Source organism: Lissotriton helveticus, chromosome 7, assembly GCF_964261635.1.
Source record: "Lissotriton helveticus chromosome 7, aLisHel1.1, whole genome shotgun sequence".
Taxonomy (NCBI): domain Eukaryota; kingdom Metazoa; phylum Chordata; class Amphibia; order Caudata; family Salamandridae; genus Lissotriton; species Lissotriton helveticus.
Genome location: NC_136068.1, coordinates 1,122,811,157 through 1,122,883,245, shown reverse-complemented (window position 1 = coordinate 1,122,883,245; position 72,089 = coordinate 1,122,811,157).

Below are 72,089 nucleotides of genomic sequence, written 5' to 3'. Positions count from 1 at the left end.
GTGTGCACCCTGAATATTAAAAAAAATCAATGGAAAGATATCAAAAGGGAATATCAACAGGTAAGTAAATATAGTTTTTCTATGCATAACTACACATACATGAATCTTGCAGAGATATATATAAAAAAACCTTCATGGTACGTAGATATTGAGATCGAAATATTAAATCTATACTCCCCTATATGCACTTACCTTTCAATATTCTGTCCACAATATTCTTGTGTAATATACCAAAGAGAAAGGCAGCAAACCCAAGGTCGCCGCACCTGTCCTGTTTTCCTAAATAGGTACCGGAGGAGTCGAATCATGTCTGTGTTCACACTCTATATGCACCTGCTACCAAGATGTAACACTTGAGACCAGGACAATCGATGTATGCAGAATAGAGGTGCACCACAATCAGTATCGTCCTGCTAATAAAGAGTTCTAATCCAAATTCCAAAATGTGTCCAATTCTTCAATGTATTTTCTTGTTCTAATTCTTTAGAAATATTGCACGCTTACTGGAAAAACAACCAACGTGTTTTGTCCATACAAATTGACTTCTTCGTGGCTGTAATACAATCAGTTCAGAAAATATATATATAAGTACATATTGGCACAGATACACAGTACTACAATCCATATTACAACATGAAATATATAAAAGCACATAGAGGACAGACACATTATCATAACCATGCATATTTTTGGAATACTTTATTCAGTCTCAGCCATTAGTAATTACTCTGGCCACATCCCAATCCATGTTTTTTTTGCCCACCATGCCACCTCGAATTAGACTGAGCTGTATTCAAATCAGCCTTAACCCTGCTCTAACAGGAACAGTTTAACCCAAACTGGCCCCATATATGGGCACTTCTCATCATGCTTGGGGCATCACAATGAAGATACAAAAAAGTGATGGGTGGAATGCTTGAACTAATCCCAGCCATTAGCATTCCATCCATCATATCTTTCAATGTTCATTGTGAGGTCTTAAGTACAATGGGACCCAAGCTACATCCAACTGAAGAGCCCCAGCTAGTCTGCGGGAATCAGTAGGTGCTGAAGCACACAGAGCAGAGTAGGTAAAAAAACTGTGTATCTTGCTCTGAGACTAGCAGCAAGGTAAGTAGTATGGATCCTGAGTGCTATCCGAAGTGCAGGAGTCACCATTGTGAGGACCCAGCAGCAGGAGTCAGCTGTTGACGAAGGAGCGGTGATGGTGGAAGAGGTGCACTGGCCATACTGACCAGGTGAACTCACTGTTGACTGAGGCAACTGATGATCAGTATGGCAGAGCAGGACAGGTGTGAGCTATGTACATACAGTTAAGGACCACATCTGCACCAGCCACTTAAAAGTACAAGGCTGGAAACAAAGAGGGGAAGCCTATATGGGTCATCGCTATGGGTTTGTTCCATCTGTCATGTTGCAGAATACTAGCACCATGCGCAGTAATGGCCGCATGCTTTCAGGATTACGTCAAAACAACACCAAGTAGGACGATGAAAAATGATTCATTTTTGCACTTCATATTAAGTGCTTATTATGCCCCGAAACAACCCATTTCATTAACCTTATAATAAGGAAGGAGTGGGTCTAAATATTCAAAGCTTCACACTTATGTCTTATTGATTAAATAGAGCTATTTTCAGCAGGTATGTAAATCACTGGATTGTAAATTATGGTCAGTAGTTACACAATGCATTTTTCATCAAAACCATTAACACAATCAATTGTCCTAAATAGAATGTGATTCTGTAACCTACATGTTAAATGCTATCAAACACACCATGGACATGTCTAACCTGAGCTATTGTATCATACTTCAAACCTGTGAACAGAGATTGCACAAAGATCTCTCCAGAAAGTGAATGAACACCCAGATTATGATGCTAGTATTCTAACATGAAACTTTCCAGATATACATAGATCTTTGCCCCTTGGTGCCCGAGCCCTATAAGTAGGAGTTGGTGGAACTTGGGGAGTAACATAAACATTCCACGGGATTCCACAGAGTTCTGCCAATGGGCAGAAATATGCAAGTAATGCTGCTCACACTAAAATTCAGCCCCAGTAATCGCCAAAGTTCTCCAATTCTGTGGGCAAAATGAAACATGCCTCCCACCTCTACCTATAAGACATCCTAAAATGTAGTCCATTCTTCTACAACAAAATCAACTGGAACAGCTTTAAACTCTACTTTCTCCTAGATAAAAGTAGGTTGGCACCTACTTTGTGTGGTGGGTATTTGTGTTTGGGCCTGACATCCTCAAGTGTTGACGAGCCATAAGACCTGCAAATTCACTGCAGCCTCTGACGATGACGCTGCCTCTGCTCACCTTGCATCAGTTCCAGAGATGAGGTTCACACACCAGCCTGTCAGTCCAAGGTGCGAGCACTGCATCTGTGAGCCTAAGTATCCACTAGAGGAGAAAGACATCACACCAGTGGATGGTAATGAAACGAATGATGGCATCAGAGTCTCCTATCCCCTCTGACTACTGAGTCCTTTGCCGAAAACAGTCCATTGCCCAATGCACATCTATGTCCCCGGGATCTGGAACAACATCCTGTATCCATTAGCATGACCCCAACGCAGCTCCAATTTAGGAAAGAGTTGAAGGTGCACCTCCTTAAAGAATATTACTCCACAATGCTTTACCAGTCCACAAAGCAGCTAACTCTCCTAGCATACCTTGACGCAGGCGCGCAACACCCATTGGGCTCACGGGGCTTCAGCCCCCCCCCCCGTCGTGTGTGTCAGCCCGGAGCTGACACAGCTTCGTGGCTGGCGACGTCTCATTGCAGCCGCACCCGAGTACTTAACAGGTCTGTTAAAGACCATTTAAATGTAAATGAGGCTTCCTAGAGAGTGAGAGACAGAGATCCCGAAAGAGTGACACAGGGAACCCTGTGAGAGAGAGACACCGGGAACTCGATTCAGTGAGAGACATGGAACTCGAGAGAAGGAGAGACAGAGGCACAGGGAGAATGAAGGAGCAGAGTACCCGAGAGTGTTAGCGACAGGGAGAATGCGGGCACAAACGACTCGAGAGATAGAGAGCATGCAAAAGGGAGAGACATAGACAATGGGAGATTGAAGGCACATAGTCCTGAGAGTTCAACTCTGTGGGGTAAAGGGCTTCGCCACTTTGAGAGAGGGAGGAGAGAGATACCGGTCGGTGAGGGGGTCTGGGGCACTTGGAGAGGAGGGGGTCGGGGGGGGCAGAGACACCGTTTGGTGGGGGGGCTGATGCACTTGGAGAGAGGGGGGGCTGAGGCAATTGAGACTAGAGGAGAGCGTACAGTGATTTGTCGGTAACCACACTGACAGACGGGTGGTGGCGGGGGTGGTCCATGCCGCGGACACTGACGGATGCAGCAGCAGCTACAGACAAACACAACAGCAACGAGCGCGGCCCTCACCTGATCCCTCGGGCATCCTCCGGGCACCTCCTCACAGCCGGCTCGCCATCTCACCCACGGCGCTCCAGTGGCCGAGGATGAAAGTCAGTAGCAGAAAAAGAAATGTGAGGCAGGGGTCCAGGTGGCTGACATTGAAGAGCGATGGGGAGGTGAGGGGTCTTACACTGCAGAAGCCTGAGCCCGGGGACCCATTAAATGTGGCCTGGTAGAGGCAGGGCAGAGGACCTGAGACTAGTGGGGCATGGGTTCGGGGGTCTGTGGCCTCGGAGACAAATGTCCAAGAGACTGGGGCCAGGGAGACTATTAAATAATGTGTCAGTGATTCTGTAAGTGCTTAATTGTCTGTATAACTAGAAATGTCTCAAGTTATTGTTTTAAACATATCTTATGCAGACCTCATTGGGACATTGCTGATGTTCATGCATGACAAGTTCTCCAGGATGGCTTCTGTGGTATTGCTAAGGCATCATGATAATAGGTCTGGGACAAGGGAGTCTGTCACACTAGTAAGATAGAGGTGCAAGGGGTCTGACGTCTGAAAAACAGATGTCCAAGAACCAGGGTAGACCTGGGCCAAGGGAGTCTGCCACTGGTGAGACATGCATTCAGGCAGATGTCCAAGATGTCTGCCTGAGATGGAGAGACATGAGTCTTGTGACACTATGGCATGGGCCCAGGCAGGCGGGCAACACCCATTGGCCTCAAAGGGCTTCAGCATACCCCCCCCACCCCTTCGTGTGTGGTCGCCCGGGATGAGACACTTCCCGGGGCCTGCTCACAGCCGCACCCGAGCGCTTCACAGGTCTTTAAAATACCTTGTGCATGTTAATGGGGCGTTGTTGATGTTTCACCCCTTCTAAGAGCCCCTGCAGCTCGACTCTGCCGAGCGCCTAAAGATTCGCCCCCGACATTTTTTCTTAGCCCCCCCCGAAATTTGACTCTAGTTGCGCCTCTGCCTTGACGTTATGCTTGCCTTTGAGCCGATGCAGTGCTCCGTTGCCTTCTAACTAGGTTTGTGTTATAGAAATAGCACATACATACTATAAATGCACATTATACTAAAGACTGTCCACTCGGATTACGCTTTGGTTACCAGGTCCCATAAGTAACACTGATGAATTCCCTAGCTTGATTATGTACCTCAACTACGTTGTGTGTAAAGTAGTAATAAAGTGCATTATTTTTATTGACGGAAGTACTGGCTGGATGATAATTCATTGTTATCTAGCATCAGTGCAGTGTTTAGTCTCAAACTGCTCATTACCTCTCTAAGTTATGGACTGCTCAACAGCACTACTCCGAGGCTGGAGTGTTTAAGGGGTGTACTAGGTAGCCACTTTGGATTCCATAGTAAGGGGAACCACAGGTCACCAGTGGTCACAATGTGCCTGCTTGCCTGTGTGAACCCCTTGAAAAAGTCCCCACTTCTTGTGTCTAAAATCAGCGGGTGTCCAGTCTGCCTTACCACTGCTTCTCTGCTGGATTTCGAGGTGGGAGACACTTGCTGGCACAAGAGCCATGCCATGTGGATTTGATTTTAAAAACAACAAATATTGCTGAGCAGACTGCCATGACATGGTGACTCAGCTGGCACTGATAGTTTCACAAAAAGTTCTAAGGGTAGATTTCTTTGCGACAATTCCTCGTCTCCAAAGCAGGCAACTCCAAAGATGGTGCACAGGAAGGAGTGGCCATTGCAGCAAGCTGGCGATTGCTCTGCCGTGTCCTAAATAGGCACCTAAGAAACTGAAACACACCGCGTGGGATATTGAGACAGGGGTGTAGAAGCGGGGACATTGACTGTAGGGCACAGAGAAAGGATCACGGCCCTGCACTCCCTAGGCTGCTAACGCTGGAGAGCAGAGGTGTATGGACACAAGCATGGCTATGCAGCCAAAGCCGGACAGTTCAGTCTTATGACAGCCCTCAATACCAAGAGACCATACCAACAGCAGACATTGTGCATTATGTATAACCCATAACCATAAAAAAGTAATGGCAAGAGCATTTTCAAAAGACCACATCTTGCGCCTGCCGCAGTGTAGTGTTGAGTCGGTAAGAGATGGAGCTAAAATCTTTCAGAGCAGCTGGATAATTTCTCCACAATCCGTATTATTCTTTTTACCATTTACATCGCAGGTCATAATTGACTTTTTAAAATAAGTAATAAAACAATTCAATACAACCAATGCAGCCATTTACCAAAAAAAGAAAGAAAGAAAATGAATATGTGGATTAAATATAAAACGAAGCAGCAGTTCCTCTCCCTGCCTAAAGGAAATATTTAAACAATTACATTGGGGGGGGGGGGGTATGCGGGGGGGGGGAGCTCTGCTTCCGTGTTGGGGTCACATGTGGCATCAATTTCAGGTGCCATTTTTCTCACTTCCACTGGTTTTCCCTGGAGAATTCCACTACTATGACCTATTCTATGCACAAGGTCTCTACCGTTTTAGTATTTACTGAGCGCCCACAGCAATGGCAATCCTCACCCCAAGATGCAGACGGCCAACCATGCTTTTCTCCGAGGGCAGAGGACTTTTGTATCCCATTCCACGACGCAACCCATCCTCATCCCTGACGATGACAGCAGATATGGAAGCCCTTGACTAGTAGTCCATACTGTTCCCAAGCCCCTAACCTGCTAACAACGGCTATTATCACTAGCAGTAACTTTAAGGCTTTGTGCGTTACATACACCTTGTAGCTCCCTCATGTCGCTTATGTCAATTAAAAACTCGAACGTATCATTTTGAAATTATATACATTTTAAGACTCATAACCTTAAAGTTGATGGTTCGTGCACCCATGTTTTGAACAATATTTAAACTGTGCCATGTAAATAACTTTTTGGGGTTTAATTGGAAGAGCACTAGGAGATCCAAACAGGAGCACACTTACTCCTGCTCTGATTTCCCATTTTTTTCACCCTATATTCAAAGGGCCCCATTCTTAAAGAAATGAATACATGTCTACCCTGATGTTTACGATCCCGCCTGCCTGTAGATGTATTTAAAAAGTTCACAACCTTTTCAAAGTTGCATCTGAAATCTGTGCGATTCGCAGCTGACTTGGCATACTCCTGGAAAATTTGTGTTAAATTATCTTCAGCATGCAAGAGCGCACATGCGTGTATATTCTCACATAGTGATAAAATGGCTTTCTTTTTAATGGATTTTGAAAGAGAATAATAGTTTCCGCATGGAGAAACCGTTTACTCTACCTCACCAATTTTGGCGTCAGTAGATCCATTTACAAACTCTGTGACTTATAGAAGTGGTTCTGCGTCTGTTGTTTTATTTTGAGGCATGCTGAAATTTGCACTGATATAGTGTTGCACGCAAAAACGAAATTTTCGAGGAGTATGCCATGACAACTGCAGCTGTTGTGTTACCTGTAGAGCTTTTGTAAATTCAAAAAGGCGGTAATCTGCAGCCACTCGAGTTCAGAGTCGTGTTGGTGCATATATTTGACTTTTTCAAAAATCCTGTTCAAAGGACTAGATTTCTTTTAAATTGTGGGTTTTTAATGGAAAACAAAAATACGCCCCCCATTTCAGTGTGTTGTAATCCTTTTTCCTTGCAACCTCGTTAGATGCGCAGACAGAGAGCATGAACCCATGATTTCTACCTGTCTTCCTGCATACCTGCCCACCTATTCTTGTCGCAACAGCCAACCTGTCCTTTGTTCCAAGTTGAGTAGGCGGTAGCCAACGTTGCCTCATTAGGAGCCCCAGCCAAACCCATCAAACAATGAACCTTTGTGTTTTTCTTTATTATTTCGACTGGAATTAATAGACTCAGGGGAATTTGTTCCCAACATCTCTACAATCGTTTTTTCGAGGTTTGGAAAGGATATCTTGCATTGGATTTTCATGATCGCTCAAGGCAAACCGTGTTTCATTTTCTGCCTCGCTGACATGCTCTGACAATTTTGGTAGTCAAATCTGTCTCATTCTATCTGTGTCTCCCTCCTGGGAATGTGTGTCCTGCCTTCACACAGCATGTTTGTTTTGGATGCTCAACCTGTCATTTTGGGTTTGGTGTCAAACGAAGTAGCCTATCTGGTTCTTACCAACCCAGCCACAGAAGGATGTCTAAACCAAGGGCAGGGCTTGTTCTGATCACATGGATGTATGCTGCCATTCGACAGAGGTACATCAGTCTTGGCACTACTCCAATAGGAACAGTCCAGTCTGAATTGCAAAGCCAGGTCCTCCTTGAAACAGAACACACGCAGCCCAAGACCGGTTTTCCCCTGACTGGAGTTCATCAGACGGGTTTAGCTCTGTACCTGTGGCATAGTAAGCACAGAACTAAAGTCTGGGCACACCCGTGCCAAATAGAGTGGCACATCAAAGGCACAAAATATGATGGGAGAAATGCTTGTAATATGTCTAAACACTGGCAGTTGTTCGTGGTGATATTCCAACCCACCATTCTTTTGTCCACCATGCAACTCCAGATTGAACCCAGCCGTTTGGAAATCAGTTTTGTCCCTGCTCCAATAGGAAAAAAGTACAGTTTGAACTGCCAAGCCAGGACCTATCTGAACTGGAACACAAGCAGAGAGAGGGCATGCTTAACAAATAGAAAATTAAACTGCCATGGTACTCATAGTTCCTGTCTTTGTGTCCATGCACAAACATTTCCTTTGGGTACTAAAAGTGCATTCATCTACGTCTGCTATCTAGAAGCTGCTGAATGTGTGGGCACAATATAAAAACAAGCATTGGCAAAGTAAATAGATATCACTTTTTTGACTACTAATGATGATCTAAAGCCTTTGCCAAGCTTGCCATTTTCCACTAAACAAACTACTTTACACAAATCCCCAAATCACTCGTTTAACTGATCTAAAAATCAAATCATTTTTGCTTAATATTACTTCCGGAATGTGCTTTAAAATGGGACATGTTCTCTAGATGTCCAAAAAATCATTAGAAATAACCCCGAATTACACCGTTAAAAAAAATAATTAGAAAACCTGATTTATCATCATTAGTTGTATATTTTTAATGTCACAATGCATGCAATTAAAACAACTCATACAAAGACTTGCACACCACAGTTAAATTACACTAATGTCTGTTCTACCAGATAGGCCTTTGTAATGCCATTATTTCAAAATTTTACCATATTCGCATATTTAACATAAATTCATACTGTTATATTAATGTGATTTAAAAAGGCGTATGGAATTGTTTCAAAGTACATTATATGTGATTATAATTTGCTTTACCAAAGGGGATGATGGACGGAGCGCTTGAGCAAATCAAACACTCACCCCGAGTCAACTGATCTGGGTTTAATGCATCACCATTCTTTAGCTCACTCCACCACCCCAGTTCAGACATGGCCATATGCAAATCAGTCTGACCCTGTGCCTCACGGGAACAGTCCAGCCCGAACTGCCAAGCCAAGTCTTCCCTGGACCGGAAACAAGCATCCTGGGACCGGTTTCTGGCTAATCAGCCATCATCAGTCAGGCTAGCTTGAATCCAGTGGTTTTTCTGGCTGGCATTGTCTGCAATTATCTGACCCTTTATTGGCTACGCAACTTCAGTACCATATCTTTGTCTGCTTCCATTGCTTGTGTCTCCCTGGATATTGGGAACTCCGCTCCTGCTGAGATTATTTGTGTTTAGGGCTGCACATGCTGTGTTGAGCCATGATCAAATAGGACACTTTACTGCACAGGAGTTTACAAAGCGTGCCATTACCCCACATTTTTTACTCTACAAAAACTTACAACGCAGGGCTTTACAACGCAATCCATTGCAATGCATTCCCCATTACAAGGCAATTTACTGTTCTAACTCCACCGGGGCATTGCTTTGGGGAATGCGGTGTAAAGCCCTGCATTGTAAAAGATTTTGCAGAGTAAAAAATGTGGGATAATGGCATGCGTTGTAATGCATTTGTCATAAAGGATATTTACCGCTATGATCTATTGGTGGGCAACTACAAGTGGGCCCGTGTGCTGTTGAATATTGCTCTTTTACTACCTGCTATTTGTACCCTGGAGCTGGATACTCACCTTCCTGTGAAAGGCAAAAAAGGAATTTCTGGGATGGGCCTCGCACACAATACCACCTCCAGGACATCTTTATTTATTTTCCTCGTCGATTAAAGGAGATGATCAATTGGACTCCATGAGCCAACCTTTGCCCCCCGGGGACAGGTTTAATGTGGTACTAGCAGCTGTAGAACATTCTCATGTCTCCTTGGATTCCAAAACTGATAACATGGTTGCAGATCTCACATTACCTCATGCAGATCAAAGGAAATTAGCTGATCAAGTAGCAGTCACGGAACAGACCCTTTCAGAGGTCCAACCCCATAACAATTTGTTGGAGTGACAGCTATGAGACTATGACACCAGGATCAAGCTCCTGGAATCCAGAGTAGAGAATGCAGAGGGCAGATCGAGGTGCAACAATGTCAATCTTATTGGACTTCCTAAAGGGGCGGAGGGCCAGGATGTGGTCGCATTTATCGAACGATGGCTCATGGAGGTGTTGCCGGTTCCTCCTTGTCGTCTTATTTTACCATTGAGAGGGTGCATCACATCCCCTCACAGAGACCTGCCTCAGTCGCTGGCCCTCATCTGTTCATTTTTAAAATACTAAATTTTCATGACAGAGACTCTATTCTGCGTGAAACCAAGAAACTGCAGGACGTCAGGTTGGAAAACACATGTGTGATGTTCTTTCTGGTCTATACTACAGGAGTACAACGCCAGTGCAGTGCTTTTATAGCAGTAAAGCAGCAGCTTTGAATGGATATAAAATATTCCTTACTTTTTCCAGCGAGATTATGTGTAGTGGCGGCTGACAAAACAGGATTTTTTGATATGCCACAAGATGCCTGGGCTTGGCTCGAAGCCTCTGGACTGTTCTCTAGCCCCGATCGGGTGGTGTTAGAGTAGAACGGAGAGTTCTGAGGGGGCCACTTGGATCATGCTGACAGCATGGGAAATTACCTCCTTCTAGCTGTTCTGAATTTGGAACATATTGTCATTCAACGTCAGTGGGCTCTCCGGGAGGCAGCACAGATCACTGATCCCTCTACTGGTTCTGATCGAGATGCAGCATCTGCTCGATCTTCTGGGGAAGAAGAGTCCTCTGTAGCATGCCCAACGGACACCAATTTGACAATCCTACCAGATATCACACCACAAATGCCAGATAACATTATTTGACTTATCTGTTTTGGTCTGTGTCATGTTTTTGGCTGGTTTTGCAGTCCGCTCCTCTGACTTTTCATGATCTATAGCTTACATATGTTGATTTTCTAGCTTGAAGAGGATTGGTTTTGGGGGTGGTGGGTGAATTGCTCACTGTCTCCTTTAGGAGGACATGCCTGGATGGTATCTGCATTTGGTTCATTGCTAGAATAAATCCTGGGGTTTCACCTTTCTCCGGTGCTGATATAGGGAAGTTGTTCTGTCTGACCTGCAAGGCCACTCACCCCCACACTCATATCCTTGAGGGTTCATTTTGTTAGATGTAGTTTGTGTCTCAGTTTGGGCAGCCTTCCCCTAATGACCACCCTTTTGGTATTGATAGTTTGCCATGTTGGCACCAGGTTCAAGCTTTATGTTGTGTTGGTTGTGCTGCACCTACACTATGTGGGCCTTCGACCTTGCCTTTCCATGTAGTCACAAGTACACTCAGACTTCAAAATGACACACTTCATCACCCATGCATTAAAGGGACACCTCAATACATTATTATCTGGAATGTTCGTGGTATGCATGCCCCATCTCATCGATATGCAGTAAATTCATATCTCAAATGTCACAATGCCCAAATTGCTCTACTGCAGAAGTCACATCTCAAACATTCAGAAGCAGTTAAATTACAATGCAGATGGAAGGAACAGGTTTCCACCACAAATATTTCCTCCTATGGCCGCCGAGTGTTAATCTGGGTTCACCAGGGACTCCTTTTGTGGTGGAAGAGGTTCTGTTACACAATGAGGGTAGGTACAGTTTCATTAAGGAAAGACTGGGTAATATTTACATCCCTAATACTGACCAAGGTTCCTTTTTGCAATCACTCTCACAGGTACTCGCCAAGTGGTGTGACCTCCTGTGGTTGGTGGGAGGGGATTTTAATAGTGTCTTGGACACAAGTCTGGATCGCTCCTTTCCCACCTTACACTCCACAGTGGCCTCTGCTAATCCTCACTGCTGAGGGATTGGATACACCAGTGGAGATTGGCAGATGTGTGGATGTCCCGCAATCCCTCAATAAGAGTGTATTCCTTTTATTTTCACCCACATAAATTATACATTTGGATAAACCGGGTATTGTGCACACCCAGTTTACTACCCTCCATTGCTCATACGGACTATTTGGGCCCTACACTCTTTGATCACAAATATGCAATATATAACTATTAGATGAAACACTGGGCCTTCTCCGGTCCCCACTTGCAGTCAGGCATGCTGGAAGACCCCCATTTTCACACTTTCCTAGCTACTTCTATTACTGAGTACTTTAAACACAATACAGGCACGGCCTCCACAACCCTGATTGTATGGGATGCACTGAATGTGACATTAACAGGATGTTTAAATAACAAAAGAGAGAGTGAGGGAATTTTTCACTTATCAATGTGAGTTGAGAACTCCTGGTCCCCGGAATTAATTACAAAAACAATGGAGGAGTATCCACTCAAAACAGAGAGAACAAAAAAGAGGTTTCTCTGGATATGGGCTTATGTGCTCAATTCAACACCATGTGCCTCAACCTGTTTTAGGATAATGCATATCCTTATAGAAGACCCCTCACTCACCAACCTAGTTGGTGACATGCTTCATCATCGGGGTCCCACCCCATAGGCCGAGTGCCTATAGGGTGTGCTGCGACACCTGATTACAGTGGAGCTGGTTCGTTTTTCTTTTATGTGTTCAGGGCGATCAAACAAGTGATTTTAAAAAGGGCCAACACTACTCACTACAAGTATTTATTCTTGAGTGCTTGAACCCTAATTAAAAAAGTGTTGCACCTATGCCTAATTAGGTAGGCTTCGGTGGTATGATTAGTGTTTGATAAAAATAGCTAAGTGTGCTATGTGAGGTGTGATAGATGCTATAGGTTAAAAAGGTCTACATGTTTCAACCATTGCATTATTCATTGGTTTTCATCAGGACCATGATATTGAACTGGGTGGTCCACACACGCTAAGGTGCGTCCTGCCCTAGTCCAAATTGGAGTGCACAAATTGTGGACTCGTGTAAAATTAGTGCGTTTCTTTTGTTGACGTGGCCACGCCCAACCAGGAAGCGCTCTAAACTTTACTTTACCGGTAGCCACAGACATCACCGGTTACTCCTCGGGGCACCGCCAGCCGGAACCAAGTAGGTTTACCGCCTGATGATCAGAAGCTGCAAGTAAGTAATGCGTGATCGTTTAAAAGAAGGAAACAAGTTTTTCCTCCCAGTTGAAAAAAAGCCCGCTGGCGATGCTATATGCAAAATACTGCCAGGAAACTAAAATCGGGCAACCTTTTCTCTTTTTCTCCTTTGCTACGTATCGATTTTAAGGAGACGGACTCTTGCCGTCTTGGAAGTGCAGGTGCCCATGAAGCGGCAATACCGCAAGGAAGCGTAAGCAAAAACATTATACCAGTCGCAACTCACAAACAGCGACGTCACGACTGCTCACAAATCTCAGCAGCCGTTCACTTCGTGAACACCAAATAAAGATCACTCGCTCATAATACGCCGCCATTATTTTTCACTCGCTATTCAGAGATGCCAAAACTAGATCGACACCACTTCTTTGGCACCATTCGAGTAGCGACCAGCCACAGTCCAGTAAAAGCACTGTAGCACTGTAGCACAACTAGATGGATCCCTCTGTTTCACAACTTAGGTTTATCATCGTCTATTGACTCAGTATGGCTATATATGTTAAATGTGGCACATATGTATTGTCAACCCCTGTATGTGACCCCTTCCTGTTTTTTGTTTTTGTTTCCCTGTTTTTACAGGTTTTTTCTTTGAACAAAAGAAACGCACTAATTTTACACGAGTCCACAATTTGTGCACTCCAATTTGGACTAGGGCAGGACGCACCTTAGCGTGTGTGGACCACCCAGTTCAATATCATGGTCCTGACGAAAACCAATGAATAATACAATGGTTGAAACATGTAGACCTTTTTAACCTATAGCATCTATCACACCTCACATAGCACACTTGGCTATTTTTATCAAACACTAATCATACCACCGAAGCCTACCTAATTAGGCATAGGTGCAACACTTTTTTAATTAGGGTTCAAGCACTCAAGAATAAATACTTGTAGTGAGTAGTGTTGGCCCTTTTTAAAATCACTTGTTTGATCGCCCTGAACACATAAAAGAAAAACGAACCAGCTCCACTGTAATCAGGTGTCGCAGCACACCCTATAGGCACTCGGCCTATGGGGTGGGACCCCGATGATGAAGCATGTCACCAACTAGGTTGGTGAGTGAGGGGTCTTCTATAAGGATATGCATTATCCTAAAACAGGTTGAGGCACATGGTGTTGAATTGAGCACATAAGCCCATTAACAGGATGTTGTCTGGGTCTGGGCTGTGGCATACGGAGACAAGTTGAAGATGAACAACAGTGGTGGGCAGTGCAGGTAAGCATGGTAGGGCAGGGTAGGAGGGTGAAAAATGACAGACTAGAGAAAATAAAATAAATAAATAAATAACACCACATACCTTGTGCTCGCCACATCGCTGAGCTGGCGATGCAGCAAATGCAAGGTATTATTTATTCATTTATTTTATTTTACCAATTGCGTCATTTGTCACTTCCCCTGCCCCGCCTCACCCTGCTTACGTGCACAGGCCGCCACTGTAGAATAAACCCTCCTGGTTCTCGAAACTTGCTCTGTCACTGAAACTTTACTTGCCTCAGACCTCGATGATGCGAAGAAGGTGCATGCCAGTCTTGCTTGAGCGGTTGCAAAGCCTGAACTATGTGGCACACTTGGCCAGGGTCCATGGAGCTGCAGACCATTGGGATCCCTGCTTGCCTGGCTGATCTGTTAGAAGTGGCCAACACAGGCAATCACTGCACTGCGGTCTCCTGGGTGCATAATGCAGTACACACAACATGAAATCCATGAGGAAATGGTTCTCCATTACACTTCACTATACCAGTCAACGTTACAGGCACCTATATCGTATATTAACTTCTTCCTAACAGAGTATCCTTTCCCACGCTGACTCCAGATCAGCACCTGAACCTTGATGCTCCCATTAATACTGCTGAGGTCCGAGCTGTAATGCGGACCCTTGCTTCTGGGAAGAGGCCAGGTCCAGATGGCTTTCCATCTGAATTTTATAAAACCTACGCAGATCTACTGGCCCCACAACTTCAGAAGGTATATGATGAAGTGCTCCTATGCTCCCATCTTCCTGATTGTCTCTGTGAGGCTACACATGTTTCCTTACCAAAACCTGACAGAGATCCCATGCATTTGGATTCTTATCAACTGCTGGCATTGTTAAATACAGAGTATAAAATTCTGGCCAAGAGCGTGAAAAGGAAGTTGTCTAAGTAGTGCAGCTTCCCCCTGTTGGGTGTCTGTCGTGTAATGCCCATTCCACGAAGGTACTAAAGATCTCAAAATAGGCGCATGATACTGAGCATCCCATTGGCATAACTTTGTCTATGTATAGTTCCCCTTCCCACTGGAAACCTAGCAAGTAAAAGCTCTCCGCATGAACCGGGAGGAGGCGGAACCCAGACTCTATGTCCGCCTTTGCCATTAGGGTCCCCAGACCTGTTACCCTGACCAGGTCAATGGCATCATCGATTGTGGCGTAGCTTACTGAGCATATCTCTGAGCTAATCCCGTCATCAACCGATGCTCCCTCCTCTTTCTTAGGCACCTCTCCTAGCTGCGAGATCACCAAACCTTTGACCATGCTCGCGGGCAGAGGGCCCTCAATTCTCCCCAGTTTCTTCTCCTTCTCAGTTTTCTTGGTTACAAACCCTGGATGCTGCAGGGCAGATTTTAGGTTTGTTTTGCTGCCCGGGGGGAGTGTGCCCTTGAAGGGGATGTGAAAGCCTTCCCTGAAACTGCTCACTAGTATTGCTGCGTCTGCCTTGTTGTGGTACCTGTTGGCCAGTCTGTTTAGTGCGTGTGTCTGGATGGGGGACCGTGCTAGCCTGAAATCTTGGTGTCCTGTTGTGTCCCCCAGGTCCCCCCTACCTATCTCCTCATTTCTTCTTCTCTTTCTTGTCCCCCTTGTGCTCTTTCCTGCGCCGGCATCCTGCTGCTGGGCGCCCACCCCCGCGTGTGGTGCATATGTGCTGGAACTTACACCTGTCCCGTATGTACACTCATTGGTTTCAAACTTCCAGCATATAGCTGGTGAGCCACCGCTGTGTGCTGCCCTCCCTATGCTGGCCTGCTTCTGCCTTTGAAATGGTCTTCCCCTTCCCCTGTGCGTGTGCCTGTGAAAGGACTGCTTGTTCCTGCCATACCATGTCCTAACCTCCTTCGCTACCATCATTTTGTGGATGAAGCCGGACATGTCCTCTTCATTCCACTCCATCTCTGGGTGGGTCTTCATCTTCAGCCTAAACCCTTTATCATATTCTGGCCACGCCTCGCCTGGGAATTGCCTCTGTGCATTATGTAAGCTAGCCTCATACAGCCATAAATCCGCTACGCAGCACGGGAATTTTTCTACAATTATGCACGCTATTATCCTAAATGTGTCTAACCAATTGTCAAAGTTCCTCTCCTTACGCTCCTTCCATCTCTCCCTTCTGACCTCGTCTTTCTTATCGCAAGTCGTCAGGTCCAGCCCCTCTAACTGAATTTCTAGTAGCGAGAAAATGTCTATGAATTCTTTCCTCCAAATGCGTTCCTTCACTGCCAGTGGTATCAAACTTGCGAGCCCTGTGGCCCTGGTGGTCAATGGCGCTGGCCCCGGCGATGGCCGTGCATAGGGTTCCGGCGCAGGGTTGCTGCTTGCCCCCATGCTACCACTGGTGACCCATCCTCTGCCGTATTGTTTATCGCGCCCTGACCCGCCAGCGCCACCCGTCGTGCCGCCCCTGGGTCAACTAAATGCCAGGGCTCCTCCTCGTCTGTGTTCTCTAATGCCCCGGCCCTTTCTGTGTCCGCCTGCCTAACCCCCGCTGGGTGACTTGTCTCTTGCAAACCCCTGTTTAGAAACATTGGTGCCATTGCTTTCAAACATTCAGCTACAATCGCGCTTATATGCTTACCTGTTGCGTCCGTGTCTCCCCTGCTTGGTCCAGCCGCCGCCATGGAAGGTCCAGGTGGCCGGTCCGCCTTCGGGGTTGGTCTCTTGTGGGTGGCTGCCTCCACATATTTGGCTGGCACCTTCCTTTGTCTCTTGCTTGGTGGTACGCTAGTCGCCCCTTGCCTCTGGCTGCTTGGACCTTCCCCCCACCCCCCAAAAGGTGTGGTTGAAGACAGTCGCTTCCATGAACGGCCGATGCTGCCCTGATACGTTGGAGCAGGTCGTTTAGCTCCTCCTGCTGCTTCCTGGCTCTCCCTCTTTTCGCCATCGCCACCGTTGGCCCCAAGTTGCGCTTGCCCTCCTCGTCAACGTCCTCCTCTATTCAGGTGGGGTGCTGCCGCCGTTTATGCACCAACCCAGGCCCTGCACGCAGGACCTGTTGCCTGCTATAGGCTGGAGGGGCGCTGCTGTTTACTCTCTGCCCCTCCTTCAGTGGTCCTTTGCGGGGTGCTGCTGCCGATTTTATGCACCAAATATGTGGGGGCCTGCAGTGTAGTACAACCGTTGCTTGCCTTATTTGCTGAGGGGCGAGGAATGGGTACAGCACCCACTATTGCATCCAATAGCAGCTCGCCCTTTGCTGCTGTTTGCTCCCTCGATACTTTCCCTTTAAGGAGCTGCCCGCTGACTACCACGCATGCGTGACTGTTCTCCCCGCGCCGCACCTACCGGTGCTCTGTCTGGCGTGGGCGGGCCGTGCGGCGTGTTACCCCCTCGCTGCTGCTGCTGCCGGGTGGGCTCTGGTTGCCGCGGGCCCGCTCTCGCTGTTCCACTTCGCGCCCACCTGAACTCAGGCTGGCGCCGACGGGCCGAGCGGTGTGCTGCTCCCTGTTAGCTGGCGCCAGGTGGGCTTTGGTCGCAGCTTGGACCGCTCTCCTTGCTCTGCATCGCACCCGCCGGTGCTCAGGCTGACGCGGGTGGGCTGCAGAGCTTCGCTGCTGGGTGGGCTCCGGTTATAGCGCTGCTCCCCTTGCCTTTGCCGCAGGGCTTTTGATGGGCAGCCGGCCCGGTTCCTCTGTCCTCGTGCCGGGTGGGCTCCGGTTACCGCCTCGTGTCTCCCTCCTGTGGGCCTCTGATGCCGGTTGGGCCCCGGTTCGCGGTGTGCGTGTGGGGGGTGCTTCCGGTTGTCGCTCGCCGCTGGCTAAGCTGCCAGCTTCCGGATCCCGGGCATGCTCATTTCGGGTGAGGGAGCTCCCCTGCTCTACCTCGCTCCTTTGGGGGACACCACCTCGTCGTCTTCTCTCTTACGACGGCGAAGTCTCCTCGTCTTCCCCAGGTACGCCACGCACAGTCTTCCCGAGTTCAAAAGTTCCGTGTATGAGTTGCTGCTCCCCCGCTCCAGCCGAGAACATGGAGCTTACCTGGGGGAGCAGCCTTATATCCCATCCCCCGTCCCAGCTTCCTGCTAGCCTCTCCTGTTGGGCTATCCCTCATTGGAGGGTTTGTATCTAGCACCCTCTCTCCATTGGCCGTGTCGGGGGGGCCTGCAATGTGAGGGGGGGAGTGTTCTAAGGCTGTGGGCTGCTTTCGCACCCTCTGCCTTCTACGCGCCAAAATCTTGGCGCGGGCTGGCTAGTTACGGGGTGGGGGGGCGCGGCGACTGTTATGGCGCCGGCTCTTGAGCCCCCTTCGTGGGCAGCCTTTGCGACTTCAGAAGGTATATGATGAAGTGCTCCTATCCTCTCATCTTCCTGATTGTCTCTGTGAGGCTACACATGTTTCCTTACCAAAACCTGACAGAGATCCCATGCATTTGGATTCTTATCAACTGCTGGCATTGTTAAATACAGAGTATAAAATTCTGGCCAAGATTCTGGCAGAGAGACTGGCGCCCCTAGTGTCCTCTTTGATTCACGTTGACTAGACCGGGTTTGTCGCGGCGCGCACTACCTCTTTTAATATACGCCGTCTCTTCCGACTATTGCAATATGTCCCTCATGTATGGCTGCAAATATGGTGCTTAGTCCTCGATTTAGAGAAGGCATTCAATACTGTTTAATGGCCCTTTCTTTTCGAGGTCCTTCCACAATATGGCATTGGGCCCAGATACATCCGCATGGTGAAACTTCTTTATGATAAACCGACCTTAAGGGTTCAAACTGGAGACCTAGTCTCTGCACCAATAGGTGTTTATAGAGGTGCCAGACAGGGCTGCCCCCTTTCTTCACTCCTTTTCTCGTCTGTGAATTTGATGCAGCGCGCGCAATAAAATTTGTTTAATATATTGTTTTGGTACTTACCTGAAATCGTCTGTATCCTGCATTTTACATTCCTGCCCCTCCCCCGCCCCACGTCACCGCCCGGTGGCATGCCCTACATGGGCCGTGGCTGGCCTGCTCTCTGCTTGATATGTGCTGGACTAGTGAAAATAAGTAATAACAAGCAAACTTAATAAAAAATCAAAATGCAATATTTAAGCAATTAAAATCAGATTTGGTGAATAATGACCATCTTGGAGAATGACATCATGATGCGTCCAATTTGAAAAAACTACAAATAATAAAATTACACTAATGACAAAAGTTATTTTTACCAATAAAAAAGAAAACAATAAGCAGCATTTACCACAAATCTGGAACACCGCATGCCATTACAACACGGTTGTTACAACGATTGCGTTGTCACAACGCATGCCATTACTCCGCAAGTCAAACAACGATTTGCTCTAGGGGTCAGAAGCTGTCGGATTTAAAATCCAACACCTTTCCTACTGTTGCACAGACTGGAGTTTGAATAGTAAATTATACTATTTCAACATCCAGCGCGCCCCCCCCACCCCCCCGAGCAAGTCGTTGTTCCAACTTGCGTTGTAATGGCATGCGTTAAAAAAGCATGCGACGTAACGTGGCATATTCTTCTAAATTAACACAGTGGCAAATTCTGAGTAATGAAGCCCACCCCCCTTGCCTTCAATAAAAGGAAAGTATTTAAATTGAAACGAGGACAAAGGAAATTGTGGAAGCTAAGGAATAAGAAGGAGAATCAAGATGGTATGCACGCCATGGACTTTGACTCTATGGACTTGCTGTAGTTACAACTTTACATACACTTCACCTGTGATCTGCTTTCTTCAGCCCATAAACTTACCTGCTTTGGCTAGTCCTTCATCTTTGTTCATTTTCTGTATGGTTTATCCTCCTTTATGATTTATAGTCCTTTGAATCTGAGGCCCGAGTGTGGACATGATACATGGCCTAGCAGTGGCCTCCTACTTGGATAGGTAATGGGGGGAGGGGGGTGTAAGTGTTATGCATTACAGTTATGACTTTATATTGATGACTACAATTGAGTACTTGGGAAGTGTTCCGATATGTGCTTTCTTTCACTGTGGGCCGTGCAAGAGAACAACACTTCTTTGTGGTTACTGCTGTTTACTCAGTATATTGATTGCAGTAACTTTAGGGTGACCAGAATTTTAAAGCAAAAAAACGGGAAATATCAGAAAAATAGAAGAAGGACTATAACTTTACGTCAAGTGAGCGCACAGAATGACAGCGCTCCTCAGGAGAGAATTACAAAACAGACAATCACTGGCATAACGAAAATTGAGGGGGCCTCCCTGCACGGAATGCAGAGGGGCCCCCTCGGGGCTCAATCCGGAGCTCTCTGGCCAGAGTGCAGTACTGAGGGGGGTCCCCTGGAGCTTGGGGCCCCCCGCACAACGGGGGCCTGTGTTACGCCCCTGCAGGGAGTAAAAACATACATAAGATGCCATTTTTAAAACCAGTAGCTTACCTGTAAATTAAATTGATTTCTTGGAACAACTGCTAACTATCCCTGCTTTATAAAACATAAACCCCCCCCCCCCCTCCCCCGTTTTTAGTCGCCCCTCTCCAAAAACAGGTGCATGAGCTAAATTTCTTGAAATCTGCCTGGACAGCTGGTGAAAAACGGGGACAGTCCTGGCAAATCCGGGATGCCTGGTCTCCCTGAGTATCTTACTCTGGTATATTTGATTAACATAACATAACAGAAGTGAAGCTTAAAAAAGGAAAGGAAACGTAACACAATTCCCAATAAGGAATTGGAAGTCTGTTAAAAGATACAAAGATGGAATGTAAATAAAGTGAAAGAAACCCGTACTCTGTTTTCTGAGCCTACCATGAATGAGCCTAGAAGGAAAACGTAAAACAAGATGAGACTGAAGGAAGGAAGGAGAGAACCAATGAATAAACAAGTAAGGAGGAAGTAGACTGGGCTTCCAGGGTAGGGCGCAGTAGTGCCCTGACAGTAGAAGGTACCCCACCCACGACCCCACCCCCACACACTCCCCCGGAAAACAAAGCGATATAACAAGACTAAAGTGGAAAAAAGTAGGCAGGGCACAGAAGTTGTCGGCTTTCTCCAATTTAAAAACTTCCAAAGAATTTGCAAAAAGAGGCAGAAGAAAAGGGACTGTGTAAAAATTGAAAAAAATAAATGAGGTCAAAGGGGCGAGCTCACGGTGTATTTCGTTCAGTATAAGAAAGAACAATAGTAACACCAATTTGACGAAATGATGTCAGAATACTTTTTTCTCTTGACAGTGTCATAACAAATGAAAAATGAATTAATCAATTCCAGCTCGTTATGAGACCATTGGAGATGTTGCAGGAATCACATAAGGAACCAATTGCCAATAGAGTACGTTTATAGCAGGATGATGAATGGAAGGACTACAGTTCAGTCATGGAGCCAGGCCCGGTGGAAGCTATGAGTGAGATGGATATAATCCGAAGAAATATTAAAGGGGACGTTAATTCCCTGACACCTAGTCCGCCTGACAGCTAGAGTACACCACCTGATGGGGGTCCGTCGACCCTATTTAGAGATCCCTGCCAGCCTGGCAGGGTTACCTCTGCCCTGTGGTTTGCTGAGTGATTGCCATGTTTAAGTTGTCCTTTCTGCAAACTTTTTTGTTTATAAAATATTAACTTTCAAAATGCGTGTTTATTTTCTCTAAACAAAAAAAGTCAACAGTGCGCAAAGAGCTTTCTCCTTGTGCGTCAGGGCCATTCTGTGTATTCCTGCCAGTGTCCACACACACTGCATGTTGGACAGGGACATTGAAGGTTGCCCCACCCTTAAGAGGGCAGGATGACCACCACTTGCTCCCAGCAATTTTGTGGCGGCTAGACTCCTGTTGAGATCGCCTTCTGGCTGCTTTCCAGTTTCACGGAACCCTCAGCCTTGAGTTCTGCATCTTAGCAACGTGCTAGTAGTGAGCTGTACTATCATTGATTAGCCAATTAGGGAATCCGCCTTCAGTGCCAAAGTGCTGCCTGATGAGAATTTGAGAATCTGAGCATGGCTGGGGTTTGTACAGATATTCTAGATATTGTTCATGGAACGCCATATCGGTTTTCCAGTCGTCTGAGGTCTGTAAACTGCGTGGCACTAAACTGGATATTAATGACACCTGTTATTTACAGAACCCAGAAATGTCAGATCTATGATATAAACTCTATGTAAAAACACCATTTTGTTGTTATTCTTCAAAGAACCAATCCAACAGTGTGGAAGAGGCTGTTTAACAAGTTTTATAACTAGTTAATATATGTGGCCCAAGTCGTACAAAATGTGGAAATCTATAAATGGTAGTTTTCTGACCACAATTTATGTGGATTTGGTGATTCACAGGAATCCACAGACATGTGGTAGAGATGTGCATTTTAATAAAGTTTTCATTTCTAACAAAAGTTTAACATGTGAAAGAAAGGCTTTCACGTTACCCCTGCAAATATGGGAGTGCTAGATGTAGGAAGATGGCTCTGTATACACTATAACAAAGTGAGGTATAGTGCGCATAGAGTCCAGTGGAACCCCTAAGGTAGGCCGTGGTAAAGTTAGATAGCATCTTACTCTCTATTTGTGGTAGTGTGGTCAAGCAGTAAGGCTTTATCAGAGGACAATTGTAAGCATTTGTTGTACACACTCAGTGAGCCAATGAATTCACACACTCAAAGACTGAACTTCAGACCAATTCTTTTTGTATAAAAATATTCTTTTATTTATTTTATTTCCTAGAACCAAGCAAGCCTGGCACAGGTAAGTGATACATACTTTGCAGTACATATAGTATTCTAATACAGTTTGGATTGGTAATTTGATATGCACTTTGTTTTGACTTACAGTGTTGTTTCAGAGAAATGCAATGCTTTGTAAATACAGTTCATAGACTTGAATGGGCTTTTCAGTAAAATACCAGGTAAGTTATTTTTAAGATGACTTTGCCTACTCAGAGTAGTATGCCTGGATACTACTCTGGGGCATTTCCTGCAAACAGGTAAGTAAAATCGTTTTTGTTAAATTGTACTAAGTTTTTAAAGAATTTCTTTAGGTTCTCAAACTTCACACTTGGAAACTTTTCCAAGAAAAACAGTCAATGTTATCCTATGGAGGAAAATAGTGTTATTGGTTTTAAGGTAAGTATTTGGTTGTGGGAGTTGAGGTTCTGGGGTAGACTCAGGGGTCCCCCAATGTCAGGGATGCACTCTGGTTACACCCTCAGCGGCACTAGGGCGGCTGGGTGCAGAGTGCTGAGACCCAATGTTATCCAAGGGGATAGGGCGCCTCCGGTTGGTGGCTGCTGACGAGCAGGCCACTTAGTTGTGGGAGTAAAGCTCCTTGACATTGGCTCAGGGCAAATGGGGAAACAAAGCAGCACCAAAGATGCACCCTCAGCGGCCCTAGGGTGGCAGGGTGCAGAATGCTGTTTCAATGTCGGGCACCCTGTTGTTTGCAATGGGGAACCTCCGATTTGCAGAGGCACTGCAGGCTTGGGGAGGAAGGTCTTCTGGGTGCGACCACCACTTCGAGAGGTAAGTTGGGAAGTTGGAGGTTGGTTAGGCACCATCGGTTTGGCCACCCAAGGCCGTGGAGCGTCGGGTGCAGGGGTGCCTTTTAGGGTTGGATCTTCTTACCAGCTCCTGGTATCGGTTGGGGGAACGTTCCGAATTTAGGTTGCAGGCATCGGCTGGAGGCTTGAGGCAGATCAGGAGTCACCGGATATTGACTTAGGATCGCTGGGGGGACTTCCTCATGGTGTTTGCCCACTGGAGCTCGGGCTGTGGACACCGGGTGCAGAGTGGTGCGGATTCACGGTGTCGGGCCAGAGGTTGCAGATGAACAAATCTGGTGTTCACAGGAGACGCAGTCTTTATGGTTGAAGGCAGGCAGGTACTCCGGGGTTTTCAAGGTTGCTGGCTGCAGGACACACTGGGATTTTGCAGCAGCAGGTGCAAGGTGTAGACAGGCCGGTAGGGCTGGGGCTAAGTCAGTGGGCGTCTTCCTCTTGTTAGCTTCTGCATGGCTGTTCGTCATTCTTTTTCTTTTCTTGTAGTTGGTTTTGTCTGAGGAAGCAAGGTTTAGGTGTGCCCCTAAATACTAGATTTAGGGGTGTTACAGGTAGGTAAAAGGTTGGGACTAATGGATCGCTTCCCTGGGGTGGGTACTCTCCCTATTATACCACCCTACAGTGGGAGGGGGGCATTAGCCTTTCCCTGGTTGACTAAGTCCCTCCATCTGCAAGGTGGTGGGGGCTAAGAGTTGTGCTGGGACGTTTCTCCCCATGCGCTCCTTGATGCAATCTGGAGCCTGACCATGAAGGGCCTTGTGGGCAATGCAGAGGCCCTTGGACTGGCTTGCTGTTTGATGGGGAGCCAATGTTACTGTTGCAACAGAGGTGTGGCCCATGCCCAGCTAGGGAGCTTGAAGATCAGCCTAGCTGCATCATTCAATGCTACTTTCAGCTAGTCTAACAGCTTTTCAGGTTTTCCAATATATAATGCATTGCCATAATCTAGGTGGGACACAATCAGTGCAGTCACCACCATCCGCAGGGTGGAGAATGAGAGGAGGGGGGATAATTTCCTCAACTGTCTCAGCAGGCCCACGCAGGTCCCAACCACAGAGGACACTTGCTTAGACAGTGTGGGTGTGTTGTCTATTTTAATGCCTAGGCTTTTTACGACTGGAGCTGGAGTAGGTGTGGCATCCTGCTCCAGTGGCCAGAAGAGGTCGGTCCATGGGTTTTTTCCTGTTGTGACGGCTAGGACCTCAGTTTTGTCTGGTTTAACTTTAAGTGAGTTAGCGGTCATCCAGTTGACCACATATCTGAGGATGTTATGCACGCATGTGTTGGCTTGTGCGGTATTGTCAATTTGAAGAATGAATTGTTTGTCATTGGCACAGTTGAAGACCTGGCAGGCCATACAAGCCAGGGCCCCCACCAAAGGTCTGAGATAGATATTGAACAGGAGCAGAGATAGTGCTGACCCTTGTGGGACTCCACTGGTTAATGTCCCTTTATTGGGCATGCAATCACCCATCTGCATCCTTTGAGTCCAATCTGTCAGGAAGGAGGTGATCCATTGATATACCATCCCACTGATGCCCATGTCCCTGATTCGTGCCACGTTGACTGTGTCGAACGCAGCCGAGAGGTCTAATAGGACAAAGGCACATGGCTTCTTACCAGGGGCTGACCAGTGACCAGATATGCTAATTGGGTTTAGGCTTCAATGCAGTTTTAGGGAAAAAACACTTTGGCCCTGGGTACCTGATTAGCAGGAGCCCAGGGCACATTCAGTAAAAGCACTCCAGCAATTCAGCAAAAAGTGGGGACAACCATGCAGAAAGAGGGCACTTTCTCACACTAGGGAAACTTTTAAGAACTATTTTCACTCTTACTCCAACCTTGTAATGGCAAAGTTACGTTTGCAAAAAAGAAAGCACAAATGATTGTTAATATTTGTAGAATACCAATGCCATAGTTAGAACTTTGTTTGTTGTTGGTCAAACCGTTTCCAGTGGCCTCCTTTACGCCCCTTAATGATAGAATCCATGTTTGTGATCAAAACATCATGAATATCCTCCCTTTGTGAATCAAGCTTTGGGGATTCTTTCAGCACACTCAACTGACTCTTATGACCACAAAATGTTCTATTACTCTAACCTTTTGCAAAGAAGATTGTTCTGTGTAAACTGGTAGAGTAGTTCAGCTGGGTAACTCGCCTACTAAAAACATCTAGGTCACAGAATGTGATATGAGCCGCCTCAACTTCTTGTGTGTCTGAAGCCACACGAAAGCATGATGCTGATTTGGGCTGCGTTAAAACCTGGAATTTTGCAATACTCTAAAAACTTGATGCAAAAATACACTTACGTGGAAGCCATTCTAAGGTATGGATGAAGGCATCTCATATACTTTCTTATTTCTTGAAAATGTGAAAAATAGATCCAGAAAAGACAAATACAATCTGTTTTTGTTTCTGTATCTACAGGGCACACTATGCAATCTAATTCCAGGAGTTTCTGCATGGCCAGTACAGACCTGCACACAGAGAAGATTTAATTGCCATCACAAGAATGAGTTCACCCAGCAACCATCTTAAGCAGAAAATTCAATTTGCAGCGTAGGAACAGAGTGTGCAAGAGGCTGAACTCTGAGCATGATTGACAGCGCCAATCTAAAATGGACGCCATATCCACAAACCATCATCCATACAACAGATATTTGAGAAATGTGGTAGGTGGCTTGAAGACGTTTATCAGAGCCCCATACAGAGGCCTTCCATATTCAGATATGTCTGTTGTGTAAGCCTCCAATGAACCCTCGGTGTTCAGGTGTCTGTGAGGTGGGAAAGAGACTTAAAGGTCGTCCTCATTTTCTTCTTGCAAGAGTCTAAATTCCTTTTCACATTTTGGCCAATCTACATGATCAGACTTTGTAAGTTGGTGTGTACTAACAAAGGGAACGGTGCAATTTAATTTAGCTTATTTTGCACTCTGGCCGCCGATGAAAAGTGACTGTCCCTGTACACTTTACCTGCAGCCCGGCGCCCCTTGCAGGCGGCGCGTTAAGGCAGCTGCCTTACACTGGCTTCTGCTGGCTTCACTGGCTTCTGCTAGCACCTGTCTTGAATGTCAAGGTGGATTTCTTCCTCCAGGTGTGTTTTTCGACTGTATGTGTACTCTCTCGTGGTGAGCAGCACGAAGCCTGCATTGGTTAGTGGCAGCACTATAGAGACACAAAGAATCGTGACCTCACGAGGCTGGTCGGGACGGTTTGGGCCGGGTCCCCTCTCGCCTTTGCTGAGCGGCCTGAAGCAGGGCGCGGAGTGCGGCAGCGCTCATGCCTCAGGAATGCCAACCCACTCCCGCGACATGAAAGGCAACCCCGGCTGCTGCCTTTGTTTCTAGGGCATGCTGTCTGCATTGGTAACAATGCCGCCATTCACACACTGCCAACGCCACACAAAGTGCTAATCAAGGCGCGCTCCGATAACAGGAGGCAGGCAGAGGCACTTTTATCAATATTTGGTTTAAGTGAGCTATATGGAGCAAGCCGGAGGCTGCGCTAGGCAAAGTCTCTCAGGGAGTCGGGCAGCAGTGCCCAGGCACCGGCCACCCATGCCTTCCTTCTCCTAGGCAGAAGGGTTTCCACTGTCCCGCTTCGACGGCTAGTTCACCCCCAGCACGGCTAGATGAGAACAAAAGCAGCTTTAAACCACAGAGCTGCAGAGGAGACGTCCCGCCAGCCTTCTGTAATCTACTCCAAGGTATGTCTGTACCCACTGCTGCCTTTCCATTCTCACTGGTTCTCGCTAGAAGAATTCATTTTCAATTCAAAGCCCAGAGAGGGTCTTTTTCAATAGAAGCATCGTGATTGGTGGATGGCAATATCATGGGTCTCTTCGCTAAGGTATGACATCAGACAGTCCATCGGAGGTGGGGGCTTTGGGGGTGAATTAAAGGGAGCGTTATGCCTTAACCAGCCAGTCTATAGTACACAATTCTACCACATGATTCAGGTGCATAATTTCAAAACTGCCCATTCCCGAGATGTAAATTAGCCCACTTATTCTAGGAGCATGAAACCCAAGGTACACGTGAGGGGTAGAACACTGTATTCTGCTACACTTTGCCATGTGAATCACAAAACAAGATTTCGTAACATAGTGTAATTTATATGGACAGACAAAAGCTGAATTTCCAAATATAATTTGCTCAAAAAGTAATTACAATAGGTCCCTCTAGTCATTTCTTGGCTTATCCTGCTAAAAATGCAGCCGCCGTTCTATGCCTCAATTTGCTAATCGTGTAACTTTTAAATCTTGGAATTGTAAAGTAATGATGACAAGCAATTAAGGCGTGCTTGGTTACTTGATGGATTTAAGTGCTTTACAAATAGTAGTGATGATTTTGATGATGATGTTGATGACGGTGTATAAAGAATTCAAACCGTCTACAGATCTTAGAAACCAATTCATGAACTACATAGTGCAAGTTGTGTTCATTTTCATGCCTGAATTAACAATCCAAAACCAAAATTATTTGATCATTTGTTTACTTGAGAATTAAAAAATATATATTCTGTCCTTTTTATGTGTGGTCATAAATTCTGGCATCCAAAATATGGGTTGACTTTGATCTGTGCATCTGCATTCTAGAAAAATATCTGAGTTGTCATTGAGGCAAAATTATATCGGAATCAGATTGACACATCAGTGTGTTACTTAACACTATCAAAAAGGATCATTCTAAGAGCCCCACTGGTGTGTGATTAAAGATTCAATAAACTTGACATGGTATACTTCCCTAGATGCATGAATAGAGATGACAGTATTACATACTTTGAACCCCTAGACATGTTTGAGTATGTGTGCCTGAATCTGAATATCACTCTCTTCGAAGATGCATGAATAGCAGTGCTTATTTTGAACTGGTAGTTGTAGGTGGGGCCCACCTGAACGAACGTTGTGAAGCAGACACTTATTTTTTTCTCATCAGATTTTAACTCCGAGCAAGCGAGAGAGAATAAAATACAAATGGGGAAGAAATAGGGAGAGAAAATTGATAAACAATGGCAAAGAAAGAGAGCAGCGATGAAAAGGAACCTTCCAGAGTGAGATAAAGTGACAGAGTGTGCGCGATGGGGGATGAAAGAGGCTTGCCGTGGTATTAAGACTATGCAACCTTGGTATTCAGCACCCCCGACATACTATAGAGCCAGTCGCAGGCTTCTGAGTAAAACTTTGGGGTGTGGCACTTATTCCTTTACAAATCAAGCACTGGAGGGGTGCCTGAAGGTGGGTACAGTGCTTCCAAGGATGTTTGAATATTGATTCCATAATCTCTGCAGTCTAAATACTGTGTCTCAGTTAGTGTCAAGATAATAAATTCCAGTCAAGGAATACTTTATCTCTTTAGATTTTAAAAAAAATATAATGTTATTATTCTGAACAGTAAAGACCCAGAACGAGGCATTGAAAAGCCACCACTTATTTACAACTTCTTAAACAGCAAAAATAAAAGTTCATTAAATAGATTGTTACTTTGAGATATATAGATATTTATTTATTGTATCATTAACTAAAATCGTTACAATTACATTTAAAAAAAAGTTACAACAGAAATAGATTTTTGATCTTTTGCACTTTCACTGTGAAGGAACTACATAAGCACTTTATACTGTGCCACCTCATGATTTGTGCACTGCACGATTATAGGTGCTGGTGGCAGGGTTTACAGTTCACGATATGTCTCATCATCTTTGTCAGGATGGCTAAATATTCATCCCTCTCAGAATGGGACCGTGCAACATCGCATTTAGACTATCGTTGGGCATTTACGGCTTTGCCATGGTGCTTAATAGATGGTAGGTGCTGGATCTTCTTCTTTGCCATCTGAGGCTGCTCTGGTGAGTTCTTTTGTTGCTAGCTTCGTACATTTTAGGAATCGTTCTGTTAGTTGGTGTGAGTCCCTCTTTAGGCTCCTTCAGAGATATGACTTTGAAATCCACGATCAATGTTATTTTGGAGGTACATGAATACATATTCTGGATTTTCAATTAAAGGCCGTATGTACGAACACATTTTACCATAGACACAGAATGGGTAAATCCCTTTGATACATCTGACCCTATGTGTCTCTTCAAATGTATGAGTAAGCATTGCAGAAATGGAATACAGTGTTACCTCAGACATGAGTGAATATGGATTTCTGAATTTGAAACATGAATTGTGTGTAGCTCAAGAGTTGTTTGTGTTTTATAGACTCACTGTCATATAGCTAACTAAGAGCATTGGGATATGCTATCATCAATGTGCTTGCGGAAATATAAAAACATAGAAAAATGCAGATAAGCACTTTCCAGAAGCCAAGTACGATACCTCAATGGGTGTACGTAGGGCAGGAGATGAGGGCATGCTTGTGTGGACACTAGCATGCATCCTAATTTATTAACATTTATATAAGGTTACAACCAAATTACTACCGGTCTCATTTATTCAGTCCAAGTGCTTACCCATTGCAGCACTCAGCCACCCTTCCTTCCTTTACTCAGTCTGCCTCCAAATAAAGCCCTTTATAAGCTGATACTTTCAAAATGTTGCCTCATCACCGCACCTCACTTTACGTGTAGTACATTTTTACCTGTGTGGCTTAACTGCTGGGGCAGCCAACCTTGAAGCTGGTGAACCAGGTTTGAGTCTGGTGGGAGGCTCAAATATTCTTTGATTCTGGGCAAATCACTTAATCTCCCAGTGCCTAAAAATTGATGTGTCCATCGTTAATGCAACTGACACGTATGTAAAGTGCTCTGATACCTTCGGGTCGAGTTCGCTCTATAGAAAACTGCAAATAAATAAATTAATAAAAAACTTCTGAGTACATCGTTGTAAAGTAAAGACAATAGTAATTATGAGCTTTAATGGGGACAAGCTGGGAACAGTTCTGTCGGGTTCCTACATGCTGTAACTCTGAGCCCAGCTGGTGTGCAGTACTGATTAGAGACCAATAGGAAGGTTCAGACCCTGGAACAAAAGGGCGATCCCTAGCGCTGGCCAATCCTGCTCCCTCCAGTTTTCCTGGTCAAGCAGTAAATTGGCATATGGCTTAACTTCTAGAAGCACTGGCGCTGGAACACGCTCCCTTCTTCCTTGTCCTTTCGGCTTCACATCTTGCAAAGGGATCTTTCAGAGGTGAGCACATGGGATTGGATGTCAGACAAGTTTCCAGCAGCATCCCCTGGAACCAGTCCAGACCAGAAGTACTTGTATAGAGCCCTAAACCAATACAGTATCCAGGTGCTGGACAGCCATTTTCCTTCACTCCTGGGAACCAGCAGGCCATACAAAGCTGGGATCAGGAACTTCTCCAGACGAAAAATAGGAACTGTGGTCCTGTCAGAGGTGCAGCAATGCAAGCAAGGAGAGCCATTTTGAATGATCCCACTCTGCATGACTGTTGTTTTATTTTTTGTTGCAGTTAACTGTTTGCAATAAGGAAACGATGTTTTTGACATTGTTTTCAATAGAACCACGGAAAGCATTACATGTATCTCAAGGAGGAAAATACTGTGCTTAAAATACGATAAAAACAAACATTGGAGTAAATAAATTATTTTAAAATCATGATTTTATAATCGTGTGAGTCAGTGATATAATATTTCCAGACCCGAACTCTCAAGTTCTTCAGTGCTGTGCAGCGCAAGAATTATACAACGAGAATGACATGTCGCCTGAATGAGTTGAAATGGATGCAAGGATTTTTTATCTCTTGTCCTGTTGGAGAGGAGGAAGCGTTCCAGAGAAGGGAACATATGAAGTGTAAATAAGGACACTATGTCCCACACGTTTTCTGTCAACACTCTGTGTGTTAACCCTTCCCCCTCTAGAGGGCCAGCCAGCCTCTTTGATCTCTTTCTCTGAATTAAGAACTGCGGACTGAGCCCTGTTTCCCTTTGATGCTTTTAATAAGGCCTTCGTAATGGCATTGTCTGTCAACGTCTGGGATGCCACTTTTTCTGTCACTCTTTCACCTGCCTTATTACGTCAAATCCTGTTCAGTGAGCATCATTGTTTCATCACTCAGGATTGTGGCCATCATTAGCAAAGATTATAGTAACTTTTATAACAAAGGCACTCACGATTTTGAAAAAAAAACTAATCTGTAAAATATTTAAAAAATAGATCACAAAAATAAATGAATGGAAATCGTAAAAAACAAAATATAGCCATGAATAAAAATACCAACAAATACAGTGTAAACTGAACATCATTGTCACGAAGTTTCCACTAACGTAGACGACTAGAATATATCATTGGTTAATGCACATGCTGCACAGACTGGTTTAACATGCAAAGAGGTAGATTTCACCCTCAGCAGTTATTTAACGATTTAGAAAGTATCAACTTCTTAGTAAATGTCAGCAGCTAGTATTTACAGTGATAAAGAATTATGGGTCTGTTGTACAAAGGCCTGTTTCTGATGCAAAGCATGTGACTCACAAAATCACAGGGGTTGCAACCACAAACTATCTACCTTTTGTAATTTACAAAAGCCCTTTTATGAGTCGACTGAGAAAAGACTTCGAATCTTTAAAATGGCTTTTCCCATCCTTTCCAAATCGCAAAAAGGATGGGCCAAGTAAAGGGCATCCCCCTCACACAGTGAATTACTATGGGATGCATTAATTGTTTGTGACCACCACTGGAATTGAAAGCCAAAAGTTCAATGGTTGACACCAACGTTGGAATAGCAACTGATCCACAAAAAAGGAAGCTTTCCCTGTGGAACATCTTCCACTCTGTGAATCATGGCTGCTGTTCTTTAGTGGTAGGGAGAAGGTTGAGGTCCTGGGGACCATTCCTCTCAACCCAGATCTCCTTCCAGTATGTCAATATATATTTTTTTAAAGTCCGCTTCTATCTCTAAATGGGACCATAGCTGTTTTTTTTTAAACAAAAAAGGAACACCTCGACAGACCTTGGTTTCCATCTTTGCATTCTCAGCTATTCATAGAGCATATGAGACATTCTGCAGCTTTCTAACAGCGGCGACTCCTCCGCAATGGCGTGGGAGCGTAGCCCCACTGGCTCAGTGCCAGAAGCTGAAAAATGAAACAATATTTTATTATTGTTTTATTTTTCAGCTGTTGGCTGAGACAGCGTGTGCAGGGAGGGGTGGGGCCGAGCTCTGGCTGATGGGGTGGAGTGATGTGCACTGCTAAGTGCCCATGTTAGTTTGGAGGCCGTCTTAGGGCAGTCAAACAGATAGGCACAGTTAGGTTTCTCCAATCCAGCTGTATTGCACAGCCGGGTTGGTGAAACAGCACAGACTCCCAGTGCCTGAGGGAGTGGTAAACTAGCCCGCTCAGATCAATCCCTTTGCTGCTCTCACGCCTGGTAATAACATGAGAACAGCGTGGGGATTCGATGGGGAGTCTATGATGCTATCCCAGGGACGGCTGGGAGCAGGAAGCATAGGTTGCCCGCAGCAATATGTAAGTTTTAATCATTTATTATTAACACCCTTGTGCTCCTCGCGTGTTCCCCTGCACTCTCCCCAGGCTCTGCCACACTCTCCCCATGCTTCCCCACACTCTCCCCGTGCCCCCTCCACCCTTTTTTATTTGTGTCGGCCGCCACTGCTTTCTAATATACTTTTTCCCATGCATGCAGCTGATTAGTATATTGATCACATCACATAATGCTGGGCAGGTCACAAAAAATTGGTAAGCGATTTGTACCCATCATTTGCGATCTGCCCAGTGATGTATCAGGCCCTATATGAATATTGGATGCAAACGCTATACTTGAAACCTTCAATTAGTTGTACATAAATGTCATCCCCTTTGGTTTCCCAATTGAATAAGCCTTGTGCATTGTGGTTTTCAAGTTAAAAGTTTTATAAAAGTGTACATGCTTCGCACTCACAATGTAACAACCAAAACAGGATACGTCACTGACTTCATAACAAAAATACACAAAGCCAGAAGTTTCATGACGTGTAGAAGGAATTTTTATCAATGTATCTATGCATTCTAACCATGTATGTGCGCAATCTTACCCTCTATCTTTATTTTCTGTTTGGGGATCTGGCCAGTGAAATCTTGCAACAATGTATAATGGTCATATATAAGTGTCTTGTAAGCATATATTTTTATATTCAAAACCTTTATCCAGGGAGTAGCTTCTGGGTATGTTTGTGGGGTGACACCTGATCCAGCGGCCTATAGAAAATATATCATAAACAACGCTACCCAACTTCATAACCTATAAACAAAATTCTATACTAAAATTTGGACCCATTTATAAACCTGACATATTTTGGGCCTACTGAATCAGGTGGTCAGATTAAATCTATATACACATTATCTACAAACTATATACAATTTTATACATTTGCGTAAAGAATATTGTCATTAGAATAAAACTTGACCATTTAAACGACCACCATTGGCGACGTGATCTAGCTAATAGTAACCTACACTCCTGAATAACCAAGACCAGCTTGTTTGTCAAAAGTAAGATTTTATTTACTAAATTATGGTATATAAGTTGATAGTTTTATAAATGAATTTTATTAGCAATAAAGTTAGCATGTTTATAAAGAAACGTGAGTAAAATACAATTTAAGCAAGTGAATCAAAATTAAAGTAAATGTGTAAAGTTTAGCATTTCTAAAACCTAATTCCCTAACTGAGCTAAATAGATAGAATTTAAAGTAAAGCTTTTTGAGGATTCTTACGTGCTCCACGCAAAGTCCGTCAGCACATCACCCTCATCGGAAAGTCAGAAAGCAGCAGCCAGCCCATCCCTAGGGGCATGACTTTTTATACCTTTGTACACTAACTAAACTACGCAAAGGAAAGTTTTCAGAAATCTTCGACGTCCCATTGGCTGAGAGTGACAAGTGACATGTCACCCACTTTTCAAAACTTCCATTAAGTCACTTTTCTTAGAGACCATTGTCCCTTCCGAGTGCAACCAGGAGCTTCCTAGGATTGCAACATTTGTATAAAGTCATTCTCGCAGCGTCCATTGACTTCCAATTGACTTCCGCGGATGCCAAGTTAAGGACTGACAAAATGTTCTTTTTCGACCTTGGCCATGTCCGACAGAATGATGATAGCACGTTAGTTTTTGCTTTGTGAACGCAGCTTTTGACGAATAATTTATTTCAGAATGGGCGTCTCAGCACTTTTGCAGAAGTAAAATTCAGCATATTGTAGTTCGGGCAGACAAGGCCCAAAAGCAGACAACTTATGTTTTCTAATATAAAACAAACACAAGAAAAGTATTAATGTAAGAAATAATGTAGATTCTGTATCCACCCCAGGATTTACTAATTAATTAACCCACCCGATTAATCAAAATGTTACCTAGCCATTGCAAACAAATAAAGCAGCGTTTATATCTACCAGTCTCCGTTATTCCATGAGACTTAAATGCACCTAGAATAGTAGAAATGACATCACACAGACAAGGAAAAGCAAAACAAGCACATGCTTCTTTCAAGTTTGCAGCAGTTAGTAATGACAAAAACGAAAACAATAAATTATTTTATTATTTTGCACGAACAAAAAGATGCAACAATTATGCACGTTTATGAGCACACATGTTAGTCCCCCCATGTGTAAAGTTTAATCTAAGTTGTATTAGCATGACAAATCACAAATCATTAATATTATTATTCATGTTATGGAAATGTGACTTCACGAGTTTAAACAAAATTTTGTTTTCTATCTCGCTCCATCAACTCCCTCATCTGGTGATTAACAAATCACCACACCAGCACTCAAAATTTTGATAATTTAAATTTCTAAGAAATCGATTCAAATTCATTTTGTATCAGTAAACCTAAAAGTCTGTTTCTGCATAATCTTTGGAATTAGCATAACGCTCTCTATGTAACTCCTGTAATTCGATTTCTCTTTCTTCTTCTTTTCTGAGTTTATAGATTCTTTTCTTTTCTTTCAACTGTTTCTTTCTTTTATGTAACAAACAACCTATTTTGGTCAAAATAAAAATGAATACTATTATAATCAAAGGTGCCAGAATCTTGCCAAGAATTGAACTTCCGATATCATGAAACCAGTTTTTAATTGCTTGAAACCTTTTTGAAAGTTTCCCTGTAAAATCATCTTCTTCTAAAGGAATTATCTCTGAATGCATTTGTGTAATATTCTTAATATACATTTCAATATTCTTACTTTCATCAGGTATATATGTACAACAATGTTGTACATGTAAAATGCCACAGACTCCTCCCTCTTTTGCTAGGAGTATGTCTAAAGCAAGGCGGTCTTGAATTACCATGGATCTAATTGCAATAACTTCAACATTCACTAATTGAAACCCATCAGCTGTGTCAGTTGATAATCTATCAACTATAGTGGACAATTTTCTGATTCTCCCTGCATTTAGGGTTATACCAACAAAAGGTATTACAGCTTGAAAAATATCTCCCAGAACTTCAGTAAAAGTTTCTCTTTTAACTCTATTTACATAATTATGAATTTTAAACAATCCTTCTGAATCTCTGTCAACATGAAACACTTTAGGAAAAACAATTCCCACATAACAAGTTCCATACCAGTGGTCTGGAAGGTTGTAGTAGGCTTTGTCACCACAAACAAAATAAATCCCAGGAAAGATAGGATCTTTTCCACCTTTAAATCCCCAACCAAAAAAAAAAAAAAAAAAAAAATTGAAAAAGGGGGGTGTTAGAAATTTTTCGAAAATTTAGGTAAAATTTTTAAAATTTTTGTTTTATTTTTCTTTGCAAGCTTAATGAAAATATAATTCTGCTTTGGTTAATTTAGGTTATTGTTCTTTTTGAAATTTACAAGGAGAAGTTTTAGGTTAATATGACAAGCAAGATACTGACATTTTATTAGTTATAGTTTTTGCAACACTTTTATTTTGAAGCTCAGTCGTACGTTATACAAGAGAAAGAAATAGAACTAGAGGGGTTTATTAAAACTCAGTATGAGAATTGTAGATAAACTGATGAGATAAGTCTTTAGAAATACTAACACAGGTGAAATTGAATCATGTTCATCTTAGATAAAATCTTTGCTAAAATATTGGGTGGTGGTGTGGTGATTTGTTAATCACCAGATGAGGGAGTTGATGGAGCGGGATAGAAAACAGAAATCTGTTTAAACCCGTGAAGTCACACTTCCATAAATAAATTAATAATGCTAACAATTTGTGCTGTGCGTGCTAATTCAACCTAGTTTAAAGTTACATTACATTACAGAACACGTGGGAAACTAATATGTGTGATCATAAATGTGCATTATGTTACATTCTTATGTATGTGGAAAATAATAAATTAATCTTGTCTATTGTCATGTCATAACTAATAGCAGCTGTTTTTAAAAATAATGGCATGTGCTTATTTTGCTTCCCTTGTCTATGTGGTGTCACTATATTCTTTATAGGTGCATAAAGAACCCTGCTGGATTCATGAAGACTGGTAGATATAAAATGCTGCTTTATTTGTGCTTTACTGCTAGGTAATTTAGACTAATGGGTTAATAATTAGCAATGATGGGAGGCAACAGAACAAACTGTATTTCTTTCATTAATTATTCTTTGTGTTTGTTTATATAATAGTTTTACAAGTGAAGCTTAGAGATGGCTGCAGGAAAATAGTACCCTTTTAAAAGTGGCGCAGGGACAGTGGCGCAGAAAATTGACGCTTTCTGAAAGAGGCCTAATGATGAAAATGGCTCAAGTGAAAATAATTCCAAGAAGGATGGAAAAGGCCTCTGAGCTTTTATTTTGAAAGGTTTTGGAATGAACTGCTAAAAAGATGACTTTTTGGAGAAATTTGCTAACGTTTGCTAACGTGCCACGGGAGTTCAGAGCTGACTAGCTCAAGGTTAAAAGGAAGCTGTTGCTACAAAATGTAGCAGCCTAAGGAAGAACTGCCAAGACTTCTAAATGAACAATGGACTAGTGAATTTGCCCGGGCATGTAAGAAGGAGGTGTCACAGTTTACTGTGGTACGAGGTGGCTCAGCCAATGGAGAACTAGAATTCGTCTGCTGGAATGTGAAAAATAGTTAGCTCAGCTAAAATTAGGGTATAAGAATAGGTTCAGAGAACACATAGTTGGCTTACGCTCGAGAAAATCTGGAGGACGATGTTATGCTGATGGACTTTACACGTGAGGACAGGAGTTTTTATTAATTACTTTATTACTAGGTGATGAGGGTAGAGACAGAGATATAGTTAGGATTTTGGAAATGCTTAATTTTACTTATTCTTGCTAATGAATAATAATTCTTGATTTATGCTCTTTTTATTAATACTGAATAAATCTTTCTTTATGACATTTTCTAATGCTTGTTTAATAAAATACCAAAACCTAAGTTTTTCTAGATGTGTTAAAATAAACTTTCTAAAATGACAAGCTGGTCTTGATTATTGCAGATGGTTTAAACAACTATATTTAGATCTTATCGCCTCATGATTCAAGCGCTCTATTGTTGTTATGGGCCTAGTGTTGTAGTGTAAGTTTTGTGGTAGTAGATGTTCCGTTAGACTTTTTAACTCCCATAATTGGTGAATTACAAGAGCTACTCTCCATTTCCTTTAATACACCTTGCTTGATTAATTTTTCAATTATAGGTGTAATACCTTCAATTGTTTCTGTTTTCATTTTATATTGTGGAATGTTTGGAAATTCTATTCCCTGTTTCAATGTAATTTTTACTGGATCTACGTTTTTCATCAGACCCATCTCATTTCCAGTAAAATCCCATATTTCAGATTTCACTGTTTCTTTAAGTTCTTCAGGTAAATCTTTTTCTTCAAATGCAGGAAACAATTTTGTTTCTTCTGCTTCCATCATCATCATTGTCATTCTGTATAAACCATCTTCCTCCATTGTTTGTAACTCAACTCCATCAGGAGAACAATATATTCTACAATTCATTTTACATAGGATATCTCTGCCCAATAGATTCACTGGACTACTATTACAAACCACAAATCTGTGTTTGTCTCTGTAATTTCCAATTTCAACTGGTACTGGATCAGTTAAGTCCGTTTTAATTTGCTGATTACTTACTCCGACAACTTGGATGGTATCCCCAGAGAGAGGTAGGTTTTCAATTTCCACTGACCTAACAGTAGAACGGGTAGCACCAGTGTCCACTAGAAAAGTGATGTCTACATCATTAACTTTCCCGTTTACAAAAGGACCAGACTGGTCAACCTCAAGAGTGGCTCCAACAACACACTCTTCCTCCTCTCTCGGGCACCGTCAACAATAATCATCAGAATCGCTGTCTTGACTTTCTGCTAATAAAAATTGTTGTGAAGCATTTTGCATTTGAACCCTTTGCTGCTTTTGCTGTTTTTGTGGTTTTATTACCTGTTCACTTCCCTGAAATCCCACATTAGGATTATATTTTTGAACTCCCCCACAATTCGGAAAAGGTGGTTGTGGCAATTGTTCTTGACGATTATTCACCTGTTGTTGTTGCTGTTGCTGTAACTGTCGCTGAATATTTAATTCGTTTAACCCCTGTTGTATCTGTAGCTGTCGCTGCAGGTCAACACCATTCTGCATCTGTGGATTTAATAAGGGATTCTTTAAGTTTTTAGGAGGATGAGGACACTCGTCTCTCCAATGTCCAATTTCGCCACAATTAAAACAAGGTAATCTTTGTTTCAACTCCTCAATCTTTGGGCTAAATTTCTTTGGGAAATTATTACTTTTAAACTTTCCTTGTATCTGGTTTGTATTTCCAGTTTGAACAAAATTAGTGTTCTTATTACCCATGCTGGCAATCTGTTGCTCAGCCACCTTTACCTGAGCCCACATGGCTTTCTCCTTCAGCTTCTTCTGTTTTACTTCTATTTCATCGCTACAATACTTTGCTTTTCTTAGAATATCATCTACAGATAGTGATTGCCATCCGACAATACTATTTCTGATCATTTCTCCAATTTCAGGTTTTAGTTCATAAACAAATCTATAGACAAAATGGCTCATGTCTTTTTCATCTAATTTTTCATAACCACTGTATTGTTTAAAAATTAACAGTAGTCTTTCATAAAAAGAATGAACTGATTCTTTTGTTTCCTGTTCTGTCCTTTCTATTTTAACCCAATCGACTTCTTTGGGTGGAATTTTGTTTTTCATCCAAACAATTACTTTTTCATAAAAATCCATTACAAGTGGATTTGGAGCACCTGTTTCTTTAATTCGCTCAGGTTCTGTTTTTGGCCAACTAATCGATATTTTACATTCTGTCCAAAGATCAGATGGAACGACAATATCAAAAAATCCATCTAAATCAATCCACAGAACTTTTGACACTTTGATGAATCTATCGACTTGCCTGTACCACTCAACTGGTTTCTCCCTCAATTTCGGAAAGTCATTTGTAAATAACAGAATGTCCTGTCTCGACCAAGGGACATGAACATATCCTCCACCTGCAATTTCTCTCATTGGAAATTGTTTTGACAATTTTTCCAATCTTTCATCTTCCTTCTTTTTCGTCCATTTTACTCTCCATTTATTCAGTTCTCCTAGCTTTTTGATATAGACAATCAAATCTTTAATATGAACTATTCTTCCCATTGAGTTTAAACTCTCGATGTCACTTTCTGAAAAGTCTAATCTGTAATGTTTCGCAAAATTCTTTTGTTTACTCACATCGATTTCAAGTTCTGCTGCTAGATCCTCTAGTTGATCATATTTATTTTTTGTTTTCCATTGTATGCTTTTGCAAATGAACAGTAGTTCATCATCTCGATAGTAATTTAAACTATCTGGACCAATTGTTCCAATTATTAATTCTTCGATATTCGCTTTTAATTTGGCCACATCAAGTTTTGGTGTGGTTACCCTGATTTCAGGACTCCCTATATCTGATATAGCACCCATTGGTGTTTTTGGAGATAAATCCTCATTAAAGGTTAAATCAGGCATTCTCGATTTAGAAGAGTTTATTTCAGATAAGTCTGAATAAAATTTTTCAGCAGCCTTTTGAATTTCTGTATTTAAAGGAATAGTTAATCCAGTTTTGTTTGTTTCCTTTTGGTCAAATACGGGCTGAACAGGACCAATTGTTACTGGAACTGTCACAGCTTCCATACCTTTTGTCATTCTTTTTATTAATTCTTCTTTTGATCTTAAATATTCATTATAATCAACATCTTCAACATTTCTTGCCTCTCTTGTATAATCTTTTGGAGGTTCTCTTGCTCTTGGAGCCATTGTAAAATGTCTACCTTCATTTCGAGCATTTTCGAATTCTGGTCTTCTAGGAGTTTCAATAATTTCACAATTATTTGGATAAAGTTTAGGAGCTTCATTAATTGGAGGTGCACTCGGTGAAGTTTCAGTAGAAACCACCGGAGTAGACCATGATCTAGGAGGTCTCAAAGGCTGATTCTTTCTAGCAGTTGTATATATTTCTTCCATTACTGCATCCTCAGATTCACTTTCCATAGATTTCCCTGTAGGAGTACCCATTACCATTTCATGAATTAAATACAATCCTTCACTCATGTTTCCCTGTCTCCACATTCGCAATCTATCTTCATGAGTTTCTCTTCTCCAAGGTGGATTTTTAGAAGGTCTTTTAATTCCACTAGCTTCTCTTTGTAATTGATACATCTCGTCTTCCCACTCAACTAAAGCTTCAAATTGAGTTGGTCTCGGTTTCGGAATAAGAGCATTCATTTTCTCTCGTAAATTTCTTAAAACTTTTACATTAAATGAACCATCATCAGGCCAAGTTAAAACACCGTCGTTCTTAGTATAGCGTTTCCAACTATCGAACCATAAGACAGTATGATATCCATATTCACCTTCCATATACGCTGCAGGTGTTTTATACTTATGAAGTAGTTTACCACCTCGCGTTTCGATTTTCTTGTCAGGTGAAAATAAATTCTTAAACTTCTGAAATAATGTTGGCTTTTTCTCAACATGTTTAAAATGATAACTCATTTTTAAGAGTTAAATCTAATTCACAAAATCGTTCGTAAAATATTTCCGGGATGTTCCGTAAAACAACCAATCCGTGCGCGAAACACACCAACAAGCCAATGACAGTTGAGCTACGTCACTTTTCTGCTCAACCAATAAATTTGGAGTTTTTCCGAAAGACCAATCAGCTCACAGGTCGTCAGAGACTCAAGAGCCAATCAGAATATAGCTTGTGACGTAGGTCACCCAATCCCAGCGCGGCTCTGTGACGTACACAGCAGCTGCGGTTTCTCGTTTCTCACTACTGGCGCTTACCCCTCCTTCACAAAATCTTTTCACAGCGCCATTTTAAGGACACTTTTCAGTGTAAATTAATTCTCAACAATGACTATAAGGACAACATCTGTTCGTTTCACTATTTAGGATAGTTTACATACATTCAAGTATCCACACTTCGGAATAGACGGCGCTATTCACACTAAGGATAATATTCAATCGTTAGTAGAGTAACCTTACCCCACCCTTCTAACACGTATAATTATGAACTCGCTTTGCTCTGAACCCACCGCGAGGTGAAAGTTCTAAGAGTTCCACTTGAACATAAAATACAATTCAAACTCGCACTTTCACACTGAAATTTCCCTAATTTCAAACACACATGAAATCCGTACAGGACTCTCACCTGTTTATAGAAATCATGCACCGTTAGCAAAATAACGACGTTATCCGTACAGGGCTCTCACCTGTTTATAGATATGAAACATGTACCCGTACAGGACTCTAACCTGTTTATAGATAATCATGCACCGACACTAATTTACCCTTCATTCGAGCTCGGATATAACTAATACTCTTATCACAGTGAGTTTTATGGAAGGCGCTTTGTCCCTATTCTCATGCTGTTTTAATTTCTTAGAAAACCCTCACTTTACAAGATTCAGACCTAGCCCTAAAACTGTGCTGCTCGGCGACAACACTATGGTACACGGCGATACCTCTTGTGATACTCGGCGATATCACTACAAACAGAACAGATGGCTTGCGTGACTAATTTCTCGCCACACAATCTATACCGGTATAGCTTACAGATAGCACGAAAAACGAACTCAACATGTGTTAAAACATCGATCCTATTTCCATACCATAATACTTTAGTAACCCTTAGTAACCACCATATTACCTTGGTTACTCTTAGCAACCATCAATTTCTGCTACCAGAGAATTGATCCAGCGGCCTATAGAAAATATATCATAAACAACGCTACCCAACTTCATAACCTATAAACAAAATTCTATACTAAAATTTGGACCCATTTATAAACCTGACATATTTTGGGCCTACTGAATCAGGTGGTCAGATTAAATCTATATACACATTATCTACAAACTATATACAATTTTATACATTTGCGTAAAGAATATTGTCATTAGAATAAAACTTGACCATTTAAACGACCACCATTGGCGACGTGATCTAGCTAATAGTAACCTACACTCCTGAATAACCAAGACCAGCTTGTTTGTCAAAAGTAAGATTTTATTTACTAAATTATGGTATATAAGTTGATAGTTTTATAAATGAATTTTATTAGCAATAAAGTTAGCATGTTTATAAAGAAACGTGAGTAAAATACAATTTAAGCAAGTGAATCAAAATTAAAGTAAATGTGTAAAGTTTAGCATTTCTAAAACCTAATTCCCTAACTGAGCTAAATAGATAGAATTTAAAGTAAAGCTTTTTGAGGATTCTTACGTGCTCCACGCAAAGTCCGTCAGCACATCACCCTCATCGGAAAGTCAGAAAGCAGCAGCCAGCCCATCCCTAGGGGCATGACTTTTTATACCTTTGTACACTAACTAAACTACGCAAAGGAAAGTTTTCAGAAATCTTCGACGTCCCATTGGCTGAGAGTGACAAGTGACATGTCACCCACTTTTCAAAACTTCCATTAAGTCACTTTTCTTAGAGACCATTGTCCCTTCCGAGTGCAACCAGGAGCTTCCTAGGATTGCAACATTTGTATAAAGTCATTCTCGCAGCGTCCATTGACTTCCAATTGACTTCCGCGGATGCCAAGTTAAGGACTGACAAAATGTTCTTTTTCGACCTTGGCCATGTCCGACAGAATGATGATAGCACGTTAGTTTTTGCTTTGTGAACGCAGCTTTTGACGAATAATTTATTTCAGAATGGGCGTCTCAGCACTTTTGCAGAAGTAAAATTCAGCATATTGTAGTTCGGGCAGACAAGGCCCAAAAGCAGACAACTTATGTTTTCTAATATAAAACAAACACAAGAAAAGTATTAATGTAAGAAATAATGTAGATTCTGTATCCACCCCAGGATTTACTAATTAATTAACCCACCCGATTAATCAAAATGTTACCTAGCCATTGCAAACAAATAAAGCAGCGTTTATATCTACCAGTCTCCGTTATTCCATGAGACTTAAATGCACCTAGAATAGTAGAAATGACATCACACAGACAAGGAAAAGCAAAACAAGCACATGCTTCTTTCAAGTTTGCAGCAGTTAGTAATGACAAAAACGAAAACAATAAATTATTTTATTATTTTGCACGAACAAAAAGATGCAACAATTATGCACGTTTATGAGCACACATGTTAGTCCCCCCATGTGTAAAGTTTAATCTAAGTTGTATTAGCATGACAAATCACAAATCATTAATATTATTATTCATGTTATGGAAATGTGACTTCACGAGTTTAAACAAAATTTTGTTTTCTATCTCGCTCCATCACACCCTCGAGTAAATGCATTCTTTATTTGATTTGATTTTTAGTTTTGTGTTGCGCTCGAATGCCCTGAGGCATCTTGGCGCTCCTGCCATACTAATCAGTGGAGAAATAGTGCAGAAATATGATAACTCTTTATCGATTAAAGAACCAGGCCTTTATTAATTTCCAAAACATTAGGAAATCTGGGCATTTCCTTAGGTTGACAGGAAGGACGTTCCAGTAGCTTAGCGGTCCTTAGGACAAAACTTCTACCTCCCCATGTGGCACGTTTAACCCTTGGTAATGTTAAGAGCTTTGCATTGGAGCATCTACGCATCCTCTGAGGGGTATACCAAACAGATTTTAAACAAAGGTAATGAGGTCCAACATTGTGCAGTGCCTTAAATGCAATACAGAGAGCCTTAAATTCCAATTGTCTTGCAACCAGTAGCCAATTGTCATTTGATCAAGACCTGTGATGCTGATTGATATTTTGGAATCCCAGTTAGAAGCCAGGCAGAGGCATTCTGCAGTATCTGTAGTTTTTGAAGGGATTTATTTCAGATGCTGATAAAAAGGGCACTTCAATAATCTAGTTTGGCTGAAACTAGGGTGGAGACAAAACAAACGTTTTTTGAAGATCCAGAGGAATGTAAGGACAAATCTTTGTTATTATTTTCAAAGTAAGGAATACTCATGAGGCAAGAGCGATGACTTGATCTTCTTAGTGAAGTTTATCATCAAGGAGAATTTCTAGATTCCTTCCTTTCTGTACTGGTGTAGGTGGGATCCCACTATCCTGTGGCCACCAACTTGGTGACCAGATGGACTTATCTTTACCAAAAAGAAGGACATCAGTCTTTCCTGCATTAAGCTTTAAGCAGTTTGCTCTCATCCCTTCTTTGTGGTCGTTGGATATTGGCATCACAATTTGGGTGTCATCAGCATAGGACATCACTGAAAAACCTATTGCTTTTATAAGTTTAGCCAGAGAGGTGACATCAAGATTGAAACGAGTGGGGCCCAATGAGGAGCACTGGGGTACCCCACATGGCAGATAAAATTGTTCAGAGATAAAATAAGCCCATTGCTACATGATTCGTTCTGTATGTTAATAATGCTGTTAACAGCTTCAGTGCTGAGCCTTCTATTCTTAGCTCAGCTAATCGGTCCATTAGGATGGTATGGTTGACCGTGTTAAAGGCCCCCGAGAGATCCAACAATATCAGTGCGGCTCGACCTCCACTGTCTAGAATGAATTTAAGTTCTTCAGATGCGGCTTGCAATGCAGTTTCTGTGCTGTGTGCCTTTCTAAAGCCATATTGGGTGAAACATAAAAGATTATTCTTGCCAATACAAGACATGAGTTCCATGTTCAAGGCTTTCTCTAGTAACTTAGCTGGAAAAGGCAGTCAAAAGGTATGACTGTAGCTGCTGAGTTCCTGGGGGTCAAGGTCATTCTTTTTTAACAAAGGTAGGATTGATGCAGTCTCCCATTCAAAGGGAATATAACTGGTACTAATAACTTCATTTAAGAGCTTGGCCAATTGAGTGCCAAAGACCCCAGGAGCCAAATGGACAATTTTTGGAGGGCATGGATCAAGTGGGGAACCCGATTTAATAGCCTCCATTAAGTTTACAACTTGTTCTTTATTTCACAAAGGACACTTATTGAATATAGTTTTAGGAAGGTGTGAGTTGTTCAGCAGGTGCTTAAATGCCCCTTGATTATTTAATGTGAAGAAATCAAAAACTTCTTTTACTATTTTCTGAAAAACATTTGCAAGATTGTTGCATACAATTTTATCACAATTCGTATTATTGGATGCAAACATTTTTGATAGTTTTTTTAACTGTGCTAAATAATTCCTTTGCTGAAATATCAGATTGAAGGACCTTGTCTGTAAAGCTAATTGTTTTTTCATTTAGTATTAATTTGTATATTCTGCAATCGACTTTTTATAGGCCTCTAATGAGAGTCATATTTGGATCTCCAAGCTTGCTCCAATTTCCTAAATATTTGTTTCTGTGTTCTCAGGCAATCAGGAAACCAGGGTTCTAAGGGGTTTATACCACGATTGATAAAAGCCTTTTTCAGTGCAAGGGTATTCATTGCTTTTTTTTGTCCACATTGTATACCTCTGTGTAGTTGTCTCATAATCTTGCATAAAATGGCTTGGTAGTTGGGTCTGGGGGTCCTTTATTGAGTGCTGTGTCTGTGCTGTGGTTTAGAAGGATGGTTTTAACTTGCTTATTTTTGTAACCAGAAACACAGAGATATGAAGTGACTGATTTTCAAAGAAATTAGTGAATCTGCACTCTGAGAAGCATGCCTAGGAATCAGTGCAGATTCTCTCGTTTTGAAATTCACAAACGTTGGTGATATTAAGCAGGGACAGATGCTTCAGTCTCAGGTATACAGGCGTACCACTAGCAATGCTATGAAAGAAATTTACATTAGCACTTTGCTGGAAAAAAATCTTTACCAATTTCCAAGATGTGAAGGGGTCAGACGGGAGTTTTAGAATGCCCACAAACTCACAAGTTGGTGTGCATTCACAAACTCTGCTGCTTCTTCCACTCCCAAATCCATTCGAGGGGGTAACAAAGTTGTGATGTATGTGTTAACACTTTAAACCCAAACCTATTTGTGTTGCAAGTGCTTGTTTCTTTATTTAAGCACCCCCACCCAGCTCATCTGCTGCCCCCTCCCACTCCTCCAGCTTCTCATCAGCGCTTAAATATTCCTCATCAAGCCCACTTCACTGTTGCTCCCACCTCCCTGTTACATGTTTTTCTTAGTTTTATGGAGTGCCTCACAGCTGTATTTTGCATGAAACTTGGCATAGTTCAACTGCAATTTGCTGCCAGGCCAGACATTTCTTTAAAAAGAGACCTTCTGGTGTACTTTCTGTATTTTTCTAATTTACTCCATTAATAATGGATGTTTGCCATCTTGGAATGGTATATGAAAGCAAACAAGAAAAAGCCAGCGCGTCATGACAAATGGACATTCATGCATGACGCTACATGTGCATGCATGTTCAGCATTGGCAAACACAGCTCGAAACCGGTCCCAGGATGCTTGTCTCTGATCAAGAGAAGACATGGCTTGGCAGTTCGGGCTAGACTGTTCCCATAAGGCACAGGGTCTAGACTGATTTGCATATAGCTTTGTCTGAACTGAGGTGGCGAAGTAAGCTAAAGAACAATGATGGATTCAACTAAGATCTGTGACTGGGGTGAGTGTCTGAAAAGTCCATCCATCATCTCCTTGTGTTCGCTTTGTTCATCCTAAGTTGGCAGGGTATGCCCAGATGTATGCCCAGATGTGGGTCCCTTGCTCTCTTTGCCACTGGATTCAAGCTAGCCTGGCTGATGAGGGCTGTTAGCCTGAAACAGGTCCTAGGATGCTTGTTTCCGGTCCAGGGAACACACGGCTTGGCAGTTCGGGTTGGACTGTTCTAATGAGGCACATGGTCAGGACTGATTTGCATACAGCTGTGTCTGAACTGGGTGGTAAATTGAGCTAAAGAACGATGATGGATTCAACCCAGATTTGTGACTGGGGGTCAGTGCTCCGTCCATCATCTACTTGTGTTTTCTTTGTTTGCCCTAAGTTGGCAGGGTATGCCAAAACGTTGGTCCCTTGCTCACTTTGCCACTGGATTCAAGCTAGCCTGGCTGATGAGGGCTGTTAGCATGAAAATGGTATATATCAACAACAAGAGAGTGAGGATAAACCAGAGGTCACTCCTACATTACCAATCATAAATACAAAAAACAACCAAGGAGTGACTTATCTGTGGACAAAAAATTGAAGCCAGAGGCACCAGAGGAAAAAGCCTCCCACCACTAGTGACAAGACGATGTTGGAACCAAAAACAGGGAAAAGAGTGAAAACACATACAACAGAGGAAGAAAAAACAATAACTCGTGTTTGATTAAGAAGAACCCTCACTCATCCTAGTGGTGACATGCTTCATCATGGGGTTCCCACTGGAGGAACCGAGTGTCCCTCCAGTGTGCTTCAACGCCTGATTTGCAGCTGAGCAGGTTATTGTGAAGTATGTGTTATGTGCAAGTGATAGTGAGATTTAAAAAATATCAGTTGTACCAAAAACAATTTTATTTGGTGGTCAGCCAATATTATTAAAAACAGTGTATTGAATATTGTCCGTGGTAATATTATTGACCACTTATATCCCTTCAAGAATAGGTCGACATGTTTCAGCTGTCTATGATAATTAATGCAGCTTTCTTCAGGACCATTAAAGTGAATATCCCTGGTGGTCCGCGCTCGCTAAGGCGTGTCCAACCAGTGGATATATAATATGTGAAAAATATTTTGTAAAAAAATTATTTTATAAAAAAATACCGGAATTATTCGGTTTCTGCCACCCTAGTATTTCCAGGGGCCAAAACTCTGTAATTATAAAGCACAACGTTAATGCATTTCACAAATCATTCTTATTCATGTACAACACATCTGATTATACATGTATCTAAGCATGGGCGGATTTTGCGAATTGGCAATCTGCGAACTTGCGTATTTACGGATTCGCAATCCGCAAAATCCGCGAACTCTCGCGAATTTGCGGTTTTTTTTTTGTGTGTTCGCAAGGGTTTCTGCCAGTTCGCGAGGGTTGTGTACCAGTTCGCAATTGCGAACTTACTTGTCAGCTCGCAACGGCCGCGACTATGTTGTTTCTACATCTGGTTCATCATCACAGGTTCACAGCACCCTCTGTTTCACCACTGCCACCCTCTGGTACACCCATGCCACCCTCTGGTACATCACTGCCACCCTCTGGTTGGTTTATCACTGTAGATTATGGGGGTGAAAAAAAGCAAGCACACCTGCCCTGCTTCAACTGACATGAATTAATTTGGGGTTTATTAATGTGTCACTGAATTTAAACTTCCAGTCTGGCTGGCACCTGCTTCCTTATCTGTAATTTGCTTTCTGTTGCAGTGCAATTTTTTTTCACAGGACCTTTGTGGCCTACTTGTAGGTATTCTCTGAGCCTGCTGTGAGGGTCAGAGCAGGGTCATAGAATAGTTGCAAGTAGGCAACTGAACTCTGAAGGGGCCCCTCAGGAAGCACTACAGGGAATGGTTACTAATGATAAGATTGAACTTTTGCACCTGCTGAGTGCTTTCAGTTTTGTCTGTAATTGCTTTCTGTTGCAGTGTAATTTTTTTAACAGGACCTTTGTTTTATACTTGTAGCTATTCTCTGAGCCTGCTCTGAGGGTCAGAGCAGGGTCATAGAATAGTTGCAAGTAGGCAAATGAACTCTGAAGGGGCCCCTCAGGAAGCACTACAGGGAAAGGTTACTAATGATAAGATTGAACTTTTGCACCTGCTGAGTGCTTTCAGTTTTGCAAAAATCCAAATATCCAGCAGCATCCACAAAAAGTAACCCTTCCAGGTCAAGATCCAAATCAAAGTACCAGCACATGAAGAAAGCACTGGGAGGAGCCTGCTGGACAGGAACAGGAAGTTGGAGACTGTGGGGCACTTCCTTCCTCCCACCCCCCCCCCCCCCAAAATGGACTCCTTGCAAAGAAAAAGTGCAGGCAAATGTCAACCTGAGGAGTTATTCTGATAAAAATCATAATTTTCAAGGTTTATGCTGCCTGCTGGTGGATTTCTTGTGCGAAATTGCAAATTTTACAATCTCGCAATTGCGAGATTGTCGCTGCCCGCCGCATCTACGTGTTCGCAAGTGTTTACTCCCGCGAAATTGTATAGTATTCTAGTTGGCAAGTGCGACCAAGCAAAAAATCCGCTTCGCACGGATTTTACGAATTTTAGGCACGTTCGCGAGAGTTCGCGGATTACGAATTTGCCAAAAATCCGCGAGCGGAACGGATTTTACGCCCATGCTTACATGTATCCCATTTAGTTCCAGCAATTATAGTCTCTCCTTAGTGACATTGCTACTTACAACCCTATTTTAGAGTAAGCGAAAAGGATAGACTCGAGGTAATTACCTCCCAGTCTCAGTGTTTGCTGTCTTACGGTTCGCTTATTTAAGAATATAAATCATACCCATCACAATGAATCGCCAAAAGTATGTACTCAATATACTTAGCTATGACGGGTATCACAGTAAACGTCTGTTGAAAATACCATGGTGCATGATGACCCAGTTTCACAAGGAAATATTAGGAATTGGTCCGTGATCCTCTCACGCTAAACGTGAGCCAAGAGATCGAAAACGGAACTTAATTTTCAAAAGGAAAACATTTTACGAAGAACAACTGTTGATTTGTCCTACTCACAGCACGAGGCTATGGTGCTGTCATCCGTAGGCTAAGCGGGGGAGGCTCTCTTCACGCTACGGCCACTGTATAAAAAACAAAGTTTTCCGTTAATCTAATTTACGTTTAGCCAACAGATAAAAGTTCCTAGCAATTTCTAATTGAGTGCGCAGTACTTACTTTGCTCGTAGCGGCTCGCCGCCGTGAACCTGCTCCAATCCACTGCCGCCGCCCGAAAAGTGAAATTACTAACGCGCAGCGTCAGTAAAAAAGCGAGCGGGTCAGAGGTGGGTCACGTGAACGGCGTGCGCTGAGCTTTAAAGGCATATTGTTCTTTAGTTCGTAACTATGTCCGACATCGAAGGATGTATTGTTATAAAATGGATTAGAAAGCCCTCATGATGTGATATCCTAGAGGCACAAGGAAAACCAATATAAAGCGTCTTATCGGCATGATTTGAAGCCATCATAAACCCCCCTGCCAAAACGCTCTTTTTCTTTATATAGTTTGTGAACAAAAAAACTTTATTGACAATACCAACCGCGAGCCCCTTCTGATGAACTACTTTCTATGTGGGTATTTGGTATTCACAACCCCTATTAAGGTCGAACATTGAAGCATTTAAACCTTACTCATACCACAGATACCGTATTGTAACAGTGATATTAGCTCTTATACACAAATGACAGTTGGTGTCCTAAGGTTACTCCTAGTGTGGGAACGAAGTGTTGATCTTTTATTTTTATTCTAACCACTCACAGGAGACGAAAGCATAGTAACTCCTGGTGTGGAAATAAAGTGTTATTTTCATTTTAATTATAAACACTCACAGGAGGCAGAAGCATTGATGTCAGTGTGGTCAACTATTGAGACTGTCATAACATATCTATATCATAAAGGAGTAGTGAGGGACAAAGTTTTCATGATTTGGTGTCATAGATTACTTGCTGGGTCATTGCTAACAGCAAGTAGTCTCTCTGTGTTTAATGAACTCACACAACGGGTCCACAAGATCGTTAAATTGTGGCAAATCTAGAAAGAAACCGAATTAAGGAAAAGGGCAGAGAATCAAACATTAAGACCACAACATAAAATTCTTATCTCTTCATGACTGTACCCCAAGGAATCTCGTCATTAAGGTCCGTTTTGTGGCTTGAAAGTCGGTATATCCACCTCTGTTCTTTTTCAAACAAACTGGCCTCAGAGCCCTGGGCCAGTTGTTCGATCACAGTCCATTTCAGTTCATCCGGTGCATGCTTCTGCTGTAAATAGTGGGATGTCAGTCTCGTGTTGCTTTTATGACACCGGATATTACTCCGATGCTCACCAATCCTTAACTTCACTCGTCTAGTTGTCATTCCGATGTATTGTAACCCGCACGGGCAGGTAATTAGGTAGATAACAAAGCACGAGTTACAACTGGTGTGATTTCTTTGTTGCCACACTTTTCCCTCTTCTAGATTCAGAATTTTTGTTGCACTTGTCAATGGGCACACGGCACATCCACCACACGGGTAATGTCCAGTTATTGGGGGCAGACCCTATGCATTCAGAACCCTCTCAGTGTTGGTGACATCTTGTTGTCTGGGTCGGGTATGGACCAAGGCATCCTTGAGGCTTCTAGCACGTTTGAATGACATAAGGGGTTTCTCCCAATCGTGATTAGTACTGGTAAGTACTCGCCAATGTTTATTTATACAACGAGTGACTGCATTAGATAAAGGATTGAATGTAGTCATGCATGTAAGAGGCACTTCAGGAAGAGCTTCTTTAGGAAGGTTCTCCAATAGGGCATCTCTGTGTTGGTTCCTGGCCCATTTACAACTTTTCTCCAGAAGGTGTTTCGGATAACCCCGGTGTTGTAGTTTGCCTGTCAGATCCTGGGCTTGCTGTTTGAAATCACTCAACTCACTGCAGTTGCGTCGTATTCGCAAATACTGCCCATAAGGGAGATTTTCCCAAAGTGATTGAGGATGAAAACTGAAGTAATGCAGTAGGTTATTTTTTGATGTCGGTTTGTAATAAGTTGTTGTTCGCAATTCATTGCCAATGCGAGAGATTGTCACATCTAGGAACACAATCTTGTCCTCAGCATAATCATGGGTGAACTTCAGATGACGATTCAGACCGTTAAGCCAATCAAAGAATGATGTTAAAGTGGTACTGTCACCTCTCCAGATCAATAGAACGTCATCTTTGTACCTATGCCATAGTAACATATTTGACAAGAAAGGATTAGATTGGTTTATTATGTGTTCACATTCAAAGTGATACACATAAAGCCCCTCCACACTGGGCGCGAACGTGCTTCCCATCGAAGTCCCCGTTGCTTGCAGAAACAGCTTCCCATTATATTCAAAAAAATTGCGTTTTAGGGCTAGCGTCGCAATTTCCACGACGAATGATCTTGTGGTGTTCTATTCCCAAGCTGTCTGTTGTAACATCTCTGCCAATACCTCAATAGTCGCGTCCTGTGGTATACAGGTATATAAACTCTCGATATCAAGAGTTACAAGGAGGCATGGGTCATCTGGTAACGTGATTGTTTGTAGCATTGCTAGGAGGCTCTTCGTGTCCTTGATGTAGGTGCTCGTGGCTTCGATGATAGGTCTTAAAAAGAAATCGCAGTATTTTGAGAGGGGTTCGAGTATTGAACCCAAACCCGACACAATTGGGCGACCAGGTGGTGGTAGGATGCCTTTATGGGTTTTTGGGAGGGTGTAAAAGTATGGAATTTTACCCTCTGTGGTAGTAAGGAAATCCGCCTCATGCTTGCTAATAATGCCATCATGTTCCGCCGTAGTCACTACTTCTAGAATTTCTATTTTCAATCTCTCAGACGGGTCTTCAAGTAAGGGAATGTAGTTGGTCCGGTTATTCAGAAGACGACAACACTCTGTGTCGTAATCTATCCGATCCTGAATCACAATCCCACCCCCCTTATCTGCACTCTTAATCACGATTGTTTTGTTGTTCTGTAGAGACTGGATTGCTTGGAATTCTGCTCCTGTCATGTTCTTAAAGGGAGTCGGCTCAATGAAAATGGTCCCAGGATGCTTGTTTCCGGTCCAGGGAAGACATGGCTTGGCAGTTCAGTTCCCAAGAAGCACAGGGTCAGGACTGATTTGCATATAGTTGTGTCTGAACTGGGTGGCAAAGAGAGCTAAATAACGATGATCGGTTCAACCAAGACCAAGTGAGCTAAAGAACGATGATCGGTTCAACCCAGATCTGTGACTGGGGTTGAATGTGTGAAAAGTTTCAGCGCTCCATCCATCATCTCTTTGTGTTTGCAGCATTGGCAAACAAACGTGATTTTCTTTTTGTTGAGTCAGAACATTTGCAAACCAAAAGATTGAGTAAAGTAAATGAAAGATGATACCTCATGAACTTGTCTATGCTTTTTTATTAAAGTCAATGAAAATCCCATCACAAACAAATCATCTGTGATTGATTTTATAATGAACACTCAATGCAAGCACACTGTAGTAGTGTACAAATTTGCAAGGATTTGTTTCTTGAAATATTTGTGAAGTTCTGTTGAAAATGGAGGTAGTGTGTGATATTAAGAAGAGGGTGTGATTGTGTAAAATCGTAGCATTCATGCTTGGGTCCCTGAACTGCTCCGGCTATACCGCCGTACACATTTATATTTCTTTAGTGTACAGCTCCATTCCCCATTGAACTTAGTTCTGTTCCAAACATAGGGAGTCACAGCATGGGCATAGGTGGTGCTCAGGGATTACAGCATTTCCTGTACCTACTCAGAGCTAAGAGAAGCCCTGACAAGTGGTGGAGAAAATTACAGAACCAATTACCTGTAGTCAGCATCTTGCCCTTCTTGGGCAGGGCATGTCGCTTTAGGGAATTGTCGCCAAAATAGTTAATTTTTCCTTCACTAAAATCGGTTGAACTAGGGATTTTTGCCCACATTTTTGAAGGACAAAGTTTCTCGACTAAGCAGAAGAAAATTCAATTAAGGAGAGCACACCTTATTATGAGCACAGTATGGCATATATCTTCCCTTTAAGCAAAATAAATTAAACGTTTAACATACAACATAACAAATAAAGTGATTATAACAAATGTAAGAATGAAAGTCTTTACAAAACCCTTAATTAAGGGTGAGTAAGATTCATCTTTACACAAAATCTTTACGGTAAGCTGGTGTTCTCACTTTACTTTTATCATGCAACTCTCTTTTCACACTTCCTTTTTTCTCTATTGAATATCCCACACCACTACCTACTTTTCCAACACATGTGCATCCGGTAAGGTTACATTCTCACAGTGTCTTATAGACCATATTTAGAGACACAACTAAGATTTCAAATGCAGCCGTGGCTGGCTTCCACAGGATTTCTAAAACATGTTATGACTTTGAGGGGCCTGGTGAACTTTGAGAACTTCTCAAACCCTACATGAACTTTTACACATACCCAGTCTCCCACTTATCAAGCCCTACTCGTGATGGTTTTCTACCGTCAAAGTCTTTTTTTTCTCTTTGTTTTGCAGTCTCCTATCACACAAACACCACTCATGTTCAGTGGAAAATTTACACAGCTTTTCTTGGATTTAACTTGTAATTTGGATTCTTCTCCTAAGAAGCTTGAATGGTGTTTTCCCAGTTGTTTGATGTGGCATTAACTTGTATGCTTCTTTTCTTTTCTACAGTTGCACCTTCCACTCAAGACCAGCTGCACTGGACAGTTAAATACATTTTTTTAACTTTATAATTAATTCTTTCAACCATTACTTTACATTCTAAATCATATAGAAACCCCTTTTTGTGTTTAACCACACAAGCAAAAAAAAAACTCCTCTATTTCTTTGAAGCAAATCTGTACACCATTAGCAGTCAACATTCTACTAGGATATTCTTCCCTAACAAACATCTCATGCAGGAAAGTCTTGATACTTTTTGAAGTGATGTCACACACCCATTTGACTTCTAGCCACCATGAGAACAAATGTACCAAAATAAACACATGGGGAATAATCACATTCTCAGGTAAAAGTCCAATTAAATCTAAAGATACCTCTTTCCTTGAACACCTCGTTATCTCTCTACAACACATAGGTGGAGTAAGAATTTTCAGAAGCTTATCACTTGTAGCACACTCGCAACATTCCCTCACCCTTCTTTCAAGTTCGAGATCACTTCCAGGCCAACCAAAATACAATCTCAGTCTCTGATTGGTTTTCACCAGACTGAGAAGCCCTTCATTAGCTAAACTAAACACATATATTCTCAAAATCTTTCTGGAACCCCTAAAAAGCAAATCATCCTTTTTAAGCAATACATCTTTGATAATCCAAAATGGTTGAGTTGAGCCAAGCAAATTGGATTTGTTCAACCATCCATACTTTATATGCCTAACTAGAGAATGTAAAACAACCTTTATCCTCTTCTAACTATCAACGTTCCTTAGAAATGGCTCTAGTTATCACACATAACATCTCATCTCATCATCCCACAACTCCTCAACACAAGATTCATCGACATTAGCCAAATCCACCAAATTTTTGTGCACCTTGTAATTGCTGAATCTCAAAGGTGTACTCCTGCAAACCAAAGACCTATTTTCTGATACAGCATCAAGGCCTTTTCTCTCAACAATCCCACACAGCGGTTTGTGATCAGTGCACACCACAAATGCAGTACCCGACAACAAAATTCTTAAATTTGTTAAGTATCCATTGAACTCCTAACGTCTTCCTCTCAATGACGGTGTAGTGAAACTCAACACTGTTGTGGTCCATTAAGGCAATACATTGGCTTCCTCTTTCCCATGGTCAACTTGAGTTATCGCTGCACCTAAACCTTTGGAACTAGAATGAATGGTTACTACATATGTCTTCCCTGGTACAAAAGTTTTCAAGCAGGTAGGATTTTTAGAATATTTTTGACTTTTCTAAAACTTTGTTCCCTTCCCAATTCTACTTAAATTCCACTCCTTTAAGAAGTAACACAAGTATGGCAAATGTTTTACTATCTAGACCGTTCACAAATTTCCCATAGAATACCACTTTGCCCAAATATGAAAGTAGTTCTGTCATGTGGCCCGGTTAGAAATTACGCCATCGTTTTGCTCACGTTCCTTAAGTTGCTTTCTTTCTACATCATGGTGACTTTTGACATACATTTGTGTAAGTTGAATTGTAAGCAAATGCAGTTTTGGGGATGTATAGAGTTCACTGCACAAATGTCACAGCTTATTGTTGCCCAGTTGGTGACAACACTATCTAACTAATATAAACAATTGCAGCCTGACAAAGACCTTGACATGCTAATATGGGCACTGTTTATTATATATATACAAACTCACTTCCTTGTTAAAATCAGAGGAGCACTCTGCTGACACTTTAAGGTCATGGTATGTTGGAATTCCAGCACAGCTGATTCCTGTCCTCTCCACAAGGGATGTCCCACTCTACACCAAAATGGACAGCCTGATGACACTTGCCCACAGGTAATGGGGAGTTAGATCACCTGGCAGAGATTATTGGCAGATTACCCACACTCGGCCAAACTAGGTTAGTATCGTCAGGTAGGAGCACACTACATTATTATACAACTTATATATCCATCATATATTTATTGTCTTAGCACAGTGGTGGAATTATTCATTCTCGCCACTGTTCTTGTATATATTAGTAATTATGGTAATATGTTTTGTTTTATTATTAATTGCAGCATACATATTTACTCAAGAATCTCACTGCTTCATTAACCCCGTGCATGCTCATGACACCCCTCCAGCCGGCATGAATCATGGTGGGCATGTGCTCACGGAGGCCGGGGGCCGTCCGAATCCCGTCCACTAATTAGAATGCCTGAACAGCGCGAAAATTCACCACATGTGCAAGGGGTTAAATATTGAAACTGCAAGTTATGTATTTCTTGTGTATTTCCTTTGGGTATGCATAAGAGTCTGAATGAAAAGGATCTAGATCTGTTACCATGATTCCCTTGCGGTATCAGGGTTGTCATGTTCTGAGGTTGCAAACACATTTGATATCCTGTTAGGTTAGGAGTACGAATGGTGTACTGTGCCTAGCAGGACTCTAGGCCAACATATTCTGAAGGTGTGCATGGAATCATTCTGTCACAATCCTGACATTTAAGGTTGGTCCAAAAATGTGCAGTTTTACTGACAAAGGTACAAACCGTAGGACAGTTCTTTATTTTGTGTTACATTTATTTTTTCAAGGGTACTAGCTAAATCTTTCATGGGCAGTGTACCTCTACTATTCACTCTGTGTCCTAGATAGGATATTCCTGCACACCAAAACAACATTTAATTTTTTGTGCTTCAACCATGTCTCACCAAAAATGAGAACTTTGTCCAGATAATATTTTACAACCCAAATACCATCTAAAATAGTTGTCATGGCCCTCTGAATAACAGAGGCTGCCAAAATTAATCCAATGGCATTCAAATAAATTTGAATGAAACCATAGGCAAAGTTCTTCTCATTTTTTTCTTTTGTGTGTAGCAATGAAGGGTCTCTGTGCACTGCAGCCAAGGCTAAGTGTGCCAAAGGCATGCAACAGCTCACTATGCAAGCGATGCAGTGCATGAGTTACCAAAGTCAATAGGTTCTGCACTTCAAATTAATTGTAAAAAGAGTATTTTGACAAACTCTTATTTGCACATAATAATAAATTTAAGTCAGACGTATAATAGACTAACATGATTATTAGTTTCCTATGACATATACTCCACTAGCACCTGCAGTGCACAGGCCCAGAAATGACGGTACTCAATGTTTGTACCATTAAGTAAATTTACTTTGAATAGTGTGGGAAAACATTCAAAAAAGCTCTCAAGTTTTTCCACGCCAGGCATGAGTACTGTTCCAATCATGTTTGTTCCTTGCCGCCATTGCATAACATACATTTTTCCACCATGTTATAGCAACAAGATTACAAACACTAAAATGCAAAGTAAAAATAAGTTTTGGGTGAATTAGCTATGCCTCACATTGGGCGACAAATGCAAAAACAACAGTTGATGGACAGAATGCAGAACAATGTCATACATTCACCCCACTAAAGAGATCTGGGCCTAAATCCATCGTTTTTTTGCACTCCACACCACCCCAGTTCAGACATGGCCATATGCAAATCAGCCTTGACCCTGTGCATCATGGGAACAGACCAGCCCGAACTGCCAAGCCATGTCTTCTCTGGACCAGAAACAAGCATCCTGGGACCGGTTTCTGGCTAATCAGCCGTCATCAGCCAGGCTAGCTTGAATCCAGTGGCAAAGTGCTGGCCCTTCCTCTGCCAGTTACTAAAACTGTACATGCTGCAGGGATTTGGTTAGAACCTGCTTCCTTGTCTGTGACTTCCTCTCATGCCAGATCGCCATACCTCAGCTTGCCAAGTAAGTCATCGGGCCTCAGGAGTTGCTGCCGTTGCGGCCTAGGGTGGGGCCTAACGTGTGAGCCCTGAGGCATGGAGCCTGGATTTATCCTCACATTGGGCAGCAGGAGATGAGCTAGCCATTGTGTGATATTGGACAGCAACAGATATCTGCCTCTGGTTTCTGGAGCACAAACATAACCCTAAGAAGTGCTGCTTAATGTATGTCATGGCCAAGAAACAGTAGAAGGCAGAGCTCTTCATGGCATGAGTGTAGGATGACTGCCGGGTGTGACATTGCTCCAGGTCATCACATGATACCAAGGCCTCGACCTCATTCTCAAAGCCGATTTTGGTAGAGATGCATCTGGTTCTGGGCCCAGAGCCTCCTGTTTCAACTTAGAGTTTCAATCTCCCTCAACCTTCCCCGGCTCACTCTCAGAGAGTCTTGTGGTACAGACTTCCTCTTCCTCCTAGCAGAATCCTAACTTTTTCCCCGAGAGGTTGCCTAAGAGGACTAAGGCAATGGGGAAAAAGGTGTTCTTTTCGAGGAGCCTTGCTCTTTCACTTTAAGAATGCAGCTTGCCTTCTGGCACAAGGGTTTTCCTGGCCCTTCCTCTTCACCTTTGAGACCATTTTGCAGAAGTGTTGCATGCTGGGCAGGATAGAGCTGAAGAGTACCCCTTCTGGTTTGGCCTACATACTATGGAATGGATGCTGAGATCTCGAATTTCTTTGTTGCCATGCATGACCATATATACATGGATGTGCTCCACTTGCTGTTTGGTGATGTCTAGTTTATTTTTTTGAACATTACCTTTGATGATGCTCATGTTTTTGCCAAAAAGGCTGACATCTTTGGAACATTTTGAACAAGGTTGGGCCATGGCCCGCTCATTGAGCCTGCCTTCCACTGCTTTTCAGTTCCACAGAAAATACAGTAAATTCAGCGGTTACTCCAAAGCTTTACCCTTTTGGCAGCACCACCCCTCATAACCAACCAGTTATTTCCACCTCACAGAGGACATGGCACTTCTAAGGAGTTTCAATGTCAGCATTAAAAGCCTCCTCCTCTCCAGAACCCCAAAACCACGTTTGATTGCCCTTAAGGAAACACATGTGGCCTGTAGTGGGGAGGGTGCCCTTTCACTTATATCACTGGCTGTCCATCACTACTGTCAATGCTCCCACCAAAGTGCAAAGCAAGGCATAACCCTCCAGGACATTTCCTCTCCCATTATTCATTTCCTCCATCCTCACAAAGGGCCCTGCTTTTACTCTCTCTATCACAATATATTTTCTTTTCCATTGGCACTGTCAACACTTCTTAGAGGTTGGCAAGCCATTGGAGATACGAGCCAGATGCTGGGCACTGGCTCACCGTTAGGTCCTCTTGGAACCTCAAGACTAAACCTACCTGAGCTTTCATGTGGCTTCTGCCTGCCACCCACATTCGAAACTCACTCCAAGAATTAAAGACAAACATTAACCCTTGATGATTTTGAAGAGTCTTTCTCATATTCTTGCATGATGTTTAATGTATAATTTGCATGCCACACATTATCCACACTTGACTTGATCACAGGCTGTTAAAGCCAAGCCAGAATCTTTCCTTGGACTGCCCTGTTAAATTGTTGACCCTCCTACCTCTAATAATTCACAGTCCGTACCTCGACAGATGTGTGTCTCCTGCTAACACTCAGCTCCCTATACTCAGCAGTTGGAGCACAGTGGCGAAGGAGGAGTCCTTCGCCACTGTGCTCCAACTGCTGTGTACTGGAACTCTTTGGACTATAAATGGCTATATTAATGAGAGGAATCAGAAACCATTCAGCTGCAAAAGAGAGGTCAGAGCATGCACACTGCCTCTACAGTCCCCAGTCTGACACGCCATGGGCAGGCCATAAAATATCTTAGCAATCAGGATTAGGGAGGAGGAATGAATGTCCTATCAATTCCCCAAGATTTGTACAATTCATCAACAGGTGGATAAGACACTTGTAACCACGTTACACGGAGATATGTTAGATAACCCTCATAAACGCTGCGTATTGGTTGTGCAGTTTATATCTTTTCTCCGCCCCACACTAGCGCTGTGGCATTTATCATCGGGTTAACTAACGTGCTTCATGCCAGCCTCAACCAGAGGCATTCTCTGGTGTTACGTGGCAGTATCCAGAGATCTCCGTACGTACCCCCCACATGAAGGTTTTTTTGCTAAAAAACTTTAGTCTCCAAACAGCACTAGACTTTTATTTTGTTGGTTGATAACTACTTTAAAAATAAGTGGGTATGCTTAACAGACCGCGTTACTAGGTCTGTTGCATATCACTTCAACATACACAAAAACGTCAACATGTTTCAGCTCCTTATGGCCCAGCTGGGTCTGTGGAGCCTTCGTCAGGACAAAATACACAAGTTTTAAAATGTACTTACACAATGAGTGTAGTATATTTGGGTTTTAACTGTCTTACCCAATTGTATTCAGGGGTATTGTTCACCTGAAACATAGAATCAAGATCATTGTCATGATTAGAGAGGGTATAGCGTGGCATTCATAAAAAAGCGTTATTTCACTTATATAAACATTTTACTTCTGCTTCACGTTATTATGGTACTCTTGGAGGTGCACGTGGCGAATTACAGTAGGGAGCAACATCTTAATCCTTTCGCATCTGTTTTCTTTCTAGTTGGAGGGTTTCCTACTCACTGTAATCTCATGTTATAAAGTTAGGGAATAAATACCTGATGTATCTCCAACAAACCCCAGAGTCGCACTCTACAGTCTATCTTAAAATCTGTTGAAATGAGATCAAAGGGGGCGCTACATTCATGCCTGCGCAAAGAGATATCCCTTTTAAGTGTGTACGTATCAAAATGAGGGATCAGTCTCTATTTGCGGACTATTTTAAGACTTTGTAGCGCAATATTACCAAACGTGTGTTCGTTCTTCAAAACAGTGTTCCCAGAAAGTATGTTTGTTTTTTAAGTCAAGAGAGGGGGGTGCGCAACACTAGCGTCTCTATACCCACTTGTTACAAACTGCACAAAGATCTGTTCTCAAAGCTTAAAGTGTGTCCGTTTTTACATGATGGAAGTGTCTACGTTTTCATTTAACGCTTCATTTCATTAAATCGTATCTTACATTGTGGCTGGCTAGTAATACACAAGGATTATCGCACTCGATCTCATTTTTGAAAAACAGCAATTTCATTACCTTCGTATTACGGTGACCTCTCCTTGAATATGCTGTATTGGGGAGAAGAAAGAAAGAAGAGCAAAACACACCCAGACATAAGCGTTAAGAATTTTTTGGCTGATTGTTAAAAACCACTTACTGTCCGAGTCCGGTTTTAGTTTTACCTTGATATTTTAATCAACTCTCATCATCAGGGGGAATGGACTACTTGGTCCCAGGATATATTAATAGAAGGGGAAAGGTGACTTAACCGTTACTTGGTAGGAACGCTACAAAGATCTTCGCGTTGGACACCATTCTTACCCGCGAGGAAGGCGGATTCCGCGTCTGGTGCTAGCTCTGCCCCCTGGACGCGGAATCGGCACTTACCGCGGTGTTTTCACTGTCCAAGTTGTGGAAATAGAGAGAGGACTTGTATGGTAACAACTCTACTAATGTTGTTTACGCGGTTTCGTCAGTGCCAACCTACATTGCTGTTTTTTTTTATTATTAATGCAGATTGTTTCTTAGTCATTAAATCCTATTTCAGAAATACTGTGCTCTTTACGGAGTTTATTTTCGAAAAACAAATTTCATGCCGGATTGCCTTCCTACATTCTTTCTGTGTATTGTCAGCATATCTTAAAGGATTTCTTGATGTTTTTAACCTTCAAAAAGTCACACAACACTTTCCTTTACTTCGTGCTATTCGGAACAATCGAAAACGGACTCGTTTTAAGAAACACTTTGTGAGATCAAGTATTAGTAGACCAACACAAAAACAGGTGTTTTATCTTTGTAATAGCAATAGATTGCAGTTAAGGAATATCTTTGTAATAGCAATATATTGCAGTTAAGAAATAACTCTCATTATCCTCGGGAAAGCTGATTAATCTCACGATTGCTTAGTTACTATAAAGATGGCTACTGTTGGGATTCTGCTGGTTATACATTCAGATGTTCTTAGCGGATCTTTTCCTACGCAAGGAACCATAGTGAGGTAGACTCAATAAATTTCAGTCCTGCAGTTCTCATTTGGCCAGTATGTTTTTCTGCATAAACTATCGTGCAAAGTGAAATATCATCATTCAGGCCGCATTGATTTGTTTTTAGTCTGTCCACCCAACGTTGTTTTTTTTCATACAGGATTTTTTCTACGTTAGGGGTCCCATCTTGTAGTTTTTCAATGACTGTCCATTTGAGTTCCTCTGCATTGTGGCCCAACTCTATGAAGTGGGAGCATAGTTTGGTAGAGTTCTTTTTTAGCCGGATATTACTCTTGTGCTCTCCAATTCGCAATTTTACCTTTCTACAGGTCATCCCTATGTACTGCTTACCACAGGGGCACGTTATCATATATACGACCTGCGATGAATTGCAATTAGTGTGTTGCTTTTGAGTCCAGATCAGAGTTGGTGTCAGTTGTAGGGTTTTAGATGTTGTTGTGGATTTGCATGCCAAACACGTGCTACACGGGTAGTGTCCTGTCACTGGCATCATGTGCAAGTCTCTTGTTTGTCCTGTAATGATTCGGTTTCGTGGACGAGTATCTACCAACATGTCTCGTAGGTGCTTGGTGCATCTGTTTGCAAAGCGTGCCTTTGGCCAATTAAATTCGCCCGTATTCAGTATATGCCAATTCTTGTTAATTAATTTGTTGACATTGTATGTTGCTGGACAAAATGTCGTGACGCATGTCATTAGATCTTTTTCAGGTACCTTTTGATGTGTTTCCAGGAGACATTCTCTTGATTGATATTTTGCCCTTTTGCGGCATTTCGATATTGTGGATTGTTTGTAGTCGCGCATTAGGAGTCTTTCACTGAGTTCTTTCGATTGTTTCCAATAGTCATTCTCTTGGCTACAATTTCGTTTTAGTCTTAGAATTTGGCTATATGGCAGATTGTCTCTTAAGGGTTTCGGGTGGTAACTTTTATACGATAAGAGACTATTCTTTGCGGTTGGTTTTCGAAATGTTTTTGTCTCCACTTGTCCATCCTTGATGTAGATTGTGAGATCCAGAAAATCAATGCTAGCATTGTCAGAAATAAAAGTGAAGTTGAGCCATTGATCTCTGGTATTTAGCCAATCAATAAATAATTTGATGTCTTTATCATTCTGCCATATCAACAAAATGTCATCAATATATCGCTTCCAGTAGAGTATACTGGAAGCGTAGGGATTTTCATCGGTCAGGACATTGGTGGTTTCAAAATGGCTCACATAGAGCCCAGCTACCGAAGGGGCGAATGCACTCCCCATCGATGTTTCATGGCTCTGTAAAAACAATTGGCCGTCAAATTTAAAAAAGTTTTCTGTCAAAGCCAGTCGGCAACACTCGAGTACAAAATGCCTGCGTGTCCGGTACCTTCTCTACTCCATAAATAGTACATCCTCAAGCATTTCCATTGTCTCTTTTTGTGGTAAGCTTGTATATAGTGACTCCACATCTAATCCTACCAAAAGCATGGTTGTTTGGTCGAAGGGCATGTCTTTCAACTGGTTCAGTAGATCTCGTGTATCTTTCAAATATGTAGGTGTTTTTTGGACCAAAGGTTTCAGAAATTGATCTGCGAACTTTGAAAGAGGCTCCAGTACTGATCCAATTCCCGATACGATCGGGCGTCCCGGGGGTGGGGACTTATTTTTATGTGTTTTTGGCAAGGAGTAGAAAAAAGGAATTTTTGGGTCTGTGATGATTAAAAACTCCGCTTCTTTTTTAGTAATCCAGGCATTCATCTCCGCTTCGTATACCATCATGGCAATAGAGTTTTGCAATCTTGATGTCGGGTCAGAGATGATTTTCGTATAGAATTTCTCATCTGCTAGTAGTTTTAGGCATTGATATTTATAACCTTCTTTTCCAAGAATTACCACTCCTCCACCCTTGTCCGCAGGTTTGATAATTATTTTATCATTTGTCTGCAGTTGTTCCAAAGCTTCGCGTTCTTTCTTCGTTAGGTTTTGGAATGGTGTCTTTACATCTTTGTGCATTTCATCTATGCCTTTCAGGATAGCCTGTTCAAAGGTTTGGATTTCTATAGGCACCATACTTTGAGGAGGGGTAAATGTTGATTTCTTCCTCAACTTGGTGTCTCCTTCATTCTCCACCGGTTTGGATCCTGTGAAGTGGGCTTTTAATTTCAATGTGCGACAGAATTCCGCCAATTCACACTTTAGCTTGACGGTGTCTAAGGTGGGGGTGGGCAGGTAGCCAAGTCCTTTATTGAGCACCTGTTCTTGTTCATGAGACAGTGCGATATCGCTCAGGTTCACTATCAATGACTGATTTTGCTGGTGCCTGGTTTCTCTGTTGTCATGCTGCGGGTTTGGACATTCATCTGTTGATCTTGCCATGTGATGTTTCTTCTTCGTCCTCTTTGATGTTGGCCTCTCAATAAAAAAGGATCTTGGTTTTGGTTCTCCATACCTTGCATGGACATGCCCATCATATTGGGCATTTGTTGTGCTCCTTGATTGTAGGGGTTCGTCCAACCGGGGTATGGTTGTATGTAAGGCTGAAAATATGGCATTGGGTGGCCCATAAAGTGTTGTCTTGGCCATCTGTTACCTCTCCTCTGGGGGCGAGAGCGATAATTGTTTTTGCCCCTTCTTGGTCCAGAATCTTCAGAACCACTTTCTGAGCCGTCCGATGAATTCCACCCTTCTGATTCATTATCAGAGCTCTAAATGGGGATCTTGTATTTCTCTTTGGAATAGGGATGCATTTTCTCTTGGCTGAACTTTTTTATGTCCTTGCCAAGCTTTTGAAGTTTGCTCTGCATCAGATGTTCTTGTGTTTCTGATATTTCTTTATTTATTTCCTCCAATCTTTTTTTGTAAACGGATAGCTGTATGACTTTTTTAAGGTCGATTTCATAGGCTTGTATCTGTACAAGTAGGGCTTCAGATAGCCTCTTAGCTGTCTTCACTATCAACACAAGGTAGTCCAGCGTACACTTCCACGAAATCGCGGACCAATCTCTTCTGAAGGCTAGGTCGTGAAGAAAAATCCTAGGTGCATTATTTACCCACAGACCCCTTGGCGCTGTTTTGGATCTGAGGTATTCTGTCATTATAATGCCATGGATGGCTGTCCTTATTTGTTCCCGTTTTTTCTCCGCGAGGCTCTCCCAGTCGTCTGTTTGTGCCAATGCTTGGGTCAGATCTGTATTTTGTAGCAGTGGTTGTGCTGCTAATATTTCGTTTATGTCGCTCTCTGTATAACTCAAGCCACATGCGTCCTCCATGGTGAGTTTCAGGTGAACAATACCCCTGAATACAATTGGGTAAGACAATTAAAACCCAAATATACTACACTAATTGTGTAAGTACATTTTAAAACTTGTGTATTTTGTCCTGACGAAGGCTCCACAGACCCGGTTGGGCCATAAGGAGCTGAAACATGTTGACGTTTTTGTGTATGTTGAAGTGATATGCAACAGACCTAGTAACGCGGTCTGTTAAGCATACCCACCTATTTTTAAAGTAGTTATCCAACCAACAAAATAAAAGTCTAGTGCTGTTTGGAGACTAAAGTTTTTTAGCAAAAAACCTTCATGTGGGGGTACGTACGGAGATCTCTGGATACTGCCACGTAACACCAGAGAATGCCTCTGTTTGAGGCTGGCATGAAGCACGTTGGTTAACCCGATGATAAATGCCACAGCGCTAGTGTAGGGCGGAGAAAAGATATAAACCGCACGACCAATACACAGCGTTTATGAGGGTTATCTAACATATCTCCGTGTAACGTGGTTACAAGTGTCCTATCCACCTGTTGATGAATTGTACAGCCCATAAAATACCCCGAAGAGCACTCTTACCCGTCAAACACAGTGTTCAGATTAACTATCAGCTAATCCAAAAGCTACCTGTACCCCGACTCCCTTACTTCATCCACAAATTTCCAAACCCATTACAGGTGGCTGATGTTTCAGGTACCCGGCAGCCACCCACTCCCCTCAGGAAATTAGCCTCCTAAGCAGCCTTGAGCAGGCTCCTCGAGGGACACCTACCTGTTACCTAACACTGTGAAAAACCACCAAAAGACATCAATGTGGCCCTTTATTGGTATTGGGAGAAAGGGTCCAGAAGCCAGCAGCACATTTGCTTGAGCCATAACAGTAATGAATTATGCAATGTTGGGATTTTACTATAAACAGATGAATGAATTCAACTTTTAAAGATAGCACTATGCTGAAAACATAAAAACTACATTTCACATAATGCCTGTCACTATATAAAAGATGACTACTACAGACTACACCCATTTGAGAAAGATGGAAATCGAAACGCATTGGGGGACATTAAAGACTGCTATTTTAATGCATGGGCGTTGCCAAAGCTTCTGGGAGTGCAACGTATATATGTATATATATATTACCTACTGGCGGTCGCCAGTAGGTATATATAGTTAGGATTTTTTCTCTATGGGATTTTTGAAAATTCTATGTCTAATAACTTTGCCGTTTGTGGATGGAATTGGCTGAAATTTTCAGGAAAATGGCACATTTTGTTTCTGAGCAGACTTTGTAAATTTGGGGGGGGTTCGTCAAGGGGGGGCCGAGAAAAAAGGGGGGTCCCAAAACGCGTTTTTCCCATGTTAATTTCCATAGGGCGGTTGGCCTCACTTTTAGCCCGAACGGCTGAATGGATTTGCACGAAACTTGGCAAAATTGTAGGGACTGGTAGCCCGATGTGCCTTTTGTAGGTCTCAATATATGTGCTCCAGTGGATTTTGAGAAATTAACGTTTAAAAAAAGATATATATCTGTAACAGCGGACCGGGCAGCGGCCTAGGACGCGTACTTTTCGCGCAACGGAGCTTTGTGAAGCGAAGCTGATTGGTTCTCCGGCGTCTGTCAACATTCCAAACAGTCCGTAGTGGCCGCCATCTTGTCTCTCGGTAGGATCGAGAGACAAGAGGAGGCCAAAGCGAAGGGGCAAATGACCATAAGGGGGAATAGTAGATCCTCGCTGACCCCCTAGGTTTGATGTGGAGGTTTTAAAAGGGCCCCGCGGGGCAAAAAAAAAAAATTATAATAATAATCTTACGGCTGAATGGATTTGCACGAAACTTGGCAAAATTGTAGGGACTGGTAGCCCGATGTGCCTTTGCTAGGTCTCAATATATGTGCTTCAGTGGATTTTGAGAAATTAACGTTCAAAAAAAGATATATATCTGTAACAGCGCACCGCTTCGCGTACTTTTCGCGTTACGGAGCTTTGCGAAGCGAAGCTGATTGGCTCTCCGGTGTCTGTAAACATTCCAAACAGTCCGTAGCGGCCGCCATCTTGTCTCTCGGTAGGATCGAGAGACAAGAGGAGGCCAAAGCGAAGGGGCAAATGACCATAAGGGGGCATAGTAGATCCTCGCTGATCCCCTAGGTTTGATGTGGAGGTTTTAAAAGGGCCCCGCGGGGCAAAAAAAATAAATAATAATAATAATCGAACGGCTGAATGGATTTGCACGAAACTTGGTAAAATATTAGGGACTGGTAGCCCGATGTGCCTTTGCTAGGTCTCAATATATGTGCTTCAGTGCATTTTGAGAAATTAACGTTCAAAAACAAGATATATATCTGTAACAGCGCTCCGCTTCGCGGAGATAAAATTATATCTGTATTACCTAGCTGTTGCTAACACCAGTTAGCGACGGCTAGTAGGAGATAGCGACCATCTTGGGCCCCACTTTGCATGTGAGTGATATTTATCACTAATGACATGCAAAGTGGGCATGCCAAGATGTTAGCGACTGGAAACAGTCGCTAACATCGCTATCTCCTATTATCAACTTTTGGAAATATTCGAGATAAGCGCGAATATCTCCAAAAAGTAACAGCTGCCCTGAGCAGTTCTTAGCCATGTTATCCTATGGGAGGTGGATAACATGGCTAAGAGGATTAGCTCGGTAATGCATGAATATCGCTGAGTTTTCAGCGATATTAATGCATTGCGGTCGGTTTTTATCGTATTTGCGATAAACTTTGATAATAGCAAGGTTTATCTGCGATAATTTCTGACGGTAAAAAAATCTTTGCAATGCATCGTTAGGGATAAATATCGCTTAACTTTGGTAATATGCCCCAACGTCTGTTAACGTTCGATTCGAAGGAAATCAGGAAGTGTTGAAAAACATTGTCTGCGCCATCTTGTCTTTTTTCAAATGCCACACTTTTGTCGTGCACGGCAGCCATTTTAGATGCCTTGACCAGACCCACTCTGTGCACGCTGTCGATCCTTAGCATGGCTCCCCACCCTCGCAAGCATCTCCCCCAGGCAGTGGTCACCCCCGCTCTCTGTCTTATGCATGGGTAATAAACCTCCCCCCATCTGCGCTGCTCTTTCCTGAGAATCACACCCTGTGCCCGCCCGACACCTCCCTTTCGCCCTATTCACTACTGCACCCTCTGACACTCCTTTTCCTCTGTGTCCGATTGTCCAGGCTGGTCCTAGGGTATCAGCTAGCCCTGCAGATGTAGTTTATGGCCACAGCTGTAAAGATTCACCCCTCTTCAAAGGAGTTATAGTAGATCAAGGCCCACACTCGATGAGATCCGTCACAGCAGAAGCGTTGCTATTATCTGAAAACCATCCTGTATTGTGATTGGGGAGGGGACCGAGCGTGAAGCGGAAGATTCCAGGGATGACTCTTTGTACATCAAAGTTTTTACAATTATGTGTCACATTAAAAATATATAGCACTCCGACAAAGTAGTAAGATTATAAAACTTTAATAATTTATAAATATATACAAGAAAACAAAAATAGTAATAACATATAAACATTTTTAGGGAAAAACAACGAAGTAGCGGTCGGCTGTGCGAATAGTCCCAACGCAGCACAACGTCCAGATTTCCGGCGTGGGGCGTCGCGGGGGGTGGGTCATCAGTAGCAAACTGTTGTGCGAATAGTTCCAAGGCAGCAGAACGCGCTGAAATCTAGATGACACGAAAGTGATGTCTAGTAAGTTGCCACCCAGCAAATAACGGCGTGGGGCGTCGCGGGGGGTGGGTCTTCAGTAGCAAACTGTTGTGCGAATAGTTCCAAGGCAGCAGAACGATGGCACCAAGGTGATGTCCAGTAAGTTGCCGCACTGTTTTGGTATCCTACAATGCTGCTCCGAATAACGGCGTGGGGCGCCCCGGGGGAGGCGGCGTGAACGGGCCTCTCCAGGTGGAGTGTCATCTGTTGTAGTGGGGCGCCCCTTTACCGTTTCAGTTGCCATTCCGTCCGTTTTTGGTCCACTGTGTCAAAAGCCGCAATTCAGCTGAGTTGCCCCCACTCTTGCGGTGCAGCGATAGGCGGCTGTCACAGGACTCTCAAAATGGCGGCAGGCTCTTTCCTTTTTGGGCCTGGTCCACTGAAATGGCCCTGGGACACCTTGGAAATCGGACGCTTGTCTGCTAGGTCTTGGACCCTATTCTCGAAAGCGTCCCCTCCGCCTTGAGAATTCATCAAAAGTTTTGGGGGCCCCGACTCCTGCAGGCTTCTGGTGGGGAGCGGCTGCCATGATTGCTCGCGGAATGACCACGACGGAGCTACGAGATGGTGGTGCTCTCATGCTGACGCCAGCTTCAGTCTGAAACATCCAGAAACAAGGTGGGGCTTTCATCGTTTGGAAAAAAAAAAAAAGTTTTCATCCAATGAAAAGTGTTGTTTTTAGGTCATATGATCAAGCCTTCCATCATTAGGAAACCAAAAGTAAAATGAACCAATGAAAAGTTTTATAAACAAGTCACATGACCTGTTATGCGGCATAGGGTATAAAATGCGGAGAAAATACGTTGGCACGTGAGGCGGCGTCAGTAGCGGACCGATGTGCGAATAGGCCGAAGGCAACACAACGCGCCAAGATCCGGATGGCACCGAGGTGGTGTCCAGCAAGTTGCAGCACTGGTGTGGCCATCCTACAATGTTGAAAGTCGGCGTGGGGCGCCCCGTTGGCCTGTGAGTTTGCGTCAGTAGCGGACCGATGTGCGAATAGGCCGAAGGCAGCACAACGCGCCAAGATCCGGATGGCACCGAGGTGGTGTCTAGTAAGTTGCCGCACTGGTGTGGCCATCCTACAATGCTGAAAGTCGGCGTGGGGCGCCCTGTTGGCCTGTGAGATGGCGTCAGTAGCGGACCGATGTGCGAATGGGGCCAAAGGCAGCGCAACAATATTTTCTGACTGACACCACAAGGCGCTGAGATGCCAAGATCCGGATGGCACCGAGGTGATGTCTAAGTTGCGGACTGATGTGCGAATGGGGCCAAAGGTAGCGTAACAATATTTTCTGTATGGAAGATACCACTAGGCGTTGAGATGCCAAGATTCGGATGGCACCGAGGTGATGTCTAGCAAGTTGCTGTACTGGTGTGGTCATCCTACAATGCTGAAACTCGGCGTGGGTCGCCCCATTAGCCTGTGAGATGGCGTCAGTAGCGGACCGATGTGCGAATAGGCCGAAGGCAGCACAACGCGCCAAGATCCGGATGTCACAGTGGTGGTTTCATAGTTGAGAGGCACTTCATCTGCAGTGGGGCGCCGAGATCCGGATGGCACCGAGGTGATGTCTAGCAAGTTGCTGTACTGGTGTGGTCATCCTACAATGCTGAAAGTCGGCGTGGGGCGCCCCATTAGCCTGTGAGATGGCGTCAGTAGCGGACTGATGTGCGAATGGGGCCAAAGGCAGCACAACGCGCCAAGATCCGGATGGCACCGAGGTGGTGTCCAGCAAGTTGCCGCACTGGTGTGGCCATCCTACAATGCTGCGCCGAAAGTCGGCGTGGGGCGCCCCGTTGGCCTGTGAGTTCGCGTCAGTCAGTGGGGGCTGTTTGAGGATCTGACTGCATTGGAAAGCAATGTGATGCTGTGCGTCGCCCCCAAGATGGAGGTTCCTCGGCTGCAGTGGGGCGCCCCTTGGTGTTTCACTCGCTATGCAGCTGAGTTGCGTGCGCACTTGTGGCGAATAGGCCGAAGGCAGCACAACGCGCCGAGATCTGGATGGCACCGAGGTGGTGTCCAGCAATTGGCCGCACTGGTGTGGCCATCCTACAATGCTGCGCCGAAAGTCGGCGTGGGGTGCCCCGTTGGCCTGTGAGGTG